Genomic DNA, 71,799 nt, shown 5'->3' with positions numbered 1-71,799 from the left:
GTTTAGCACCCTTTGAATATTTGTCGTTTTAAGAGAAGAAAACTGTTGCGACATTATCACAATAAATTTTCAACAGCTTGACAATACTATCGACAATCCCAAGCCCTGAAATAAAATTCTACAGTCGTAATCCCTAAACTGTGGCCTCAAAGCATGCCACAAACTCAGCCTCCATAGTGGAAGCAGCAATGACAGACTGCTTCGCACTTTTTCACAAAATTGCTCCTCTAGCTAACAGAAATATGTACCCAAATGTGGATTTCCTGGTGTCTACACAACCAACAAAATCTGAATCTGAATATCCAATCACCTCAATATAATCGGATCTCCTATAGGTAAGCATATGATCCTTCGTCCCTTGTAAATATCTCAACACTTTCTTTGCAGCTCGCCAATGATCCATTCTAGGATTACCCTGGTATCTGCCCAGCAAGCCGACCGCAAAACTAATGTCTGGTCTAGTACATGTTTGAGCATACATTAAACTTCTAGAAGTATATGCATAAGGAACATGCTCCATTTGCTTGCATTCCAATTCAATATGTGGGCATTGCTTAAGGCTCAACTTATCACCTTTCTGAATTGGAACTGGATTCGCAGAGCACTTATCCGTGTTGTATCTCTTTAGAATTTTGTTGATATGAGCTTTCCAAGACAATCCCAACAATCCTTGTGATCTATCACAAATAATTTCAATTCCAATCACATAGGATGCCTCATCCATATCCTTCATCTCAAAGTTCTTAGAGAGAAACTTCTTGATTTCATACATCATGCCAAGATTATTAGTAGCAAGCAAGATGTCATCAACATATAAGACTAGAATTACAAATGCGCTCCCATTGACCTTTAGATATATACACCGATCAATAGTGTTTCCTTAAATCCAAAAGTCGTAATGGTATTATGAAACTTGGGGTATCATTGCCTGGAAGCTTGTTTCAATCCATATATTAATCTATTTAATTTACACACCATGTGTTGCTTCCCTTCAATTGGAAAACCATCAGATTGTTCCATGTACACTACTTCTTCTAAATTCCTGTTCAGAAAGGCAATTTTCACATCAATTTGATGAAGCTCTAGATCATAATGGGCTACCATTGCCATAATAATTCTAAACGAGTCTTTTGAAGAAACTGGTGAAAAGTCTCATTGTCATCACACCATCTTTCTGAGTAAAACCTTTGGTAACAAGTCTAGCCTTCTATCTTTCAATATTGCCATTAGAGTCACACTTGGTCCTAAAGACCCATTTACACCTGATTGTTCTACAACCTTCGGGCAATACTATTAGATCCCAGACTTTATTATATTCCATTAATTTTAACTCTTCTTTCATGGCGTGTATCCGCTTTGTAGAATTATTACTTTGAAGGGCTTGTGAAAATGAAATTGGATCTGCTTCCATTCCCAAGTCAAATCAGACTCTCGAAGATAAACCACATAATCATTAGTAATAGCAGATCTTCTTTGTCTTTGAGATCTTCTTAATGTCACCTCTTGTTGTTCATTTACTACTACATGTGGCTCATCCATTACAGGTTCAGAAACTGATACATTATTAGGAAGTGTTTGCTCAATTATTTGTTGTTCTTGATTGTTATCAAACAACTACAGGAACCACAACCTTAGTAGAAGTCATAGGTGTAAAGACCTGTACCCTGACTTCTTGAATATCCACTTTATATGGTTTAACACTCCCAGAAAGAATGGAAGACTTCGTAAATTTAGAAGCTTTTCTTAGTTCCTTAAAAAGACAAGATTGAAAGCACCAAGGCACTATCATTACATTAACAGTGAAAATAAAAGTGTTGATTCCACAATTAAATAGAAACTGTACTTAGGCAAAATATTTCGGTTGACAATCTAATCTTACCAAATTTTTTTCATGATAATTGTAATTGATCAATTTGTAATGGGTTTCATTTATCTAATTATAAATCATATCTACTCAATTACGTATTATTAAAAGAGCCAATCTTCATTGAATATTTTAATCCATAATTGCTGAGAGTAAACTGATTACAAATTTACAATGATCTTACATTTACTTTGACTTCATTTTTACATTCATTGTTAAAGTGACCAGAAAAATAATTTTATCATTTCAGCTAGGTGATATTAATTGTGGCTCTGGCACAGAGCCGGTACATAATTAATAGTAAGAATGAGAAACGCATAGGTCCACCAATGCCTTTAACTCTTTCTTTACTCGTGCTGGAAAAGCTCCAAAGTTGCATAGCTCAATTTGAGCAGCTCTTCAACATAAATATACTTGTATACAAACAATAATTTCATTCATATAGGGCCAGAATTCCAAATTCAGAATAAACATGATAAGATTATTAATTTTATCAGGAATATTGGAACTAAAACACAATGCATAACCTGAGACTTTGGACTTCTAAAATTCTAACCAACTTTTCCTTCAACATTCAACTCTCTCTCTAAAATGGACTCAAGAACTCGTCTTGATTATGCTCTCCTCCAACTCACACCCACCAGAACCAGGTATAGCTTGCATTTAATATGCAGAAAATAGTATAGTTAGTGTAATTGTTGAGTGTTGCTCTGTTCATGGTTTGTTGATGTGTTTTTGTTGGACATTTGTGGAACAAGGAAGGTGTGATCTGGTGATATTTGCTGGTGGTTCAAATGAGAAATTTATGGGTGTTTTCTGGAATTTTTTTAGGGATTGTGTTTTGTTTGTATCGTTTTAGGGATTTCAATTTCTTAGGAATTTTGTTTTATTAGTTTCTTTTTTAAAAAATACGTGTACCCGTGGATACACTTGTCTTACCCGCATGGAAAAAGGGTCGGGCCGAGTGCGGGTCCAATTTTCATGGGTCCACAAGGCTTGACCCTATATTATTTACCTGGGTATGGGTCTTGACCCGTTTTGTCAGGTCTGACTATAATGGACTCAGAGTTCTACTAGAACTCCAGCCTCCTTGGTTCACTATATAAATAGGTGTCAAGCCTCTCATTATTCATTCAGAAATCACTCATAGCTTTAGCTCTTAAATTCTTGCTCCCAAGAATCACTAGTCTCCTCACCGTAAAGCTTAATTCTGACTAACTTTACCACCTTCAACCACCGCAAAGTTGTGCTCTAACTATTTTGTGTTAGTCTTGCCCTAGTCACACCATTACGGTAAACCCTTCCCACTCTCAGCCTTCACTAAAATACCTTCAACCATGCTAACTTGAACGTTGATGTCCCCTGACACTTTATGTTCGTTCTCTCTTTCTGTGCAGGTCCATCCAATTGTCAATGGCTCACTTCTCACAAGATTCATCCCTCTGAATCAACAGTAGATTTTACCGTCTACATACATTATTTCATTTTTAAAAACAACTCTCTGAATTGATACTAAATATAATGTGGCCACAATGAAAACAAAATGTTTATGAGAGAAACACCTTAAAATTTTCCTTTTTAGTCAAATAAAATTATTAGTATCCAATTATATATACCATTATATTTACAACTGACATACGATCATACATAGTCAAAATACTAACAGCAATATCAACTCAAGTTATAAGGTATGCATATGTGTGATATTGAAATTATATGCAAATATGATCATCTTTCCCATGTCTATTTCCATATGTTTCACCATACTTGAAACGAAGCACCTTAAGAAAGGCGAATAAAATTATTTAATCTTTACTATTTTGTCAATCTTTTATTTTTTTTACACCTGTCGATACTTCTCTTTCTCTCATGGAAGTTGATTTTTCAGATTTGGCATTTGAAAGAGTTGAAGTTGAGCGGGCACTCTAAGAATCCTTGGTTCTACAGTCTTTTATTTTTACAAAAATAATTCTGATTATTTTATTCTTATTTTTTTGATATTTTAGATAGTATTTCTAATAAAATTAAATAATTTTAATAATTTAAAAAAAAAAAAAAAGTTGTTGAAATCTCTTTTGATCCGCAAAATTCAGCTAAACATATTATTATTGTGGATCAACATAAGTTACTAGTTAGAGTTCTCTGTGGCGAGAGAAGTCTGACGAATCAGAAGTATGCTATTTAAGCTGATAGTAACCTACAGAGAATCTCATTGCGCTGGTATCTCATTCCGCGGGTTTGGAACTTGCTTGTCGCACAAGTCATGTTTTAGGTGAAAGAAAGGTAGATTCGTTGTAGGAATAGGTTAGTTTAGGATAATCTTTATTAGATTAGTATAACCTAGTGGAGTCCTACTTTAATATGAAAAACCTAAAAGAATCCTAGTCAAATTAATTAGGAGAAAGCATCTTATAAAGAGGCTTGTAATTCTAATTCGATAGGGGATTGGGTGAGACCTTGAGTCCGAAGGGGTAGAGACTGCAGCTAGGGTTTGATTATTTGATTCTTGTAAGTCCTAAATGGCTTGTAATCTCATGTTCTCCGTAGTGGATTGACTTGCCGATGTCAAGTGGATGTAAGTTGACAATTTGTAGTTGAACCACTATAAAATCTCTTGTGTTCTTAATTTCCGCTTTCTTGGGTGTGTGTGATTATTGTTATGGTGCTTGTTGTGGCCTAAATATTTTGTATTGCGGCCTTGTTTCACAACACATATAATAGTACATGAAAAGACTTATTTGCCTTTTCCCTAACCATTTAAACGGCTAAATTTAACAACAGAGGGTCTTCTTGATAGTTTTTGGAGTTTAAGGGGAGTTTAGTATTTAGAGTTTCAGGGGATGTAATGGAATTAATCCTATTGATGCATGTACATATAAATGGCTATATGGTCTTTCAAGATACTTATTATAAGAGTTTTAAAAAATCAACACTATAGTTTTAAAAGTCTTAATATTTTTAAATTATGATTATTTTTTAGGTTAATACGTCCTCTGAGATATGCCACAACTAACTAAGTTTGCTAGGATCATTAATTGATTCTTGCTGAACAATTTCTCTACTCATTTCTTGAAGTAAATCATTTATTGTGATGTTGAATAATATAGTATGTGAGTTGAAGCCATATGCATCCAAGAATTTTTCTATAACATCTCTATTACACCCTTTAACGAAACATGCAATATCTAAAAATACATGTCGTTGTTCATCATTTAATCCATCGTTACTAACTTTTAACACATTCTAGATATTCAATGAGGATTTATTTTTAATCTATTTAGTGCACTTTCCCAATCTTTTTTTGTCCACTCGAAAAAACTTGTGGAGCACCTTTAGCATATGCTATACACCCTTGATGATAGCTTGATATAATTTTTGTTGGATAATATTCAAACAAACAATCCTTTAATCTAGTGTACGTGATCCACTCTACAAACTTTTAGTACATATTTATCCCTTATCATTATGATTATCCCACTTTTTGAATCCAAATAGTCAAAAACTCCTATTAAATATTCTATAGTGTGTTTGTTTTATTCTTTTAGATAGGATTTTTAAAAAAGTAAGAGTTATGTGATTGATACGAGGTATGATTTAAAAATTAACAAAAAAAAACAGCCTCTTAAGTTTGTTAATTTTATAAACACCTTTGCAATAAATATTAAAAATTAACAAAAACACCCCCACCCATTAAATACCGACAGCCAATCACCATCGCCAGAGGGTGGTCGGAGTCGCCATATCAGTGCATGATCGGTTAAATCTAGTCGATCGTATGTCGATATGGCCTTTTTCGTCCAGATCTACTGTGGATCTGTCCTAAAAATGTCAGATCTACAGCTAGATTTGGCTATTGACAGCCAAATCTCGCCACATTTGGTTGTCAACGACGGCCAAAGATATGGCCGTTGTTGACGACCAACTATAGCCAAAGATCTAGCCATCAACAGCCAGATCTTTGGCCGAAGATCTGGCCGAAAAAAGCTAGATCGACGTATTACCGGCCAGATCTAACTATTAGTGCGCCGGAAGGTGATCGAAATCTGGCAAATGTGAATGGATAGGGGTATTTTTATTAATTTCTAAACTTTTTTTTTTTTAATTAATTAACAAACCTAGGGAGTTTAAAAATAATTTAATAAAATAAAATGAGATTTTCAGAATAGAAGAACAAATGTGTATTTTGAGTAGAATAGTGATAGGATAGTGTAAAAATACTGAAAATTTATTTTATATGTATCAGTTGGCAACAAAAACTTAGTTTAGGATTGTTGTAGCTTGCCCCAAAATTATTTATGGGTCTACTTTTGAAATAATCAACTTTAAAAATAACCCAATAGAGTGTTTGTTTTTCTTAATTTTAAAATCACTTTTACTTTTAAGGGATAATATATTAACAGTGCAAAAAGATCAAAACAGGTATATTTTGAATTAATTTTTTTATTATTAAAATATATAAAAATTTCAGTTCTTAAATAAAAAAGTTTGAAATTTAAAAAAAAAATTAAAAAAAATTGTAACTCTAGCCAGTGGTGGCCGACTGCCGTCGACGAACATGAATGTGCACCGCTGACACCATTAAGGTCACCAGATGGCAATCTATGCCATGGTGTTGGCAATTTGTTGAGATCTGGCAGCATTAAGCCCCAACAAGCCGGGAAAGTTTCAGTCAAAGTGTTCCGGCTTATTGCTGCTGGATCTTAAAAAACCACCACATCTTGGCGTTGATCACTGACTGGCGATCTTTTGTATTTTATTTTTTTTGGTTAAGTTACTTAAGTAGATCACAATGATGCCAATGGTATGCATTCACTTGCCAGCAACGGCAGCCAACCAGTTTTCAAAATTTCAATTTCTAAAATTGTAGTTATTATTGTAACTTAATCTCATTCCATCAAAATTAATCTTCATATCGATGACTCGAACAAGTACGCATCAATGTAAAAATTCCGTTCATCTACAAGCAATTATCATTTTAATGTATAAATAATCGAACAATAATCTAATTATACGAAATTTTATAACTGAAGAAAAATATATTTGTAAACAATTTTAAGTAATCCTTGGTAAGACAGGGCAAGTGAACATCCTCTGCATCACCTAGTAACTCTGTAACCCTAAAAATTGGGAAAACCAAAGCAAAGATCGATGTCACATAAAAATCAAAAGGTATGACTTCATTGTAATTATGATTAATATTTATGTAGAAATCTTGGTTTAAAACTTCATCACAAAGCCAGAATCTTACACAATATGATGCAAAATAAAGGGCATACCTTAACACGTTTCAGCAGATCCTGGGCATTAGCATCATTTTTGAAATGATCTCGTACAGGCTACAGAGGGATAACAGATAAAAAAAAGTTAAGCACAAGAGCAATATTAGATAAGAGAAAGAAATCGTAGCGAATTTCACGGTAGTCTGATTAAGTTGAACCAGACCACTCAATGAAGAAGAATTGCATCTCATTAAGAGTTATAGAATCTAAAAGACTTAGCGTTAGCATGCAAGATGACATTCTTAAAGTTCTATTAGGCGTACTTGTGGTGATGAAAAGCATTAGGAGGAACAATAATTTGTACTATCTACTAGGAAGTATAATTATTTGTTCAACAACTACAATTTCTAAGAAAGATGTAGGTTTGGAAGCTACCAGGTTATGGCATATGCGGTTGCGATATGTAGGTGAGAAAGCGTCTCAGAGTTTAGCGATGCAAGGCTTCTTCAAAGGTGCAAAAGCCTGCAAATTAGAATTTTGCAAGTTTTGTGTCTTTACGAAACAAACAAAAGTGAAGTTTGAATCTACAATTCATCAAACGAATGGAATTCTAGATTATGTGCAGACAAATATATGAGGAACTACCAAAGTTGCTTCTTGGGAGGTATGAACTATTTTGTCACTTTTGCTAATGATTTTCCTCGAAGTGTTTGAGTGTATTTCTTGAAGAATAAGTACGAATTTTTGGAAGTTTTCTTGAATTTGAAAAAGATGGTTAAGAATTAGACTAGCAGAAAGATTAAACGAGCTCGATCAGATAATGGTGGTGAAAGTATGTCAGGATGAAGGAATTGTTCCACACTATACAATGAGAAATAACCATATTAGAATAGGGTGGCAAAACACATGAATCGAAATACACTAGAGAAGGTTCGATGTATGTTGTCCATTGTTGGGTTGGGCAAAGAGTTTTAGGCTGAGGTTGTTTTAATTTCATTAATCGCTTACCATCAGCTACAATTGGATCAAGTTGTGGTTTAGAAAACCCACTATTGATTATGATTCTTTACACATTTTTGGCACCACTACATATTATCATGTAATAAAGAATCTAAGTTGGATCCCAGGGCCAAGAAAGCATTGTTCTTGGGTCATAGTGTTGGTGTAAAAAGATACCATCTCTAGTGTCTAGATACAAAGAAGATCGTTTATAGCAAGGATGTGACTTTTGATGAATCTACAATGTTGAAGAAGTAAGTTGAAAAGACAAATTCTGAAAAAGTTAAGATAACTAATGGAGTAAGGCAATGGATGGAGTTTGAAACCATAGTTGAACCAAATAGTGTCTGTAGGATAGAGAGTGACTTTCAAGTAATTGAGGAGAATGCTCAAGATGAAGAGGATATTTTATCCTAAGAATCTCCACAACAAGAAGAATTAATTGCATGTAATAGGCCAAGAAGAGAAATCACAAGCCTGTTTGATTTGAAGATATGAAGGTTTATGAACTTCCAATTGTTGATGATGATATTCCTACTACTTGTAGAGAGACAGTTAGGAGTTCAAATTGTGAATTGTGGAAACATGCTTTGAACAATGAAATATGATCCATGTAGAAGAATAAGACTTGGGAACTTGTAGAGTTACCTAAGCATAAGAGGGTTATTTGGTGCAAAAGGGTTAATACAAAGAATGATGGATTTTCTAACAAAGAAGATATTTGTTGTAACGTTAGATTGGCGACAAAGGGATACACCCAAATGGAAGGAATTTATTACAATGAAGTATTTTCTCCAGTTGTGAAGCATTCATCCTTTCGGATTTTGCTAGTCTTAGTGATGTTAAAATCATAAAACAAGTTTTGAATACTAAATAGTTAATTATTAAATGAGTAAAATAAAGAACATACTGTCTAGCAAGTTAGTAACTACGAGAGTAAATTTTGAAAAAATAAATAAATAAATTAAAGGTAACAATTGACATTTTATAAAATTGCAATTTGCAGAAAATAAAGACTTAAGAATGAGGTTTTAACATAAAATCATTTTCTAAAAGGAATAAAATTAATTAAAACTCTTTAAAATCTTTGGAAATCACATGCTTTTGAATTTCCAGGTTTTAGAAATTTTATAAAATTCAAAATTAAATAAAGCGACAAATTAACATCAAACCGAAATATGTCGAAAATGTCAAAGTACATATTTTAATTAAAATTCCTCATCAATAGAGATCTAAGCAGGTGATTTTAGTTTTGGAATTATTATAAAATCCACACACTATTTTCACTGCCACTAGTTCATCGCTACTGAGCACAACTTTGTAAATTCTCATAGAATCCTAACTTTCAATCAATTTTCCCACTTTAAGACACCCAATGATCTCAAATTCACTGAAACGAGTTATGCAATAAGATAAACCCTCATGTCACAGGACAAACCAGCCAAGTCCCCATAAAAAACAAGATTCCCCGCAAATCTATTCTTATAAATTTTCTTAGCATATAAATTAAAGAAATTAAGCTTCAAATGTAAAATGTATTTGCAATTTCATCAATGGCAAAGAAACAATAATATAATCATATTTTTGTACCCTAAATTGCATAAACATAAATCCCAATATCTGAAACTTAATGAATTTTCACTATTTAAGAAAAGCGTAATACATACCTGAATTCATGAGTAATCTCTTTATGGAATTGTGAAAGAAGGTACTATATCTCTCTCTTTATTCCCTTATTGTAATTACTGATTTCTTTTTTATGGATAAAGAAAACTAACGTAAGGAATAGTCAGGAATAGAGAGAGAAGACCCCTTTTATATAACAGTTTTATTAACTCCCAAACTGCAGTTATTTATTAACTGCACTAACCTCTCCATCAAAGGTAAATGACCATCATGCCCCTTAGCCAATTTAATTATTTCAAAGTAACCATGGACCATCTCATGTGAATTAATATATTTCTAACATTCTCTCACTTGATCCATGTAATACTATATAACTTTATATTTAAGAAATAATACATAATGTGTACACAATAATAATTAGCCAAAGGCCATATCTTAAAATGGTCAGCATATAAACATTATTGAGCAAGAACCCATAAGGATCATGGCGGTCGTATGTCATTGAATCAACATAGTCCCTTTCCATGCATCATGTTACAAATTCTATACTCAGAACAATCTATAATGATTCTTAATGGTCCAACAATAATGTCCTTATCAAGGACAAATCTTGTCTTCTTTATCATTCATATATACCAAACAACATAATATAAAGAAACACACAACAGAATAATTTATATGAATCAGAAGCAACACATCAAGAGCTTAGAGTGTCTAAAACCTGAGGAGTGTAATGTAAATCAAGAAACATATATAACACATCATAAATCAGTCATGACGGGCAATAATACCCATCCTCTCAACATACTCACTATAGGTCTTAGGTGACATCCCTTTAGTCAATGGATCCGTTATCATAAAATTTGTGCTGATATGCTCAATAGTCACTCTCTGTTTCTAAACTTCTTCTTTAACGGCAAAATATTTCAATTCCATAGGTTCAGCACCCTTTGAATATTTGTTGTTTTTAGAGAAGAAAATTGTTGCGACATTATCACAATAAATTTTCAATGGCCTGGCAATACTATCAACAATCCCAAGCCCTGAAATAAAATTCCACAACCATAATCCCTGAACTGTGACCTCAAAGCATGCCACAAACTCAGCCTCCATAGTGGAAGCAGCAATAACATAATGCTTTACACTTTTCCATGAAACTACTCCTCTAACTAATAAAAATACATACCCAAATGTGGATTTCCTAGTGTCTATACAACCTGTGAAATCTAAATCTGAATATCCAATCACCTCAAGATAATCAGATCTCCTATAAGTAAGCATCTGATCCTTCGTCCCTTGTAAATATCTCAACATTTCTTTGTAGCTCGCCAATGATCCGTTCCAAGATTACTTTGATATCTACCTAGCAAGCCGACCGCAAGACTAACGTCTAGTCTGTACATATCTGAGTATACATTAAACTTCCGACAACAAATGCATAAGAAATATGCTCCATTTGTTTGCGTTCCAATTCAATCCGTGGGCATTGCTTGAGGCTTAACTTATCACAATTCTGAATTGGAATTGGACTCGCGGAGTACTTACCCATGTTGTATCTCTCTAAAACTTTGTTAATATAAGCTTTCTGAGACAATCCCAAAAATCCTTGTGATCTATCACGAATAATTTCAATTTCAATTCCAATCATATAGGATGCCTCACCCATATCCTTCATCTCAAAGTTCTTTGAGAGAAACTTCTTGGTTTCCTACATCATGCCAAGATTATTAGTAGCAAGCAAGATGTCATCAACATACAAGACTACAATTACAAATGCACTTCCACTGATCTTTAGATATATACACCGATCAATAGTGTTTTCCTTAAATTTGAAAGTGGTAATGATATTATGGAACTTGAGGTACCACTGCCTGGAAGCTTTGTCTCATTCCATATATTGATCTCTTTAATTTACACATGTACCATGTGTTCTTTCTCTTCAATTGGAAAACCATCAAGTTGTTCCATGTACACTTCTTCTAAATTCCCATTCAGAAAGGCAGTTTTCGCATCCATTTGATGAAGCTCTAAATCATAATGGGCTACCATTGCCATAATAATTCCAAACAAGTCCTTTGAGGAAATCGGTGAGAAGGTCTCGTTGTAATCAACACCATCTTTCTGAGTAAAACCCTTGGCAACAAGTCTAGCCATATACCGTTCAATATTGCCATTAGAGTTGCTCTTGGTCTTAAAACCCATTTACACCCGACTGTTCTACAACCTTCAAGCAATACTACTAAATCACAAACATCATTATATTCCATTGATTTTAACTCTTCTTTCATGGCATCTACCCACTTTGCAAAATTATCACTTTGAAGGGCTTGTGAAAACAAAATTGGATCTGGTTCCATTCCCTAGTCAAATTCTGACTCTTGAAGATAAACCACATAATCATTGGTAATGGCAGATCTCCTTTGTCTTTGAGATCTTCTTAATGTCATTTCTTGTTGTTCATTTACTACTTCATGTGGCTCATCCATTATAGGTTCATTGACTGCCACATTATTAGGAAGTGTTTGCTTAATTATTTGTTGTTCTTGATTGTTATCAGAACGTCTGGCAACTATAGGAACCACAACTTCAGTAGTAGTTGTAAACGTAGGGACGTGTACCCTGACTTCTTGAATATCCACTTTATGTGATTTAACACTCCCACCAGTTTCACCATTCTCAATAAATCTCGCATTTCCAGTTTCAACTGTTCTCGTACTATGGCTAGGACAGTAAAAACAATGCCCTTTAGATTTTTCTGGATAACCAATAAAAAATCCACTGATCGTTCTTGAATCCAGTTTCTTCTCATGTGGATTATAAATCCTGACTTTTGCCAGGCAACCCCAAACATGTAGGTGTCTCACATTTCTTCCTGTCCACAATTCAAAAGGAGTCTTTGGAATTGCCTTACTAGGAATTCTGTTTAATAAATATATAACAGTCTTTAATGCATATATCCACAATGATGAGGGTAACGATGAGTTACTCAACATACTCCTAACCATATCCATTAACGTACGGTTACACCTCTGCAACACCATTTTGTTGTTGTGTCCTCAGCCTTATGTATTAAGCACATATGCCTCAACTTTCCAGGAATTTAGCAAATAGACCTAGACATTGTCTGAATTCATTGTATCTACCATAATATTTACCACCTCTATCTGATCGTACTACTTTCACCTTTCTATCTAATTGCCTCTCAACTTCAGTAATGAATACCTCTAGGATATTAACAGATTGAGATTTTTCACACAATAAATAGACATATCTACAACATGAAAAGTCATCTATAAAAGTGATGAAATATCTTTCTCCACTAAAAGAAGATACGTTAAAAGGACCACATATATCAGTGTTTATTAAATCAAGGAGTCCTATGCTTCTAATGCATGTTTTCTTAATTATGGATGTGGTTTGTTTTCCCTTAATGCAATCCACACAAATGCCAAGATCAGTAAAATCCAAATCAAGTAAAACTTCATTCTTTACTAATCTTTGCATTCTTTCTTTTGATATATGGTCTAAACGTTTATGCCATAAATAAGCAAATTTCTCATCCATAGAAGCACGCTTTGTTCCTATACTCTGATGCAGGGTCAACAATGCAATAAACTATCATGATGTAATTTATACAATCCATCACAAAGCACACCAAAACCAATTAAACAATTATGTTTAAATAAACTGAAACATCTATTCCCAAATTTAAAAGAATATCCTTCTAAATGAAGTTTAGATAAAGATATTAAATCACAGGATAACTCCAATACATAAAGAGTATCAAACAAATATAAATGATGTCTAGTACTTAAAATTAAACGATAGGTTTCATCGGCTCCATCTTGTGCTTTGACCCAATTTCCCACATATACAAATCTTTCATTGTCATTTATGGTTTAGGTCATAAGGAATCCCTACATAGTATTAGAAATATAAAGGGTACATCTAGAATTTAAGCACCAAGTATTATAAGGAATTCTGATAAATATGATTCCAAACATACAAAAGCACTAGGCTTACCTTTTTTTTCAAACCATGCCTTACGTTTCAGGCAGTCCGTCATACAGCATCCAACTTTCTTACAAAAAAGACATTTTTCTTTAGTCTTATCCTTCTTATGGATTTGGGCAAAAGACTCATCAATCTTCAGTGGCCTTTTGCCCTCTCCATACTTCTTGTTGAATTTCTTCTTAACTCCAGACGAGCCCACGAGATTAACTAATGAACTCCTCGTTTCTTCAATCTTTCCTCCTTTTGTACTAACTTAGTTTTAAGCTCAGTCATAGTTCATTTATCTTTAATTGTATTATAATTAATTTGAAATTGACTAAATTGAAGAGGTCAAGAGTTAATAACGAACTGAACTAGGAAACTTTCGTTCACAAACATTCCCATGTTTCTAATTCTTACTGCTATATTTGACATTTCAGTCATATGCTCATACATGCTACGAGAACCATCATATTTCATGGTGGTTAGCCTACTCATTAATGCCCCAGTACGCGACTTGTTAGTGGCCTTAGACTAAGAAGTCTCTTTGGCTAATCTCATAAATTCCCTAGCATATTTTGTGGTAGGAAATGAGGTCTTAAATGCCACTATCATTTGTAAAAACTTCAAGCTCAATCTATTCGATCTCTCTCATTCTTTATGGAAAGACCTCTCCTCATCAGTGTTGTTCTCAGTAAGATCGGTTGGATTCTCTATCATGAGTGCAAGGTTGAGATTTTGAACACCCAAGTAATACTCGACTTGCTCACTTCACTCATTATAACTGAACTCATTAAACTTAACAATAGACGGGGCATGACGAGCAGATGTTGCAAAAACAAAAATCATGCTTACACAATAATGCTTTGAGTTTTATACCTAATACATAATTTTAGATTCAGATATTAAAAAATTATTGTTATTAAAACATAAACGTTTATTGAAAATCTCCTTTGGGAGATATAACAATATACAATAACTAAGCTTAGTTGATGCAATTTACTTAATTGGTAATCAAATGTACTTTTGTTAGACATGTTTGTTATCTTTGGATATATTAAATACACCCAATCACGTACATTAATTAACCACAATTATGTTCATAATTATAGGATTAACTAATCTAATTTTGGGAATCCTTAACTATCCTATAATTGATGAACTTCAAATTACTCATGTCAAATATATTGTGTCATCTGTTAAAAGCAACTAGTGATCATGAGTAATTGAATCTAACTTAGTTTGATATCTATGGGAGAACCATTCTAATTTGGGCACTTTGGTGACTAACAAATTATACATGATATAATATCAAACTTAAATAATAAACATAATATTATCTAAGGTCAAAATTGGGTCAATTCGACTTGTTGATCGTTAACTTTGACCGTTAACTTTGATTGTTGACCGGTTTAGTCAATGATTTGAACTCATTTGACCTGTTGACTAGAGTGGGTTGACCTGTTTTGACTAAATGGGTTGGGCTTCTTTATGGGTTATTCTTAATAGGTTTGGGTTTGAATTTTCTTAATGGGTTTGGGTTTGAATTGAACTCACTTAATAAATAGGATTGGGCTTCTTTTATTTGGATTTATATAAACTAAAACAAATAGGCTTTAAATGGGTTGGATCAACTAAAAGAATAGTTTTTATTATATAGGTCAATATTTAACCCGAACTTTTGGAAAATATTTTGGAATCCAAATTTCTAGAAATTTTATTGGAAAACATGTCTAGAAAATCACTTTTCAGCATAAGAAAAATTTGATCTTGGCCAGCTTTCTAGCCACTTAAAGATTTACAAGCCCAATCTAATTTGAGAGCCTTCTTATTTCTCAATTTCCAATCCCAATTCAATTTCTTTATACTATAAGAACCCTAATAGATAAAAAATCAACTTAATGGAAAATACATCAATTTCTAAACCTTGCTCTAATACCACATGTAAAACGTAATTACAATTTCATCAATGGCAAAGAAACAATAGTACAATCATATTTCTATGCCCTAAAATTACATAAACATAAATCCCAATATCTGAAACTTAATGAATTTTCACTATTTTTTTTGTTACCAAAGGTGTCCGGTCTAACTTACGCGCACCTCGACTAGTCCCCTGCCCTTAAAGAAGGCTTTCGAAACAGGGCAAGCCTTGTCGTCTGTGGCCAACAATATTAGAAATCGTTCTTGTGATTCGAATCTGAGACCACAAGGGGAGCAAACCCGTGGCCCCAAGCCTGTACCACTCGGCCAACCTATTGTTGGTTAATTTTCACTATTTAAAAAAAGAGTAATACATACCTGAATCCATGAGTAATCTCTCTATGGAATTGTGAAAGAAGACATTGTATCTCTCCTTTTATTCCCTTACTATAATTGTTTATTTCTTTTTTATGGATAAAGAAAACTAACGTAAGGAATTAATAGTTAGGAATAGAGAGAGAAAACCCCTTTTATATAACAGTTTTATTAACTCCCAACCTATAGTAACCTCTCCATTAAAGGTAAATGACCATCATGCCCCTTAGCCAATTTAATTATTTCAAATTAACCATGGATCTCCTTATGTGAATTAATGTATTTCTAACATCAAATTCTACAATTCCGATGTGTGATTTGGCCCATCATGTGTACACACAATGGCAATGCCACTTACCTCCTCGTCATGACAGGAAAGCCATTTATAGGAGCCCTCCTCCTCCACGTTCCATTTTCAGTTGTGAACTTTTTTTGGATTGTGATTTTTCTTACTTAGGGTTTGTTTGGTAGGGTTTCTTCAAGAAGAGCTTATGGTCAGAAGAGCTTATGTAGAAGAGCTTATGAAGACAGAGCTTTTACTGATAAGTTGTTGGTTGTTAATTACAGGAGCACTTTTTAGCCGGTTGATCGATTGGTTGCATTATTATAAAAGTACTTATTTCATGATAAACTACTGAAAATGTATATGATATATTTAATTTATTTAATAATTTATGTCATTCACTAAAATATTAAAAGTATTGGTAAGTCTTTACATACCTATGAAATTGATTTGTTGAATTTTTATTCTATAAGAAAGGTGAGTCTTTTTGATGAGATGGTGGCTATTGATTAAAAAAAAAAAAAAAAAAAAAAAAAATAGGGGTTTTATTTCAAAGGAAGGGTATATGGTGGAATTATTTAAAAAAAAAATAAAAATATGAGGATATATTTGACACAGGAAGAGTTTTAGAAAAGCCCAAAAAGAGTTTGTGGCTTCTCTCAAAATAGCCTTTTTATTTTTTATTTTTTATTTTTTTATTTTATTTTTAAATAATGGTATAAGTATTTTTGAAATATAACCAAACAATTCAAAAAAATTTCAAATGTGTTTATAAGATTAAAAAAACTCTTTTGAGCAGTAGAGAAGAATGAAGATCAACCAAACACACTCTCAATTTGTTTTATTTTTTTATTAGTGGTTTATAATTTTGATGTTTTAACCATGTTATATAAAAGTAAATAGGATAAAAAAAAATTGCGATTAATTTTAAGTTGATTTAAAAGTATATGGAGTATAATAAATATTTTATTAGTCAAAATCAGTCAAATCTAGATTCAAGTTAACGGATAGGTGAAAACGTTGTTAGATTCTAAAACTGAAGCTGGAAAAACTTTTACCGTTAGTCATATTTGTTCGGGCTTAAGCCAGAAGCCCAGTCTTCTGCTTGAGCCCACCTAAAAAACCGGCTCTCCGTTTCCATCTACTCGAGTTCTCTATACTACTACCAAATCGTCAGTCTGCGATTTCAATGTCAATACCACAGTCGACTCACTTAACACGGACTGATCTCCATTTCTAGGGGTTCTTTTTATCCCTTTACTCATTCAAATCTCCATGAAAAATGTCAACTCTTAATTTCATTTCACTTTTTTTCCTTCTCTTTCTCACTTTCCAAACGCCCCCCGTCCTCTCCTGGAAAAAAGACGAGTTCCGCAACTGCAATCAAACCCCTTTCTGCAAACGCGCCAGATCCCGCCAGCCCGCTTTCTCTTCCCTCACCGCCCATCAAGTCACCATCTCTGACGGTGATCTAACGGCCAGGCTTATCCCCAAGAATCAAACCGATGGCCAAATCAAGCCGTTGATTCTCTCGCTCTCTATCTACCAAGATGGCATCGCGCGTCTCAAGATCGATGAGGACCCAACTTTAAACCCACCCAAGAAGCGTTTAGAAGTCCCTGACGTCGTGCTCCCCGAGTTTGAGTCCAAGAAGCTCCATCTTCAGAGGCTTTCGAAGGAGTCTATTGACGGTGATGTGGGGCCCTCATCGGTGGTCTACTTATCTGATAGCTACGAGGCGGTCGTTCGCCACGATCCTTTCGAGGTCTACGTGCGGCGTAAGGGAGGTAATTCTCGCGTTCTCTCGTTGAATTCTCATGGGTTGTTTGATTTTGAGCAATTGAGAGTGAAAGATGAAGATGAGGATTGGGGCGAGAGGTTTAAAGGACACACCGATACGAGGCCATACGGACCTCAGTCTATTAGTTTCGATGTGTCGTTTTATGATTCTGATTTTGTTTATGGTATTCCGGAACATGCTACTAGCTTTGCTTTGAAACCAACTAGAGGGCCTAATGTGGAAGAATCTGAGCCTTATAGGTTGTTTAATTTGGATGTGTTTGAGTACATTCATGATTCGCCGTTCGGGCTTTATGGGTCCATTCCGTTTATGTTGTCGCATGGAAAATCGGGTCAAACTTCTGGGTTTTTTTGGTTGAATGCCGCCGAAATGCAGATTGATGTATTGGGGGAGGGTTGGAATGCGGAGAGTGGCATTTCGTTGCGTTCGAAACAAAAGACAATTGATACATTTTGGATGAGTGAGGCTGGGATTGTGGACACTTTCTTTTTTGTAGGTCCCAGTCCGAAGGATGTTGTGAGGCAATATATAAGTGTAACGGGCAAGCCGGTGATGCCACAGTTGTTTGCCACTGCATATCATCAATGTAGATGGAATTATAGGGATGAAGAGGATGTGGAACAAGTGGATTCAAACTTTGATGAACATGATATTCCATATGATGTTTTGTGGCTTGATATTGATCACACAGATGGGAAAAGGTACTTTACGTGGGATAGGGTATTGTTTCCAAATCCAGAAGAGATGCAGAGGAAGTTGGCGGCCAAGGGTAGGCATATGGTAACAATTGTAGATCCACATATCAAACGGGATGATTCATATTGGTTGCATAAGGAGGCAACCCAGAAAGGGTATTATGTTAAGGATGCAACAGAGAAGGATTATGATGGATGGTGCTGGCCTGGCTCATCTTCGTATTTGGATATGGTGAATCCGGAGATTCGGTCATGGTGGGGTGATAAGTTCTCGTATGAGAATTATGCTGGTTCGACACCGTCATTGTACATTTGGAATGACATGAATGAGCCTTCTGTCTTTAATGGCCCTGAGGTATTCATCTTCTTTGTGTAGATTGTTTTCTTACCCTAATGATGGATGGATATAAGTTCTGCCCTTGCATTGTTTGGTATGTAGACTGAAAAGTCTAGTTGTAAGTTGTTTTGAAGAGGTGATAGTTTTCTAATACTATCAGATATTTGCATTATGAAAACCAAATACCAGTTTTTTTGATAATCAATATGAAGTAAGAAATAAAATATGTTCATCAAAACTCCCAGTTTTTGCATAGTATTAATTAATTGGGACTGAAATCTCTCTTCCTGAATGATTGAAGTCTGCTGGAAGTTTTGACTGAAATCTTTATTCAAAGAGGAAGGAATGGTTTCCAGTTTTTAATAAACTAAACATGTCATGTCACTTGTGAAAGAGTCTATAGCATGTATTAAAGATAATTGACAATGGGCCATATTTAATTTTGTGGTCAACAAGTTGTTTTTTACGAAAATGTTTACAAGACGTGTCTCACATTTTTCCTTTTTCCTTTTTTTTTAATTTTTAAATGGAAGAACTTCTCCTTAATTGTTTTTAAATATAATCAATTTATTCTACGTCCTAACACGGGAAGCAGCAAGTTGTTCATATAACTATATACTAGTTCTGGGTGCCAGGGGGCTCTTCCAAGTTTAAGATGTTAATAGTTCTTATTTAGAAGTCTACTTCTACATTTACTTTATTCTGTTAAACTTATTTCCTTTATTAAAATTTCTTGTTGAAAGGGGATGCATAGTTTAATAGTGTGAATGCTATGTCATGCTGTCATTTCAATATCTGGAAGATTTTTGCATATGCCTATGATACCAATAATTAAGCAATGCATCCCTCTAAAAGAGAAGTGTGCAAAAGTTCATGCAGGTTGTCCTGCGACAACACAAAGGACATTGTTAGTTGTACTCCTAGTAGTCCAATTTCTAGAAATTCTACATATCATAGCATTATGAGAATTCGCAGGAAATTGGGTTTGGAAAGATGTGGGCCTCGATGAATCCCATTTTCCGTAAATTTCTGATTGTGGGTTGGGGTGGGGGGTTTACTTGAAAGGCACGGGTTAACTAAGCCGTGTTCCTTTAATCAGGTAACAATGCCAAGAGATGCTTTACATCTTGGGAGTGTTGAACACCGAGAATTACACAATGCTTATGGGTATTACTTCCATATGGCTACTTCTGATGGGCTTGTCAAGCGTGAACATGGAAAGGACAGGCCTTTTGTTTTGTCAAGAGCATTCTTTGCTGGAAGTCAAAGGTATGGAGCTGTTTGGACGGGAGATAACACAGCGGATTGGGATCAACTCAGGGTTTCTGTTCCAATGATTCTAACTCTTGGTCTAACTGGAATGACATTCTCTGGTATGTCATATCTACTATAAGTAAATTATTGATAAAATTCTTTTTGTCCTTTATATATGCGGACATAATTGATGTGTTTCTGCAGGTGCTGATGTCGGGGGGTTTTTTGGCAACCCTGATACTGAGTTATTAGTACGCTGGTATCAACTTGGTGCTTACTACCCTTTCTTTAGGGCGCATGCCCATCATGATACCAAAAGACGAGAGCCCTGGTTATTCGGGTAAGATATCAACTTGGTCTTTGCTTTCTTATTTAGTGATATGTGAATTCTGTATTTGTCCAACTATGAGATTCAAACCTGACACTAGAAATACAAGAGTCCTGGTTAGTTGGCCAAAAAGTAATGGTACTATGTTTCCTTTAGAGGTGAAGATATTTTCTTTTTGAAGTCACATGTGTTATTTCTTAGTTATATTGCCTGTCTGCTTTTCTGCTAATATATTGCATTCTTACATCAATTATTTAGTTTAACTATGAGATTCAAGCCTGACAAACCAAGCCACTCTTGCATCTTTGAGCTGTGAAAAAATTTGCAAGGATTATTTATATTCATCTATTTACTTTTATCATATTGTTCTTTCATTTCATTTCGTCCTATTTTTTTTAAATAGGAAGATACTTTTTTCCAATGACACTTTCTGTATTTCCTACTGATATCCTATTGTTTGCAGTTCTGTCAATATGCTTTCTTAAATCAAATTTCTGGTATCTCTGCCAAAAATGTATTTTCATACACAGATATTAGGGGATGGTAGAAATGGAATGAGTTGCTAGTCACCTTTGCTTGAGTTTTCTGTAAAGGGATTCTCTTCATAGATATTGTAAAAGAAAAAGAATGCAACTTGTTTTTAACAATTCAGATGCATCATCTGAACCTGAGAAAGCTTTTCAATGAACTCTAGAGGTGGTTAAGACTTCATTTTATTGCTTGAATCCACTTAAATGCCTTCCAAGAGAAAATCTATGTTCAGAAAACAAAGGCACGCAAATTGCTTCGGTTTTGTGCATCTATCCAATGACTTGCTTGGTTTTGGTTCAAGATGTAGGTGTTAAATGAGAATAATGTGAAAGCATGCAGGTCAGTTGGATAAGGTTTTGGGATAATTTGCATAGATTGAAATCAGTTCTTGTCAGGTATTGGTTGGGTTTTCTTAGTCTCGGATATCTACTTGTGACTGCTTTTGTATTGCGTTGTGGCTCTCCATAGGGATTTTTAAAATTTTTTAGTGGATACTTTATCCACATCCCTAACTCAATTCGCTTTCGATGTTAATACAATAGTCTAGTTTATTGTTTGGGAAAAAAAATAAAAATAAAATAAGCACACAGGTTGTATCCGGGCCAATGCTATTGGATAAGAGATGGTGTCTACAGAATTCTGTTATAATTTGTGGACTGAGATGAAATGATAAAAGCATTAATGAAGAGTTGGGGTGACTTTGGTGGAACCGCATTACTTGTCTTGTCTAATGTGGCCACAATGTGCTTCTGCAAAAAAAAAAAACTGACTTTTATTGCACTATTTGCAGTTTTTTAACTTCTATTCGTATTTAATGTTCCTGAATGGGTTACCACAAATTCGATTTGATTATAGGATGTTTTTGAGAGTGGGGTTCAGGTTTTTAAGTTTTTGAGGATGTTAAAGTTTTTTGGTGTTGTGTTGGTTTGCACTGTTATGGCAACTTAGTGCCTTCATCTTGCACTCTTTTGTTTATTATGTTGGGTCGCAATATTTAGATGCAATTGCTGTACCCTTAGAATATTAATTTGGCCTGAGCTAATTACGGGTATTTGATTATAGGTAATTTTAATGTTGTTTTTGGCATCTGCTGCATGCAAGCATAAGTTCACCATATTGTGATTTGCATCCTTAAACTGTAAATCCACTCCTTCAAGATTTGTTATCTATCGTTTCCTGAATTATGTTATGTCATTACAGAGAGAGAAATACAGAACTTATCAGAGCAGCCATACATGTCCGTTACACGTTGCTCCCATATTTCTACACTTTATTCAGAGAGGCAAACTCTACTGGTATTCCTGTTGTGCGTCCATTGTGGATGGAATTCCCATCTGATGAAACAACTTTTAAAAATGATGAAGCTTTTATGGTTGGAAATGCACTTTTGGTGCAAGGAATCTACACTGAGGTACTCCAGTGGCCAGATATTTTTATTCTTGCTTGCTCTCCTGCCATTTATTTTTTATTTCTCATTTTCTCCTCTTAAGGTGCACAAACTGAAGCACTATATTATTTCTTGAACCAGCGAGCTAAACATGCATCAGTATATTTGCCTGGGAAAGAATCTTGGTATGACATGAGAACTGGAACTGCAGTTAAAGGAGGTATTACCCATAAACTGGAGGTTTCAGAAGAGTATATTCCTGCTTTTCAACGGGCTGGAACAATTATACCAAGGAGAGACCGGTTTCGCCGAAGTTCCACTCAGATGGTTAATGATCCTTTCACCTTGGTAAGTAGTTGATGCCACTATGACCGTTATGGATTGTGCTTCAATACCCAAATCACATGAGTGTCTTAATTTTGAGCATCATATTCTTAACCTTGCATTACTTGTATCTAGTTATTACATGTGTTATTCTATTTTTTATTTTTAAAATTTGTTTGATTTTGTCTTCAAAATCTATAGAATTTTTCTTATTTTAACATAGGTCATCAATCTAGCATAAAATTTAGTTGGTTCTAATACCATTACTAAAATCGTTATTTGAAAGAGAAGATTGTAAATGGGCAGCTTTACATGTGTTTGTTTGAGGGTGATTTTGGAATAAGATTTGCAAAAGTATGTAAACATAAGTTACTGCAATGACGGTGGACAAGAATATCACACATCAACTGGAGTCAGTCCATTGAAGGATGTAATCTATTACAATACCTTCTGCTCATCTTGCCAGACATATCTGGAATTTATGATCATAGTGATGATGAGTCCAGTTTTAATTCTGAGCGAACAATATAAAACTTTGCTTGGATTTGTTCTTAAGATAGCCTAAACAGCATATGCTAAATGCTGTCTGCATTTAATTCTGAGCAAACAAGCAAGCTACTATTATGGATAAGCTATTTCAGTTCTCACAGGGTGTCCACGCCTAGGACTGTTATTACATTTTTTTTATTGTTATCTGGGGGTACCGTTATTTACCTGTTTGATAACATTATTGGGTTAGTGCAACCATTGGGTTGGCGACCAAGTAAAAGCATAATGCGCAATCAATTATAGTGAAGCTATGTTTGTTTCATGCACTCAATAAACTCTTGCATCGCTCTGTTGATGTAGGTGGTGGCCTTAAACAGTTCTCAAGCTGCTGAAGGTGAACTGTATGTTGATGATGGGAAAAGTTTTGAATTTCTTAATGGGGCCTTTATCCATCGCCGATTTAGTTTCTCCAATGGCCAACTTACATCTGTAAACGTGGTTCCTACTGCTGGCAAATCCCAGTTTTCATCAGATTGCATCATTGAGAGGATTATTCTACTTGGATACAGTGGTGGATTGAAGGGTGCTATGATTCAACCAGCAAACCAGAAGACTGAAATTGAGCATGCACCACTTCGACTTCAAGGGGGGCGTAGTCCTGCTGTTGTAACCATCCGGAAACCTGGTGTACGGATTGCAGATGATTGGACGATTAAATTTTTGTAAAAACTAGTTAGCTCTCTCAAATCCCTCCTAGCAGGAGGGAGAAAGAATTATTCTTCATTTATGGGTAGAATGTTTTGTTATGGAAGATAAAGTGTTCAAATTTCTAAATTGAGTTGATGTCGAGAAATTTAAGTACACAGCGTACTGCTAATCATCAATATTGTTCAAGCAATGATATTTGTTTGATTAACTGGAAATTTTCATCACGCCAATTATGTGCCCCCGAGTTTGATGGCATAAAGTAATTCATGCTTCAGTTTCAAAATTTCTGGTTTGCAAAAATAAAATATATGGCCATATTGCGAGGGAGGAAATATTGTTTTTTTTATTTTGCGCATGAGAATAGGTAATAAGATGTTTTCTTTTGATAACCATTAAGCATCTTAATCATTTCAGCTTAAAAGATAAGACACTGTCCAACTTTGAAGTCTAAATGAAAAGATAAGGAAATATATGATTACTTCGGCAGTAGTGTTTAGGTTGGTAGACTTTGATAAAAGCAATTGTAATAACTAATAATTTGGCAACTATATTTATTGACATTTCCTCAATTTCTTAAACATAAATAACTATATCATATGGTTCAACTTCAATTGCCTTATTCTAGTTTTATGGACCGACAACAAATTTAATCTTATTTTGAGTTAAAGAAGAGAAACCTCATCTATTTGCACACTCAAATTAAAAGTTCTTTAAATAGTTTTACTTCTTATAAATATCTTTCATTCATTTTTTTCTTTTTGAATATCACCACTTTATTTCATTTACTTGTGCTGTTTTTCCTCAATTACCATTTCTTTTTCCCAAAACACAATTTATATAGTCAAATTACGAATTGAAAAGAAATTTAAAAAAAAAAAAAAAAATCTGTACAAATATTTTATCAAAGATTAAATCAATCAAGCCATTCCACATTAAAATGGATAGTTCTAACCCAGCAATAATTTCTATTGAAAAATACAAACCAACAAAATAGGATCTTTTGTGGGATTGATGAATGTTGTGCGAGAGTTTTTGACAAGCTTGGAAGTAATGGCGGCTTGGGGAAAGTGAAGCTCGGTGCAGCGAGCTAAGCTTATGAGCAAGCTGAATGGACAGTTGTCTCACAGATTACAAATAAACCTTATTGTCTAATATCAAAGGGAAGTTTTCAAACCTTATCATCTAATCCCAGATTTGACGTGATCACGCCGATCATGGGATTAACTTCCCGATTGAGTTGTGATCCTTAAAATCACTCACTTACCGTTACAAAATTCTTGTATAACTAACCCCAGAAAACTAATTATAAAGGGTTAGCAATTCCAGAGAGAAATTATATTTATTTTTATATTCAAAGCATTAATAAGATAACAGTAAACTTAAGCTTAAATCTGAATTTGCTGAACCACTTTAAAACTACTTGTGTTCTTTATTTGTTATTCTTTGCTGATTTTTATTAATTACACAAATTCAATCCAATTTTACCAAGGTCAATCGACTTTCATTATTTATGTAAAAGTATAGCAACAATGAAGAGAAAATTAAGGATATAACTTAAATAAAATAAAATATGAAAAAGCAATTACAATCTCACAATTTGATAGTGTTAAATATATATCCTTGTAAAACTTATTTTCATATTAAAAAAATAATTTTAGTTCTCAAAAATATCTCAACCTTATCAAAGAATGTTTGAAAATGAAAATATCTTTCATTCTTTTTATGAGATCAAAAGATACAATCAATTAAAAGTAGTACACACCTATTCCTTCATAAAAATTTTAAAAATAATTAAATTGAAACTTCTTTCACTTTGGTGTAAGTAAGACAATTTCTTAAAATCTCTTTTCTAATTCCAAGATATTCACCTGTGCATTATAGAGTCTATTGAAATCAGAGATGCTGATATGATCCCAATAAAAAAAGAGAAGAAATGAGGGAATTAGATACTACTTTTTATCTCAGTTAAGTAATTCAAATTATTGGTTTTGCTTTGATTATTTTATTTCTAAAGTAAAGTTGATTGGGGTATTTTTTGACATATATTTAGCCTATATTCTGGAAATAAAAAAGTATTGAACACTCTGTTCACTCATTAATTCAATTTCATTTTTAATGTTTCACTTTTGTCAGTGGGAGTTGTAAAACAGTAAAAGAAAGAGCCAATGTTCAAGTTCCAAATCATAATTACAACCACCCATTTTGATGCAGTTTATCATAATCTATATCTTCACTTTAACTATAAAGTGTTTTATGATTGATATGGATGTGATTGTTAGTATTAATACATGGCTAATTAAGATCCGTTCCTTTTTTTTTTTTTTTTTTTTTTCTGTTTTTTAACAATAAGATGTCTAAATCATCAAAACTATAATGAAAATCCCGAATTAAGAATTTAAAGAAAATTGACCTCAAAATAAAAATAATAATAATAATAATAATAATAATAAATTGTAAGGGCGATTTGATAAGAATTTAAATACATTATTTTTTTTTTTTATTTTTTTTTTTTTTGTAAACAAAGGATATAAAAATCTTATGAGAATGCATCTAATAGAAATGATTCGAAATATTTCTAAAAACAGTTTTTAGATGCAATCCTAAAAGCTAGAATAAAACCAAAAAATGATTGTTTTCACATTTTTCTAATATTTTTAGTTCAAAAACAGTTTTTGAATGTCATATCAAAAACATTTTGGTATATTAAAAATATTGAGATACAACTCAAAAATTTAAATTGTATTTTAGTTTTGGAAAATTATTTTTGAATAATAAATCAAACAGGCTCGAGTTTCAAAACAAATTAAATAAATTCATGTTTAAAACTTTATAAATTATCATTTGATAGCAAGCCAAAGCTGACTAGAAGAAAGGTGGAGTTGATAGCTAGCCACTCCAAGAAGAAGATTAATCTGTGTTTAAAACCCATAATCATTAAACAATCTATATATATACTAATTAACCAATGAAAGATGGAGTGATTTAAAGAAAGAAGATGCATGGTCATGGTATTGGTATTGGTATTGGTAGGGTTAGGATAGGAGGCTTAAAAATATTCGATTTAGGGAGAAAGAGGGTAGCTGAGTAATGAGTATAACTTCCACCATTAAGGGCCAGAAGGAAAAGTTAATTAAAGTTGTTTAATATAAAATGTGACCTTGTGTACATCCTTAGGGTCTTATGCTTCCATTAATATATATATTGATAGCAAAGGGAGACTCTAATCCCATCTCCCATCTACCTCTACTCAATATTACATATAGTCTCGTGTCTGCTGGTTAACTTGTTTCATAGTTGAAGAAATTAGAGGGGCTGAAAATGCAGGTAAGTGTATGCTTTTAATTAACTTCATGCATGATAACATATACTAATAATTCTATTCTTTTCATGGCAATAAGAAATTTAATGCTGCCAGCATTTTGTTAGTTTAGGATTTAGTTATAGTTATAATATATGGAATATAAAATAATACATGATATTAGACCAACTATTCATATTAGAGTAATTGTGTAACCGCATGTAAAAGTTCCCATGCATATTTGTGAGATATAGATAAATGTTGACGTATGGCATTATTAATCTATCAACCAACATGAAATTGCTCAGAAAGCAAACGTCCCTTGTGAATTAAATGTTGTAGACATAATGTGTTATTTACATATTTATTTCTTATTTTTCTCATCACAAATTATCGCTCTGTGCTGAAGTTGAACGACCATATTCCCGTCAAAAGCCTCAACAACCCAGTTGACGAGTCCAAATATTTTGATGACGATGGTCGTCCCAAACGCACAGGTAAATTAATTAAACTTGTCAATCAAAATTAGAGTACTTCAACTATTTAATTTACATTATAATTCTTAATATATTTCATATCTACCTGCAGGCACAATTTGGACAACAAGTGCACACATAATAGCAGCAGTGATCGGTTCTGGAGTGCTTTCTTTGGCATGGGCAATAGCTCAGCTCGGATGGATCGCCGGTCCATCTGTGATGCTCATGTTCGCCTTGGTTAATTATTATACTGCATCTCTACTCGCTGATTGCTACAGGTTCGGTGATCCTATCAATGGCAAGAGAAATTACACTTACATGGGTGCCGTCCGATCTAATCTTGGTATAAATTACCACCTTTCCATATTTTAATTAAACCATTGTATATTTTCAGCACAGTATCTCATTTTCTAAACATGTATCTCAGGTGGGCTTAAGGTCAAGATATGTGGGTTGTTTCAGTATGTGAACCTTTTTGGCATTAGCATTGGGTATGCTATTGCAACGTCTATTAGCATGACGTGAGTTCGACTGAATCATGAACATATAAATGATATGATATGTTTTAAGATAAGATTTATTTATTATGTTTAATTTTATGCACAGGGCTATACACAAATCAAATTGTTTTCACAAGAGTGGAAGAAAAAAACCATGCCACACTTCAAGCAACCCATACATGATAATGTTTGGAATCATAGAGATTGTGTTGTCTCAGATTCCAGGCCTTGATCAGTTATGGTGGCTCTCAATTGTTGCCGCAATTATGTCTTTTACTTACTCAACAATTGGACTCGGCCTTGCTGTAGCCAAAATTGCAGGTACATGTGTAAATTTATTTGAATGATTGATTCTTCCAATGCCAATTTTACTTATATTTCTCCTATATTTATACAGCCACTGGAACTCTCAAGGGTAGTCTAACAGGAATCCCAGTTGGAAGTATAACTCAAACCGAAAAGATATGGAGGAGTCTTCAAGCTATTGGTGACATAGCTTTTTCCTACTCTTATTCATTCATCCTAATTGAAGTTCAGGTGAAGACCTCTTCTTCAACCCATGAAATAAAAAACGGAGAATATCATGAACTACCCTTAAGGTTATTAAATTTATCATTCGGATGACAATTTTAATATTTTTATTAGATAGGCCTTCAAAGTTTGAAAACTATATCATGGATACCCCTTTGCTCTAAGTCTGTTATGTTGCCGTTTGTGGTATATATAAGTGAAATGATAACTTTGGATTTAGAGCAAAAGGGAATCTGCTATACATTTTTCAAAGTTAGAGGGTTTATTTAATAAAAATGCAAAAATTGTCATCCGAACCATAAAGTTGTTTATGATATTCTCCCAATTAAATAAAATAACACACACACATATTAACCTTCTAAATTGCACTGATAAATGGCTTGCTAATTGGTTGACAGGACACAATCAAATCCCCACCACCATCAGAAGCAACAACAATGAAAAAAGCCAATTTAATAAGCACTTTAGTAACCACATCATTCTATATGCTTTGTGGATGCATGGGCTATGCAGCTGTTGGAGATTTAGCTCCTGGCAATCTCCTCACAGGATTTTCCTTCTATAACCCATTTTGGCTACTTGATATTGCCAACATTGCCGTTGTCATCCATCTCCTAGGAGCTTATCAAGTCTATTGCCAACCCGTTTTCGCCTTTATAGAAAAACTAGCATCAACAAAATTCTCGGAAAACAAATTCATAACCAAAGAGATAAAAATTAACATCCCAGGTTTCAGGCATTACAATCTACCTTTATTTCGAATAGTGTGGCGATCATTTTTTGTAGTTACAACTATTGTAATTGCAATGTTGGTGCCGTTGTTCAACGATGTGTTAGGAATTCTTGGAGCATTGATTTTTTGGCCTCTAACTGTTTATTTTCCGATTGAGATGTACATTGCACAGAAGAAGATAGAAAAGTGGAGTACCAAGTGGATATTCAGCCGACTGTTGAGTGTGTTTTGCCTAATGATTTCTATTGTGGCTGGAGTTGGCTCTATTGTAGGTGTAACACTTGATCTTAAAGCTTTCAGGCCATTCAAGATTAGCTACTAAATCAGTGCCATGTTATTAAATTTAGGAGTTTACTTGTATTGAAGGTGTTTTTTTTTTTTTTTTTTTCTTTAAATATTTTCTTTTTCACCCTTTTGGCATAATCTGGCAATAAACAGCAAATTATTACAAAGTTTAAATAAAGAGATGAGTAATTCAAAAAAGAGCATGCTTCACTGGAGAAGACAATACCCTTAACTACAATTACATTTTGAAAGCAGCAGTTTAGAGAGAATTCTGTTTTATAAGGATTCGTTGTGCTGATGTTAGAAAATATAAGGTGCAAGTTAGCCTTGCTATTGTACACGTCAACCAGTAGTTAGACTCAGACTATGCTTGTGATCTACTAATATATAAACTACAATGTACTCTTGTTAATGAAAAATCATTTCAGTTAATTAACAAAACTTTCTCTAGAATTCTTAAATTCTTTATGGTATCAGAGCTCTAGAAAAATTTCCCTCAAATTCTCAGGAACCAAACACTGAATTTCTCCAATCACACAAAAACACCATTCACGCAGACAAATGAGCATGTAAATTTCACAGATCAGATGACTAATACTGTTCGTGTACCCTCCTTTTCTCCTTTATCGTCTTCTACTCTTCCACCAATTACAATCAAATTGCTCCAGAAGAATTACTCATTTTGGCGCGCACAAGTTCTATCTGCAGTTAGAGCCTTGGATCTCGAACATTTTCTCACTGGTTTAAGGCCTTCACCTCCTGAATTCATTCTACTCAATTCTGGTAACGATTCTAAATCTCCTTTGACTTGATTTAATTCTGCTTTTGCTGATTGGAATTGAATGGATCAGTTGCTTTTGAATCGGTTGATATCTATCTCTGAATCTATGCTGCTACATATCATCAAATGCCAAAGTGCTAAACAGATTTGGCTCACACTTGAGAAATTGATTCTTACTCAAGCTAGGCCTCAGGTTATGTACATTAGGCATCTTTTGCAAACTACGACCAAAGGTTCTTCGAGTATTCAGGAGTATATTCAGAAAATGAAAGAGGTCACTAACATGTAAACAGCTTCTGGTACAGATCTTAGTGATTCTGAGCTTATTTTGTATATTCTTAATGGATTAGGTTCTGAATTTGATGTAGTCATGGTCAACCTAATTTCTTTGATTTCAAGAGGAGGAACTATTTCACTAGATGAAGCTCAATTTGAGCTTCAAGCTTATGAGAATAGGCTAGCTAAACAGTGTTGAAAATCAGAGGAGGAAAAAAAAAATATAAAAGCACACTATATTTTACGTGGTTCAGCATAACTTACCTACATCCACGGATGAGAAGGTTTTCACTATAATAATATGAAAAAGATACAAGTGTTTTATCACACCATCAACCTTCATTCTGAGTGATCGTTGGATTCTCTAATTCTTCAGCCGAACATCTTGTTCATATAGTATTTAATACCCCTTGGTATTTACCTAATACGTAGAGCCCTTTACCCTATGATACCCTTACATTAGAACCCCTTGTATCCTCATATTCTTTCTTTCTTTTACTTCACTTTCTCATAACCTTGAACTGGTTTTAATTTAAATCATTCTTGTATTTTAACTTAAATAAAATCCTAAACCAATTCTTCTTTCCTAATACATCTCACAATAGAAAAAGGAAAGCAATTATTCTCAATTACAAATTCCTAACCTAGAAATTTGACTAAAACTTAAATTCCTTTTACTTCTTATTTGCCTTTTCTTCTTGATTGTCTTTTCTTCCTCAATTACCAAAAAATTTTCACATTCCAACAAACAGAACACATTATATACGGTGGATGTTAACGATATTAATAGTACAACAATTTATGTTGCTAATTCAACATCCACTCCTCAGTTCCATACTTATCCTTGGAATCAAATGCATAATTCATGTCAGATTAATGGCTCTTAAGGTCAAGGAAGGGGTAGGTCTGGTGGTAAAGGCTGTTGAAGTATGAACCTTTTTTTGGGTGAAATCAAATGTGGTAATGGTCAAAGAATCAAAGGGCTGTAGAAATGGAATGGAAGAAGCAGACCACTTAGTTGCCATGGCGACAAAAAGATAGCCGCGACATGCGTTGTCTTGAAGAACGATCACCGCAGCGACAAAAACCATCGCCGTAGCGTGCACAAGAGAAAGGCAAAAACGTGACGAGGCTAGACTTAGTTTCCAGTTTTAGAATTCTATTTTAGAATTAATTGTTTTCCTATTAGTTTGAGTTTGAGTTTGAAAGTTTTAATACTTTACCAAGTGTATTAAACCTAAGCGGAATGAGTTGCTAAGTTGATTTTAATGTCTATTTATCATAAACATAAAAGCAATCAAATATGAACCAAAATAAAGAACACTAGGTTTTTACATGGTTCGACGAAATGCCTACATCCATGGGACCAAGTCTAGAATGAAGCTAATCCACTATAGTATACTTTTCAGTTTAATTACAAAGCCAAAGATTAAGCCTCAGTTGCAAGAACACTCCCTGTTTTGTAACGCTTCAATCTCTACCCTTTGGTCAAACTACGTACTACCACAACTAGCTCTATGAACATGAGACCACCTAGTTAGCCTTAAGCTCCTCTCAAGGATCAACACCGAAGACGCACTTCAACTCCAAAAGCTTGAAATCCCATCAAGCATCACTAATGGCAACCCACGTTCCAGCCATGAACAAATAAACAAACTTTATCCAAGGTATTTGTAAGCATACCTAAGGCATATGAAACCTGATTCAAACAAAAGAAATCTCAAGGAATTTTCAGAGTAATATCAGAGGTATATTCAGGCTTTTTTTTTTTTTTTGATAAGTAAGTAATAATATTAAAGAAAACAGAACAATGTACAAAGGCCTAATAAAAGGCGACCAGCCTATTTTGGGACATGCCCCGAAAATAGGAAACAAAAGAAACAAGCCTACAAACAGCCAACCGCTCTAGGGGTTTATCAAAAACAACAAAGGGAGATAAACACCAAGAAGAAAGTAAAGAGAACACCAAAAATCCCACCTACCATAGGACACCTCCCTAGGTTAGGATCATTAAAAGAAAAAAGAGATAAAAATAACATCCCAGGTTTCAGGCATTACATCTCTTTATTTCGAATAGTGTGGCGATCTTTTTTGTAGTTACAACAGTAATTGCAATGTTGGTGCCGTTGTTCAACGTGTGTTAGGAATTTGGAGCATTGATTTTTTGGCCTCTAACTGTTTATTTTCCGATTGAGATGTAATTGCACAGAAGAAGAAGAAAAGTGGAGGACCAAGTGGATATTCACCGACTGTTGAGTGTGTTTTGCCTAAGATTTCTATTGTGGCTGGAGTTGGCTCTATTGTAGGTGTAACACTTGATCTTAAAGCTTTCAGGCCATTCAAGATTAGCTACTAAAAAGTGCCATGTTATTAATTTAGGAGTTTACTTGTATTGAAGGGTTTTTTTTTTTTTTTTTTTTTTTAAATATTTCTTTTTTTTCACCCTTTTGGCATAATCTGGCAATAAACAGCAAATTATTACAAAGTTTAAATAAAGAGATGAGTATTCAAAAAAGAGCATGCTTCACTGGAGAAGACATACCCTTAAATACAATACATTTTGAAAGCAGCAGTTTAGAAGAATTCTGTTTTATAAGGATTCGTTGTGCTGATGTTAGAAAATATAAGGTGCAAGTTAGCCTTGTTTGTACACGTCACCAGTAGTTGACTCAGACATGCTTGTGATCTACTACTATATAAACTACAAGTACTCTTGTTAATGAAAAATCATTTCAGTAATTAACAAAACTTTCTCTAGAATTCTTATTCTTATGGTATCAGAGCTCTAGAAAAATTTCCCTCAAATTCTCAGAACCAAACACTGAATTCTCCAATCACACAAAAACACCATTCACGCAGACAAATGAGCATGTAAATTTCACATGATCAGATGACTAATACTGCTGTGTACTCCTTTTCTCCTTTATCGTCTCTACTCTTCCACCAATTACAATCAAATTGCTCCAGAAGAATTACTCATTTTGGCGCGCACAAGTTCTATCTGCAGTTAGAGCCTTGATCTCGAACATTTTCTCATGGTTTAAGGCCTCACCTCCTGAATTCATTCTACTCATTCTGTAACGATTTTTAATCTCCTTTGGCCTGATTTAATTCTGCTTTTGCTGATGGAATTGAATGGATCAGTTGCTTATGATCGGTTGATATCTATCTCTGAATCTATGTGCTACATATCATCAAATGCCAAAGTGCTAAACAGATTTGGCTCAAACCTGAGAAATTGATTCTACTCAAGCTAGGCCTAGGTTATGTACATAGGCATTTTTCAAACTACGACCAAAGGTTCTTGAGTATTCGGAGTATATTCAGAAAATGAAAGAGGTGGCTAACATTTTTTTTTTTTTTTTTTTTGTTAAGTAAATATATTAAAAAAGAGAAGAATGTACAAAGGCTGATAAAGGGCGAACAACCTATTTTGGGACATGCCCCAAAATAGGAATCAAAGGAACAGCCTACAAACGGCCATTCACTTTGGGGTTAATCTTAAACCGCAAAAACCAAGAAGAAAGCAACAATTCCACTTACCATAGGACACCTCCCTAGGTTAGGATCATTTAAAAGAAAACAAAGGAAAAACACAATATCAAACTCGTTACAAATGATACAAACACAACAAGCAAAAACCATTCTGCGTAACGCTCCGTAATCCAATCTTCAAACTGTGTCGAGAACTTGAGGAACATTTTGAAAATAGATCTAGGCAGGTCCCAATCATTCGCCAACTTCCTATTGCTATAGGATACTTTGACATTCCTAAGATCCATAGCTTTGTCTCGCACAACACTTTTATAACATCAATTATGGTGAACGAATCCTTATAGTCACCCCTAAAACCGTGAATTCCGCTCCCTCCAAATCCAATAAACCGTAGCCCCTAAACAGAGCCTACCCAAAGTGAATTTTAGGCTCTTACCTTTCCATTTCCTTGCCAAATGGAGGATGTAATCATGCCAGGGTCTTACCACATAGCCAAGGTCAGCAAGCATAAGGATCCTACTCCAAATAGACTTAGAAAAAGGACATGAAAAAATAAGTGGTCAGAGATTCCATAGATGAGTTACAAAGGCAACAATGAGCGTTAGTAGTAACCCCATACCTCATCAACCTTTCCTTGTAGGTAACTCTCCTTAATAGCCATCCATAAGATCATAGAGTATCTTGGGATAGCCTTTGAGAACCACACCAAGTCACACCACTCAATTGTTGCTCTTCTTCTCTAAAGCTTCCCAAGCCAATAAATCTTGTCATCAACATTGGAAGGTGTGAAATTCACAAAGTTCCTCATATTAATAAGAGCCAAGAATTGGCACTTGACCACTTCCAATTGCATCCATCAGTCACAGAACTCACCTTAGCATCCTTAGCAATCCCTGCATATAAATAATCCTTTCCCATAGACGCAAACAAGGGGGCCGTTCGAGTGCCAGTTATCCAACCAAACAGAGGTGGTGTTACCATTGCCAATGCGACATTTGATATTCTTTCTAGCCATTTCCCTATTTTTTAGGATATGTCTCCATGACCATGTACAATTTTCAGGAATGCTGATGTCCCAAATGCTTCTATTTCTCAAAAGATGAATTCAGACCCAGGAGCCCAAAGTATGGTTTCTATGATTGCACAGGTTCAAATATGTCTTAAAGAAGCGGCGAGGTTCCATTCCTTACATTTCATAAACCAAGCCCGCCCTCATTTTTGGGAACACATACCTCCTCCCAAGCTATTCTAGCTTTGTGTCTATTCATATCAACTCCGGACCAAAGAAAAGCTCTCAACCTAGCATCAATTTCCTTCTGAATTTGGCAGGAAGAATAAAGAGAGATGACCAATAAATCTGGATACTCCAAAGAATCGACTTAATCAAAATAATCCTCCCCGCATAGGATAAAATCTACTTCTCCAAGGGTAACCCGAGCCAAGATTTTATCCAAGAGAGGTTGGCAATCCCCAAAGGTTAACTTAGAGGTATAAGGGGTACACCTAAGTATTTTATGGGTAGATTAGCCGGCAAAACCTATCAAACTTAAGAGTTCCATCTTCTCATTGTCATTCACCACAGAAAGGAAGATATTGCTCTTATCCGATTAGCACTCAATCCTAACCAACTTTCAAAGGTAATTAAAGCATTTAGGAGAGATAGAGAAGTACCTTCGGCTTTACAAAAGCATGAGATCGTTCGCAAAATAAAGAGGGTCAGCCCCATTTTCTTGCATCTTCATTGAAAACTAAAGTTCGGATTAGCTGTCACTCTATTCAAGAGCCTAGAGAGAACTATTTCACTAGATGAAGTCAATTGTTTTTAAGCCCTAGGGTTAGGATAGGAGGCTTAAAAATATTCGATTTAGGGAGAAAGAGGGTAGCTGAGTAATGAGTATAACTTCCACCATTAAGGGCCAGAAGGAAAAGTTAATTAAAGTTGTTTAATATCAAATGTGACCTTGTGCACATCCTTAGGGTCTTATGCTTCCATTAATATATATATATATATATATAGCAAAGGGAGACTCTGATCCCATCTCCCATCTACCTCTACTCAATATTACATATAGTCTCGTGTCTGCTGGTTAACTTGTTTCATAGTTAAAATTATTTAGAGGGGCTGAAAATGCAGGTAAGTGTATGCTTTTAATTAACTTCATGCATGATATATAACATATACTAATAATTCTATTCTTTTCATGGCAATAAGAAATTTAATGCTGCCAGCATTTTGTTAGTTTAGGATTTAGTTATAGTTATAATATATGGAATATAAAATAATACATGATATTAGACCAACTATTCATATTAGAGTAATTGTGTAACCGCATGTAAAAGTTCCCATGCATATTTGTGAGATATAGATAAATGTTGACGTATAGCATTATTAATCTATCAACCAACATGAAATTGCTCAGAAAGCAAACGTCCCTTGTGAATTAAATGTTGTAGACATAATGTGTTATTTACATATTTATTTCTTATTTTTCTCATCACAAATTATCGCTCTGTGCTGAAGTTGAACGACCATATTCCCGTCAAAAGCCTCAACAACCCAGTTGACGAGTCCAAATATTTTGATGACGATGGTCGTCCCAAACGCACAGGTAAATTAATTAAACTTGTCAATCAAAATTAGAGTACTTCAACTATTTAATTTACATTATAATTCTTAATATATTTCATATCTACCTGCAGGCACAATTTGGACAACAAGTGCACACATAATAGCAGCAGTGATCGGTTCTGGAGTGCTTTCTTTGGCATGGGCAATAGCTCAGCTCGGATGGATCGCCGGTCCATCTGTGATGCTTATGTTCGCCTTGGTTAATTATTATACTGCATCTCTACTCGCTGATTGCTACAGGTTCGGTGATCCTATCAATGGCAAGAGAAATTACACTTACATGGGTGCCGTCCGATCTAATCTTGGTATAAATTACCACCTTTCCATATTTCAATTAAACCATCGTATATTTTCAGCACAGTATCTCATTTTCTAAACATATATCTCAGGTGGGCTTAAGGTCAAGATATGTGGGTTGTTTCAGTATGTGAACCTTTTTGGCATTAGCATTGGGTATGCTATTGCAACATCTATTAGCATGATGTGAGTTCGACTGAATCATGAACATATAAATGATATGATATGTTTTACGATAAGCTTTATTTATTATGTTTAATTTTATGCACAGGGCTATACACAAATCAAATTGTTTTCACAAGAGTGGAAGAAAAAAACCATGCCACACTTCAAGCAACCCATACATGATAATGTTTGGAATCATAGAGATTGTGTTGTCTCAGATTCCAGGCCTTGATCAGTTATGGTGGCTCTCAATTGTTGCCGCAATTATGTCTTTTACTTACTCAACAATTGGACTCGGCCTTGCTGTAGCCAAAATTGCAGGTACATGTGTAAATTTATTTGAATGATTGATTCTTCCAATGCCAATTTTACTTATATTTCTCCTATATTTATACAGCCACTGGAACTCTCAAGGGTAGTCTAACAGGAATCCCAGTTGGAAGTATAACTCAAACCGAAAAGATATGGAGGAGTCTTCAAGCTATTGGTGACATAGCTTTTTCCTACTCTTATTCATTCATCCTAATTGAAGTTCAGGTGAAGACCTCTTCTTCAACCCATGAAATAAAAAACGGAGAATATCATGAACTACCCTTAAGGTTATTAAATTTATCATTCGGATGACAATTTTAATATTTTTATTAGATAGGCCTTCAAAGTTTGAAAACTATATCATGGATACCCCTTTGCTCTAAGTCTGTTATGTTGCCGTTTGTGGTATATATAAGTGAAATGATAACTTTGGATTTAGAGCAAAAGGGAATCTGCTATACATTTTTCAAAGTTAGAGGGTTTATTTAATAAAAATGCAAAAATTGTCATCCGAACCATAAAGTTGTTTATGATATTCTCCCAATTAAATAAAATAACACACACACATATTAACCTTCTAAATTGCACTGATAAATGGCTTGCTAATTGGTTGACAGGACACAATCAAATCCCCACCACCATCAGAAGCAACAACAATGAAAAAAGCCAATTTAATAAGCACTTTAGTAACCACATCATTCTATATGCTTTGTGGATGCATGGGCTATGCAGCTGTTGGAGATTTAGCTCCTGGCAATCTCCTCACAGGATTTTCCTTCTATAACCCATTTTGGCTACTTGATATTGCCAACATTGCCGTTGTCATCCATCTCCTAGGAGCTTATCAAGTCTATTGCCAACCCGTTTTCGCCTTTATAGAAAAACTAGCATCAACAAAATTCTCGGAAAACAAATTCATAACCAAAGAGATAAAAATTAACATCCCAGGTTTCAGGCATTACAATCTACCTTTATTTCGAATAGTGTGGCGATCATTTTTTGTAGTTACAACTATTGTAATTGCAATGTTGGTGCCGTTGTTCAACGATGTGTTAGGAATTCTTGGAGCATTGATTTTTTGGCCTCTAACTGTTTATTTTCCGATTGAGATGTACATTGCACAGAAGAAGATAGAAAAGTGGAGTACCAAGTGGATATTCAGCCGACTGTTGAGTGTGTTTTGCCTAATGATTTCTATTGTGGCTGGAGTTGGCTCTATTGTAGGTGTAACACTTGATCTTAAAGCTTTCAGGCCATTCAAGATTAGCTACTAAATCAGTGCCATGTTATTAAATTTAGGAGTTTACTTGTATTGAAGGTGTTTTTTTTTTTTTTTTTTTCTTTAAATATTTTCTTTTTCACCCTTTTGGCATAATCTGGCAATAAACAGCAAATTATTACAAAGTTTAAATAAAGAGATGAGTAATTCAAAAAAGAGCATGCTTCACTGGAGAAGACAATACCCTTAACTACAATTACATTTTGAAAGCAGCAGTTTAGAGAGAATTCTGTTTTATAAGGATTCGTTGTGCTGATGTTAGAAAATATAAGGTGCAAGTTAGCCTTGCTATTGTACACGTCAACCAGTAGTTAGACTCAGACTATGCTTGTGATCTACTAATATATAAACTACAATGTACTCTTGTTAATGAAAAATCATTTCAGTTAATTAACAAAACTTTCTCTAGAATTCTTAAATTCTTTATGGTATCAGAGCTCTAGAAAAATTTCCCTCAAATTCTCAGGAACCAAACACTGAATTTCTCCAATCACACAAAAACACCATTCACGCAGACAAATGAGCATGTAAATTTCACAGATCAGATGACTAATACTGTTCGTGTACCCTCCTTTTCTCCTTTATCGTCTTCTACTCTTCCACCAATTACAATCAAATTGCTCCAGAAGAATTACTCATTTTGGCGCGCACAAGTTCTATCTGCAGTTAGAGCCTTGGATCTCGAACATTTTCTCACTGGTTTAAGGCCTTCACCTCCTGAATTCATTCTACTCAATTCTGGTAACGATTCTAAATCTCCTTTGACTTGATTTAATTCTGCTTTTGCTGATTGGAATTGAATGGATCAGTTGCTTTTGAATCGGTTGATATCTATCTCTGAATCTATGCTGCTACATATCATCAAATGCCAAAGTGCTAAACAGATTTGGCTCACACCTGAGAAATTGATTCTTACTCAAGCTAGGTCTCAGGTTATGTACATTAGGCATCTTTTACAAATTCTACGACCAAAGGTTCTTTGAGTATTCTGGAGTATATTCAGAAAATGAAAGAGGTCACTAACATGTAAACAGCTTCTGGTACAGATCTTAGTGATTCTGAGCTTATTTTGTATATTCTTAATGGATTAGGTTCTGAATTTGATGTAGTCATGGTCAACCTAATTTCTTTGATTTCAAGAGGAGGAACTATTTCTCAATTTGAGCTGCAAGCTTATGAGAATAGGCTAGCTAAACAGTGTTGAAAATCGGAGGAGGAAAAAAAATATAAAGGCACACTATATTTTACGTGGTTCAATATAACTTATCTACATCTACGGATGAGAAGGTTTTCACTATAATAATGTGAATACGATACAAGTGTTTTATCTACATCAACCTTCATTCTGAGCGATCGTTAGATCCTCTAATTATTTAGCCGAACATCTCGTTCCTATGGTGTTTAATACCCCTTGGTATTTACCTGATACGTAGAGCCCTCTACCCTATGATACCCTTACATTAGAACCCCTTGTATCTTCATATTCTTTCTTTCTTTTCTTCACTTTCTCATAACCTTGAATTGGTTCTAATTTAAATCATTCTTCTATTTTAACTTGAATAAAGTCACAAACCGATTCTTCTTTCCTAATACATCTCACAATAGAAAAAGGAAAACAATTATTCTCAATTACAAATTCCTAACCGAGAAATTTGCCTAAAACTTAAATTCCTTTTACTTCTTATTTGCCTTTTCTTCTTGATTGTCTTTTCTTCCTCAATTACCAAAAAGTTTTCACATTCCAACAAACAGAACACATTATATATTGTGGATGTTAACGGTATTAATAGTACAACACTTTATGTTGCTAATTCAACATCCACTCCTCAGTTCCATACTTATCCTCAGAATCAAATGCATAATTCATGTTAGATTAATGGCTCTTAAGGTCAAAGAAGGGGTAGGTCTGGTGGTAAAGGCTGCTGAAGTATGAACATTTTTGTGGTGAAATCAAATGTGGCAATGTTCAAAGAATCAAAGGGCTGTAGAAGTGGAATGGAAGAAGCAGACCACCTGGTCACCGTGGCGACAAAAAAGATAGCCGCGACGTGCGCTGTCATGAAGAACGATCACCGTAGCGACAGAAACCATCGTCGAAGCGTGCGCAAGAGAATGACAAAAACGTGACAAGGCTGGACTTAGTTTCCAGTTTTAGAATTCTATTTTAGAATTAATTGTTTTCCTATTAGTTTGAGTTTGAAAGTGTTTATACTTTACGAAGTGTATTAAACCTAAGCGGAATGAGTTGCTAAGTTGATTTTAATGTCCATTTATCATAAACATAAAAGCAATCAAATATGAACCAAAATAAAGAACACCAGGTTTTTACATGGTTTGGCGAAATGCCTACATCCATGGGACCAAGTCTAGAATGAAGATAATCCACTATAGTATACTTTTCAGTTTAATTACAAAGCCAAAGATTAAGCCTCAGTTGCAAGAACACTCCCTGTTTTGCAACCCTTCAATCTCTACCATTTGGTCAAACTACATACTACCATAACTAGCTCCATGAACATCAGACCACCTGGTTAGCCGTAAGCTCCTCTCAAGGATCAACACCGAAGACACACTTTAGCTCCAAAAGCTTGAAATCCCATCAAGCATCACCAATGGAAACCCACGTTCCAACCATGAACAAATAAACAAACTTTATCCAAGGCATTTGTAAGCATACCTAAGGCATATGAAACCTGATTCAAACAAAAGAAATCTCAAGGAATTTTTAGAGTAATATCAGAGGTATATTTAGGCTTAAGGAGAATTGCATTGGAGAAGATGAATATATAGAAAACTTGGGTTCCAATGCAAGGGGATAGGTGGCCAAAAAGATACTTTACGCTTTTACCTTTATGAAAAAGTTTATTCCAATTCTCTTGGGACCACAAACGATTGTAAATAAACTTTCCAACACATTGCATGAATAAATGACAAGTGTCATGGATCACAAATAATATCTCATAAAGAGAATAAAAACAATTCACAGAATAACAAAATGCAATACGTGTAATGCAAAATATATGCCAAATGCGTGAGACCACTCAGACTTTGATGTGCTCACACGATATAATAGAAAAATGACTTAATTGAAAGTGGTCACTTTGACAGAGAGTCGTCATACTGGAAATTTAAACAAGAATGATTGTGCTATAATCAAAGTAAGGTGTTCATACTATGACTAGTGTTACCACACTAGAATAATAAGTTGACAAATAACTTACAGAGTTTAATTAGGAATAAGAATTTGAGTTTATGTATTTTCCTTTTCTTAGTTTGAATGGAATTAGGAAGTAGCTTTTTTAATTAGGATTAGAGTTGTGCTCTCTTACTATATAAGAGATGGGAAGTTTTCAATGTAATTGAGTCATTCAGATCAATAAAAGTAGATTTCAATTTTCTTTCTATTGTTCATCACATTTTGGGCTGTGTAAATTGAATTGTGTCACTCCCAATTCCAACAATTGGTATCAAAGCAGAGTTGTCTTAAGGGATTTGTGGTGAGGTTCTTAAGTTAGAGAGAAAGAGAAGAGAAAATCTGAAGGAAGATAGCTCCATAAAGTTTAATGATGCCGATTCTTTTATTTACAGGAGATCTCTACCATATTTGGAAGGTGAAGATGCAAGGATTTCTACAAGCTGCTGATTTGTGGGAAGTCACTAAGACAAGAGGAGACTTTCAAAAATTACCAGAGGATCCAACGATTGCTCAAATGGAATTAAAAAAGGTAGCAGATAGGAAGAGAGTAAGGGCTCTGTCATATTTGCAATCAGCTATGATCGATGCGATTTTTGTGAAGATAATTGCCTACACTACTGCTAAGGAGATTTGGAAAAAGTTGCAAACATAGTATCAAGATTCTGAGAATACAAGGAACATGAAGATCATCAAATTGAAGCGACAACCTGAGAATATGAGGATGATTGAAACAAAGAGTGTCTGGCAATATTTTGATAGGCTAATGAAGCTTGTGAATGAAATTAGGATCTTGGGTGAAGACCTTCCAGAAGAAAGGATAATAAAGAAAGTTTTGGTGAGTTTGCTAGAAAAGTTTGAGTCCAAGTTTTCATCTCTTGAAGATTGAAGGGATATAAGGTCAATGTCATTGGCGGATTTGATGAGTGCTCTTGAAGCACAAGAACAAAGAAGTTTGGTAAGAAGTGAATATGGGCTAGAGGTTGCTCTACAAACAAAGGCTGTGATTTTGGGAAAAGGTAAGGGAGATGGCAATAGAAGAATTCAAACTTTTTGCAACCATTACAAGAAGAACAATCATTCAGAGGATGATTGTTGGTACAAGAATAAGTCATCAAACGCATGTTGGTTCTATAATAAACCAGATCACTTTCAAAGAGATTGTGATCAAAAGAAGAACTAACAGCAAGCACAATCCAGTCAACCACAGCAACAACAAGTGAACATTTTGAAAGAAGAAGAAGAAGAAGAAGAAGAACTGTTGTTCACTACATTGATGGTGGACGCTAAAGATCAAAACAATTAATGGTTTATTGACAGTGGATGCACTTAACACATGACTGGCAATGTGGAGATTTCACAAAATTGAAAGGCATGAAATGAATGGTGAGATTGGGTAATAGAGATAAAGTTCCAATCAAAGGAAAAGGTACCATTGCTGGTTCAACATTAAAATTTCTAATGTTCTTTTAGTGCCTGATTTAAATCATAATTTGCTGAGTATTGGACAAATGATGCTAAAAGGTTTTGTGTTTGAATTTGCAAATAATAGGTGCAAAAATAAAAGACTTGAATGATGTAGAGTTTGTGAATGTGCCCATGAGAAATAGAAGCTTTGTAGTAGATTAGAATTCTATGGATGTTGATGCCCTTAAAAGTATGGAGGAGAATGAGTCAATGTTACCAGCCATTGAGGTCATTGATAAAGCATATGAGAGTTGTCAATTAGGAAGGCAACAAAGGTTGAGTTCTCCTACTTCTGCAACATGGAGAAAAGAAAAAGGCCCTTAAGAATTTAAAGGGGAAGAGGGTGAATTCGATATTGAAAAGAAGTCGAGTGTTATTATTGAAGCACGGGCAAGAAAAGAAAAATTGTGACCTCCTAATGTTCCAAATTGTAGGGACTTGTGTCATATGAGAACCAAAGACCGAGGCATTTGGCTCAAAAGAATTAAGGAGGAGCATCACGCTATTCGAGAAGCAAAAATGTCAAAGAGCTTGTGTGGAATGAGCATACCAAAAAGGTTCAAGGAGGAGTGTTGAAGTATTTTGGTGAAAGCAAATGTGGCAATGGTCGAAGAATCAAAGGGTTGTAGAAGTGGAATGGAAGAAGCAGACCACCTAGTCGGCATGGTGACATAAAAGATCGCTGCGACGTGCACTATCATGGAGAATGATCGTCGTGGTGATAGAAACCATCGTCGCGGCATGCACAATAGAAAGGCAAAAACGTGAAGAGGCTGGACTTAGTTTCCATATTTAGAGTTTTATTTTAGAATTAATTGTTTTCCTATTAGTTTGAGTTTAATTAGGAATAAGAGTTTGAGTTTACGTATTTTCCTTTTCTTAGTTTGAATGGAATTAGGTAGTTTTTAATTAGGATTAGAGTTGTGGTATAAAAGAGATGGGAAGTTTTCAATGTAATTGAGTCATTCAAATTTTATAACAGTAGATTTCAATTTTCTCTCTATTGTTCATCACGTTTAGGGTTGTGTACATTGAATTTTGTCACTCCCAATTCCAATAGAGGCAAGCTCGTTTGACAGCTTCGTGGAAAGTCAGTTCATGTGGTTATGCAGTTTTACTATAGGTTTGACATTAGCTTTCAAGATTTTCAACCTCAAGCTTAATTGGCTTCTGATCCTAAGCAATAACCACATTATCAACAATCAAATTTTTTAGCCCCTCTTATATCCTTTCAAGCTCAGTTAGCTCCTAAAAGTTTCACTAGCCAAGCTCATTTGGTGCCTAATCAAACTTATTTTACATCTGCAATGCCCTCTACACAATCATTTGTCAAATTATGCACCATCTTCCTCTATTTCTGAAAATTTAGCACCACCAAATCAAGCTTATGTTGCTTCTAATCAAATTTATGCAACTTCTTCATCAAAAGCAAGTGATACAACCTGGTATTTTGACAGCGGAGCTTCTAATCATATTGATACTGATCTTAATAATTAATTTTACAGTACAAACAACTTATCAAGGGAATGATCAGTTGGCAATAGGTAATGGTCAACTTTTAACTCTTCTTCATGTTGGCACTATCTTGTTACCTTGCTTGTCAAATAAGAATAATACTACACTTACAAATACTCTATAGAAAGTCTTTCATACAAAGTGATGCATCAAAATATGATTGGATGAATTAATATAAAAATCATTTACCATCATTCAATATGCATTTATTAAGTTGATTTTTTTTTATTAATTCATCCAATCATATTTTGACACGTCACTTTGTATGAAAGATTTTGTATAGTCTTTGTAAGTGTAGTATTATTCATCAAATAAATCTTTTACCTTGCATAAAGTACTTCATGTACCTCATATGACCAAGAATCTAATCACTATCTCTAAGTTGCTACATGACAATACAATATCTATTGAATTTTTCTCTAATCATTTTTTTTTTTTTTTGGGTAATCGAATTTTCTCTAATCATTGTATTGTAAAAGACAAGATCACAAAGGAAACACTCCTTTGAGGCATCTTTAAAGCTGGACTTTACTGTATGCAAGCATCTTCAACAACTGTTCTAGTTGAAGCTTCAAATTTACCTTTACCATTGAAGTCTTTTGATTCATCACTGTCATCTACTCATCCTTAATCTAATACAATTGCAACTTCTTACTTAGATTTCAACTTTTTAGTACTGCTACTATTTGTAATAAAAATTGTTAAGTCTGTTGCACATGTCTACTACTTGTAGTGACCTAATGCTCAATAACGTAGAATTGTTGATCGGTGACATTAGAGGTTGGTCCATCCTCATGCAACTGTATTACATAAAGTGCTTCAACAAATGAATAAAACTAATGCTTCAGTCTCAGCTTTCTTTTTACACTTCTTGCAATTTAGGAAACAGTGTCGATTACCATTTCCTACTTCCTCAATTAAATATACTGCTCCTTTATAATTAATTTACTCTGATGTATGGGGCTTTCACCTTTTACTTATGTTGAAGGTTTCAAATATTATTTTACTTTCATTGATGCCTTTGGCCATTTTACTTAGTGTAGAGTCTTATTGTCGACTTATGAACTTTGTGTGCGTGTCTGTACTTAAGCATAATTGTGAATTCTTTTATTGGTTTGCACATGTTGTAATATCATGTGAATGTGCACACATTACTTTGTTTTCTTTGATTGTGATTGAACAAAATATGTGGGCAAATTTTTCTTCTATGCAAACATTTCATTTCTCAATACAGGTAGCACTTTATTTCTTGTTTATCAAGTTTTATTTTTTGTGCATGATATTTGCATTGCCTTGCTACTTTACAGGCAATGCTTGATTAAAAAAGTGGTCCATTGCACTTTATTGAAAAAGTGCTTCTCACGTGTTCTAGAGAATGGGTGAAAAATGCAAGTGCTATTTAAGATCATCTTCTTCCTTGCATTTTTACTTAGACCTGAAATTCTAAACTTCCATTGATGCCCTGAAATTTTCAGAGTACATTTTATTCAGGTTCTCTTTGTTTGTGATTTATTTTCATCAATCACTTTGTTGATCTTTAGTGTAGGAACTTGGTTCCTTTATTTATGAGCTTAAAGGGAGTTAAGCCAAGGAGTTGAAGGGAAGCTTCCACCATTGAAGCTTGAGGGGAGCTCAAGCTGTCCATGAGGATTCTTGGAGGAAGCTGATTGTGACAGAACCTTGAAGCAATTAAAGATGGAGTTTAGTGTGTTGTAGAACATGGAGTTTTACTTTGTGGTATCTAAATTCAACTCTAGATTGTCTTGTAATGGTTTGTGTTATAGTGGATTAGCTTTGATCTGGACCAGGTCTCATGGATGTAGGCTAAAAGTGTTTTTAGCCTAACCATGTATCTGCTTGTGTGCTTTATGTTTATGCTCATGGTTGATTGATTTTATTGTTGTTTTATGATCATCAAACAAATTAGTGTAACGTGCATCCATAATCATTTTGTTGTGCTTGATAAAGAGTTGACAAACTCTTTCACTTAAATATATCCTCTTCAAAGCAAAGAGTACTGATACTCAAAAAGTGTTTCATCAGTTTCATAAGATGGGTGAAAGACAATTGAAGTCCCTTTAAAATGCTTACAGTCAGATAATGGTAGAGAGTTTAAAACATTGCAACCCAATCTCAAGAGTATTCTATTGTGATACTCTTGTCCATATACTTCTTAGCAAAATGGAATTGTTGAGTAAAAGCGCAAGCATTGGCTAGAAATGGGGTTGTCTTTAATAGCTCAATCGACTGTTTCTTTCAAGTTTTTGTGGCATGCCTTTCAAACTGCAGTCTACTTCATTAACAAACTTCCCATAGTCAGTCTACGAAATCTTAGTCCTTATGAAGTACTTTTTAAGCAAAAACCAATTACTCAAGCCTCAAAGTGTTTGGTTGCTCTTGCTTTCCCTACCCCAGAACATACAATAGACACAAGTTTGGTTTTCATTAGTCTCCATGTGTCTTTCTAGGTTATAGTTGAAATACCCTGGTATTTCTTCTATTAAAGATTAATATTTGATTTTTCTATACAGGGAGTACATTGAAAGAAATTAAAACTTTCTAGGGTGTTGTGGTAAGGAAATAAGAACTGGTAGACCAATGAGAAATTTGGCATGCAGCCTAGGTGCAGGGGCCTATGTGTAAATTTTTAAAGTGTAATTTGGGAACCTAAATGTAAGGATGTAAAGTATGTGGACTATTTTGATAAATAATGACAAGTAAAAGGGGGCCATTGAAATATATCATAAGATGAGAAACTTTTGTGAAATGTTGCCATATAGGGGCGAATGCAGAATTTTCCAGGGGTGATTTGCGACATGTCAAAACTTTTGTTATATGTTTTAAGGGGATGAAGTGTGACAATCGATTCTTTGAGGGCGCATGATAATTTTCGAGGGACTTTGGACTAAAGTGAAATTTTTAAGGCAAGTGTATATATATATATATTTTCCAAGGGTGATTTGTGACATGTCAAAACTTTTGTTATATGTTTTAAGGGGGTGAAGTGTGACAATCGATTCTTTGATGGTGCATGCATAATTTCTGAGGGACTTTTGGACTAAAGTAAATTTTTTTAGGAAAGTATATATATATATTTGCAATGAAAATGGAAGAATGAATTCGGACAGCTTTAAAGAAAGAATGTCTAGTGGTGTATGAAGAGAAGAAATTGGAAGGGAGATAGTCCACGATCTTGCAATTGGTAAGCATGCATATAGGATTTGACTTTTTTCACTTCCTTACCTCTTAAATGTGAACTTTCAAAGCTTAATTCCTTAATGTTAGTTCAATAGGAGGAGCAAAGAAAGATTGAGCAATTTGGTGGTGAGTAAGCTTAAAATTTCCTTTTCATTGGTGACTGATGATTTAATCAGTCAGGGAAACTCCCTTTGGTTTGTTGTGTTTATGTTTAGATACTAAATGCATGAGATTTAAACTAAAATTAGGAGATTGAGTGCAAAGTCCTACTTCGGGAAAGAGACGAGGGTCTGGATCGCTTATATAGCACAAAGATATCCTCACCACCCAAAAGTGCATTTTCAGGACAAAACCGTGCAGGCTCCAAGGTCAAAATGGACAATACATGTGGGAGCCCACTTACTATGTGTCTGGATCTGATATACATCAATAGTTGGTGCTAGAAGGAGGGCCTAGGCCACTCCCAAGTCCCTCGCCCCCTAGGAGGCTGTGTTGATGTCAAAGTCCCACATTGATTAGGAAATAAGGGTCTTAGTTGCTTATATAGCACAAGGACACCCTCACTACTTAGAGATGCCTTTTCAGAATAAAACCGTGTAAACCCCAAGGCCCATAATGAATAATACCTCTAAAAACCCACCTACCATATATTTTGATCCGACATACATTAACGGTTAATATTATCATTGTATTAACAAGATTAATACTTCTTGTATATAAGTTTAAAATCTTTTGAGTCTGACGAAAAATTATTTTCTAATTTTGCCCCTAGTGACAAAACACATCAATACAATACACATGATTAAAACACAGGCAACTACCATACGAATTTATTGACTTGCTATCAGTTTACTTTTATTTTTTAATTTAAAGCATTAATATTCTTTAAAAAAACTCTTATAATAAAATAGTATTTGAAAAGTGCTTAAAGTAAAAAATTAAATCTGATTTGATTACAACTGTTAGAACAAAGACTATTCGGATTTGAAAGGACATAAAAACGTGTTAATATTCAACACATAAGATATTTGACCATTTCAATGTTAAACACCAGAGAATTCAAAGTCTTAATAGATTGGGATAGGAAAGTGGGAGTGTTGTAAATGTTCTTGACATTTCATTCTCTTAAATTTCGGTGATGAAACTTTGATGACAAGGAGTGGTGTCTCTAGGAAAAAAAAAACGGAAATACCTTTTATATCATCCCAGAAAATCAGAAAACTACTCAGTATTCTGCTAATGAGTGGCTGTACTTTACAAAATTTATTTAAACTGAAGAAATATTAGAGAAAACAAGCTTAAAGATCTGGCATTCTTATATGTTATCTAGGATCCAGCTCAGTGATTGAAGCTGTTGTAACTACTCGAACAGATTAACCAGAAAGCAAACACAAAATCACAAAAGGATTCACACACACACAACAACAACAACAACAACATTTACCGTGGTTCACTTGCTCGGATATGAGCAAGCTACATCCACGTTGAGCTCAGGAAACCAGCGAGCTCGCTGCACTATATTGATTTAGATTACAGAAACACAACTCAACCAAGAATCAAACCCTTACACCGATCTTTCCAGAACCCGTAACACCCTAGAGAAAACAGATCTAACACCCAAGATACACTGCAAACTCTAGTACCCTTAAATGGCCTGCAAACCAGCCACTCAAACACCCTGTTACAGATTCAAGATCAAGACTGTACCTAAACCCTAATGGAGGCTTATTCGTTTTACAGAGAAAATAGAAAAACAAGAAAGAAGGGTTTCAACTGTTGAGAAAGGGACTGTTGCAATGCTTTTATACTGTTGACTATCAGACTGATTTTCCACCGTTGGATGCTCAGCCAACCAATGGACAGGATTTGTCTTTGCTTGGCTCAAAACGACGTCGTCTCACTTAATAATAAAACATCACCGTATGAGCCCAACACTCTAACAATCTCCACCTTGATGGGTTCATCCGTGACTGTAGTGCAGCTTACTCTTTATGGAATCCTTCATTGCTCTGTCACTCTGGTTTTACTGGATGAATAACAAATTCAAGCAGTGCTTGAACTTGGTATGAGTGACTGTCTTGGTGCCCATGTCTACTGGATTTTCTTCGGTTGAAACCTTTAGAAGTGCTATCTCATCTCTTGAGATCAAGTCCCTTACGAAGTGATATCTCACATCTATGTGTTTCGTACGTTCATGGTACACTGGATTCTTGCTCAAATGTATTGCACTCTGACTGTCAGAGAAGATGACATGCCTCTGATTTGTTATCTTGGCTTCACTGAGAATTCCTTTTAGCTAGATAGCTTCTTTGAATATGTCAGCAACAACAACATATTCAGCCTCAATAGTGGATAATGCAACTATCGGCTGTAATTGGGATTTCCAGCTAATGCAGTTGCCTCCTAAGGTAAAGTAGTATGCAGTAGTGGATTTTCTAGTGTCCCTGTCACTTGCAAAATCTGCATCTACAAACCCAACCAACTCAAGTGAAACAGTTCTTTTACAGTAATGCAGTCCAACATTTAAGGTAGCATTTATGTATTTCAGAACCCATTTTAAAGCAATCCAGTAGTCCATTCCACGGGTTAGACATGTACCTACTGAGTAAGGAAATTACAAAGGCTAAGTCAGGCCTTGTGCTAATCATAGCATACATAAGAGATCCTATCACATTTGCATATGGGATATGTTCCATCTTAATCATTTCAGGTTCAGTTCTAGGACATTGTGATTTACTTAGTGTGAAGTGGCTGGCCAGTGGGATTGTGACAGGTTTTGCATCTGCCATTCCAAATTTTTCTACTAGTTTGTGCAGATATGAACATTGGTGCACTCTCAGCTCACATTTGTGCCTATTTCTGTCAATTTGCATTCCTATGATCTTCTTAGCATTTCCTAAATCTTTCATTTCAAACTCAACACTCAATTTTTCCTTTAATCTACAAATCAGGGACTTAGACTTGCTAATTATTAACATGTCATCCACATACAGCAGTAAGTACACAGGCAGGTTATCATTGAGGGCAAAATAAAAGCAGTTATCATATTTACTCCTAGTGAAACCTATACTCACAATGAATGTGTCAAATCTTTTGTACCACTATCTGGGGGATTGTTTTAGGCCATATAATTATTTTAGAAGGAGGCAGACATGGTCAGGGGTCTTTGGGTCTATAAATCCTACAGGCTAGTTCATATAGATCTCTTCCTCAAGGTCCCTATGGAGGAAGGCAGTAGTTACATCTAATTGCTCAAGTTCTAAATCTAGGTGGGCTACAATGGAGAGCATTAATCTAATTGTTTTATACTTAACCACTGGGGAAAAGACTTCATTGAAGTCTATTCCCTCTCTTTGAGTGAAGCCCTTGGCTATCAGTCTAGCCTTATACCTAAGTGGTTCTCTGGTTGTTGCTCCATCCTTCAGTTTGAACAGCCACTTACATTGGATTACCTTCTGCCCTTTTGGCTTTGGTACAAGAGCCCAGGTATTGTTAACCTTCAGAGACTTCATCTCAGCTTCCATGGCAACCTTCCATTTATCCCTTTCCTTAGAGTTTACTGCTTCCTCATAAGTTTCTGGTTCAATTCTCTGCAGTTTTGTACCTGCAAGAAGAGCAGTATAAATGAGGTCAGCATATGAAAACCTTGTGGGGATCCTTACCTGTCTCCTGGCCCTATCTCTTGCAAGTTGGTAATCTTGCAAGTTTTTAGGGTGAGTTTCTGTATCTTCAGCTGTTTCTGTCTCATCCTCTTATTCTGGATCATAATGTCCAGCTTCTCCTCCAGGTTCAGGAACAGCTTCAGTCTCTTGGGTGTTTTCAGGATCCTGCAGTGGTTTAGGTTGGGCAGGAAGCTCCACCTCAATTTGTGTAGTCTTAGGCTGACTGGAATTCTCCCTTACATTTGGATTTGGACCTACATTAGAGTTAGTACTTTTACAAGGGAAAATACTCTCATTAAAGATTACATCTCGGCTTACTACAACTTTAACCCCAGGGAAATCCTTGTCCCATAGTCTGTAACCTTTTGTTCCTTCTTGGTATCCCAGAAAAACACACTTTGTTGACCTTGGTTCCAGTTTTCCACCAATAGTGTGTGCATATGCAGCACAACCAAAAACTCTCAAGTGTCCCAGATCAGGTTTTTTTCCAGTCCACATCTCTTCTGGACATTTTAGGTTGATAGCAGTGGAGGGGCTTTTGTTTATCAAGTAGGCAGAGGTGGTAAGGGCTTCTCCCCAAAAAGAGGTGGGGAGTTTGGAGGTGATAAGCATGCATCTCACTTTATCCAAGAGTGTTCTGTTCATTCTCTCAGCCACACCATTCTGTTGAGGGGTGTGTTTCACAGTTCTATGCCTCAGAATCCCTTCATCCCTGCAAAACTTATCAAACTCTTGGTTGCAGTATTCTAACCCATTGTCAGTCCTGAGAACCTTAACCCTCTTATTCATTTGGTTTTCAACTAAGAGTTTCCACTCCCTAAACTTTTCTAAGGCTTGATCCTTAGTCTTTAATAGATAAACCCAAACTTTTCTGCTGTAGTCATCTATTAGGGACATAAAGTAGCTGTTTCCCCCATAGGTTCTAATCCTCCCAGGTCCCTACAGGTCAGAGTGGATGTACTCAAGTGGACTAGTGGCTTAGTGTACCCCCTTTTGGAAACTGTTTCTATGTTGTTTTCCTAGTATACAGTTCTCATAGAAATCCAGAGAAGATATCTTGTCCTTACCAAACTGACCTTGATTGTTCAGGGTGTCCATGCCTTTTTGGCTTATGTGACCCAGTCTAAGGTGCCATTTTTCAGTGTTGGAAAGATTGACAGGCTTAGTCACAAAATTCAAACAGTTTGAGGATATGTTCCCACAGAGTATATAGAGACCATTCTTTTTCTCTCCTGTCAGGATAAGGTTCCTATTTTTGTAGATGTTCAAGCTATCATTCTCTGCCTTATAACTATAGCCTGTTTTATCTATGGTGCCTAGAGATATCAAGTTTCTTTTTAGTTCAGGGATATACCTGACTCTAGTGAGTTTGACCAGCTTTCCAGTGTTAAGACTTAGAGTTATAGATCCAATACCTCTAACCCTACATGCATTATTGTTCCCTATGTAAACAGTTTCAAAGTTAGTATCCTCAAACTCTTGGAACCAATTTCTGTTTGGACTCATATGGAAAGAGCATCCTGAGTCCAGTACCCATTCATTGGTAGTGTCAGACATTGACACTGTAAGTACCTCATGTTCATCTACTAGGTTTGTACTAGTGGCTATGTTTGTCTCTGTGTTCCCTTGTTTTTGTTTCTTGATCCATTCAAAACAGTTCTTTTTAATATGGCTAGCCTTATTACAGAAAAAACATTTTCTAGTTTCTTTACTCTTGTAATTACCCTTCCATTTTTTCTTGTTTCTATTCCCCTGATTCACAGAATTGTTTCTCCCTGTCTGACTAGACTCTTATTTTGTTTTGACAAACAGGTTAGACCCACTTCTTTTTTGGACTTTCAACTCTAACTCCCTAGCCTTAAGCCCTGCAACTATTAGATCTAGGGTTGGTACAGTACCAGTGTACTGTAACGCATTTTTTACTACTTGGTAGTCATCAGGCAGAGAGTTCAGGAGGATCATGGCAAGGTTAGTATTGCCTAATTCTTGATCTGTTCCTTTAAGGATCAGAGTCATTTTAATAAACTCGTCTAGGTTGTCCTCTATACTCCTAGAACTATCCATTTTGTAAGAGAATAAAGTACCCTTCAAGAAAGCTAAATTTGGAGCTGATTGTAAAGCATACAAAGTATTGAGTTTATTCCACAATTCTAGTGGTGATTCGATACCATCGACCTTTCTGAGGACACTGTCTGACAAATTCAGAACGATCAGATTGTAAGCCTCTTCATTGACATCCTCCTTCTTCGTCAGTTTTTCTTCTGGCCATTTCTTGATGTCTTCTTCCAGTGCAATTGCAACCTTGTTGTGTGAGAGGAGAGCTTTCATTTTCTTGTTCCAACTCCCGAAATCGATCTTCCCATCATATTGGGAGATCTCCATGCAAGTAGTACTCATTTTCCTGAAATGATAGAAATAAAGGGGGCTAAGAGGTACGTGGCGTTGTTACACTAGACGTTGCCAAATACTGCCAAGTAGTTTTTAAGGCGGTCACTGGTTTCCAACCTTTATACCTTTACACTTAGCCTAGATTTGACTCCTTAAAAAACTATTGGAGACTCAATGAATCACAGATTCGAAAAAGCCCCAAATATTTCAGAAACCTTAATTTCACAAAACCCTAATTTTGCAAAATCCCCAAAATTGCAAAACCCTAATTTTGCAAAGAAAACCCTAGCCTTCGAGAAATGGCTCTGATACCACTGTTGTAACTACTCGAACAGATTAACCAGAAAGCAAACACAAAATCACAAAAGGATTCACACACACACAACAACAACAACATCATTTACCCTGGTTCACTTGCTCGGATATGAGCAAGCTACGTCCACGTTGAGCTCGGGAAACCAGCGAGCTCGCTGCACTATATTGATTTAGATTATAGAAACACAACTCAACCAAGAATCAAACCCTTACACCGATCTTTCTAGAACCCGTAACACCCTAGAGAAAACAGATCTAACACCCAAGATATACTGCAAACTCTAGTACCCTCAAATGGCCTACAAACCAGCCACTAAAACAACCTGTTACAGATTCAAGATCAAGACTGTACCCAAACCCTAATGGAGGCTTATTCGTTTTACAGAGAAAATAGAAAAACAAGAAAGAAGGGTTTCAACTATTGAGAAAGGGACTGTTGCAATGCTTTTATACTGTTGACTATCAGACTGATTTTCCACCGTTGGATGCTCAGCCAGCCAATGGACAGGATTTGTCTTTGCTTGGCTCAAAACGATGTCGTCTCACTTAATGATAAAACGTCACCGTATGAGCCCAACACTCTAACAGAAGCTTCATTCACTGTACATTGGACAAAATTGGTTTTTGATTGACCAGGCACAATGACTTCAAAATTATACTGTTCTGCAATTGTGTGCATAAAGAATGCAGGTTTTGATGGCACTGAAAGAGAGAAAGAGTTATTACTAAGCATCAGAACAACTGAAGTCATGGTTGGCCTATTAGCTTCATTTTCTTGAACACATAGTAATCCAATATGAATACATCTGATAATTTCACAACTGGAACGACCCCTTAAAATGGGATCTATCATATTTAAAGCTGTCCCTTCCTTCCAATTTCTCCATGCCTACAAAAAATGAAAAATATGCAGATACAATGTTAGTGACTTTCTTAGTTTTATTAAATTTCATGGTCATCGCTTATTATTTGGAAAAGATGAAAAAATCGTTAAAAGATTTTTGCTTACATAAGTTAGCAGGTTCTCTCCTTCCTCTTCAATACCAAATCTAGTGTTCTTTTCGCCACTAATGATTTCCAAGACTAACACACCAAAGCTGAAAACATCCGTCTTGACTGAGTAGTGTCCATGCTTTACATACTAAGGAGCCATATAGCCACTGAGAAAAAAAATCATTTGTTAGAATGAATTAGCTGTAAAGAAACCAAAAGGTAACCATGATGAGATGCAAATCATTTCTGCTTTGTTATTCTTGATCCGTTCAATGATAGGAGTCCAAAATTTAGTTTTGATAAGCTCCAAAAACTTACAGAGTCCCCACAATTCTTCTTATATTGCCTTGAGTTTGATCCATTTCAAATAACTTTGCCATTCCAAAATCTGAAATTTTTGGAATCATATCTGCATCTAAAAGAATGTTGCTGGCTTTCAAGTCACGATAAATGATTCTGAATCTTAAATCTTCATGAAGATATAGAAATTCTCGAGCTATTCCTCCTATGATTTTGTATCGTTTTTCCCAGTCCAATAATAACCGCTTGGTTGGATCTACAAATACACAAAATTCCAAACACTTAAACTGATTGCAGAATTCTAATCAAGAACATTTGCTTTATTTCATATATACAAAATATGCATCTAGATAATTATTGAAACCAGAGAAAATAAGAAATATAGAAACCAGAAGTTAGTGACACCATACCAAATATGAAGTTATCTAGGCTTGAATTTGACACAAACTCATATATAAGAAGCCTTTCTTCATCGTCCAAGTAGAAACCTTAAAGCCTAACTAGATTTCTATGTTGAAGCTTGGCCACCAAGAGAACCTCATTTTTAAATTCTAGTTCTCCTTGTCCTGAATCTCTAGACAGCCTCTTTACAGCTACATTCTGTCCATTAAGAAGTCTCCCCTGAAATCATATAGAGTAAAAAATGAGGTAAATGCGAAACAATTGAATTGCCTTCCGGGAATTCAAACATCATAATTGAATGCATTTTGTTCACCAATCGATGCTCCTTGTCACTGTCTCAATTACCTTGTAAACAGAACCGAATCCACCTTGTCTAAGCTTATTATCAATTGAAAAGTTATTTGTTGCAACTTTGATTGTGCTGAAGTCGAATTGCAGGGATTCCACGGTCTCAATTTCATCATCATCTTAACAGTAATAACTAGTTAATTAATATATAGGTACACCATGTAATATTGTAAATTAAAAAAAAAAAAAAATTGATACTGCTGAAGTCTAATAGCAAAGATTCCACTGTCTCAATTTCCTCGCGACCTTATCTGTTAACTCCTAATTCTATCAAGAAAGAAACAACATATTAATACTTACTTTCTGTCTCTTCATTATTTCTGATCTCCTTCTTTGCTCTTTTTCTCATGAAAAACACGTAAATGAACCCAACAAGTGCTATGAAGATAATTGTCGAGAAGACAATTACTACCAAAGTTCCAGACGAAATGCTTGTTTTATAATCTGCAAAAAATAATCTAAATATTTTGTGTACCATTCGGACTACAAATTATAAGTTATATTTACTTTTACATGAAATATTTGGGTTTCATTAATTGCAAACTTACCAAGTGTGGCAGTAGTCCGTGTTAGCAAGATAAAAGCATGATCAAACGCTGTCGTTCTGCAGTTTAAGTGGCAACCAAAAACGCTGTCATTTTTATAGTTTAAATGTTAAACAAAAACTGTGTCGTTTTGGCTAGTTTCCTTTCTTCTCTGATTTAGTAAAGCTTAGCTGAAACTCCTCTGCATATTTAAAGAGAAGTCAGCTGTATTTCGTGTAACTTTCAATCAATAGAGAAAGTCCATTTTCTTCTCAGATCTTCATTTTAAGCTTCAAACACTTGCAATCTCAAAATTCCACATGGTATCAGAGCTTTGACAAACGTTAATGGCTGAAATCGATCCTTCTAAGTCCATTAACACCGACAAGCTGCTGAATAACTTCAACAATTCCAATAACTTTGCTTCAACTGTGTTCTCATCTAGTCTACAAGTAATTAACCCTAAGCTCACCATCGACAACTACCGATTCTGGAGATCGCAAGTTCTGTTTGCCGTGGGTGCTCATGCATTGGAAGATCACTTGATAGGTACTGTTCCTTGTCCTCCACCGCTTATTTTTGTTAAGAAAGATAATGCTGGAACTGTTGGTGAAACTATAGACAAGGAAAATGTAGTTATGGAAGAAATTAATCCAGCTTATATTGTTTGGAAACGTACTGATAAATTCTTGGTTAGTTGGTTGTTAGCTTCAATTTCAGAAAGTATGTTTGGTCATGTCTCTAAATGTCGTTATTCAAGTGAAATATGGTTTGTATTAGAGAATGAATTTGAAATAGATTCTAAGGCTAGAGCTTTGCACTTAAAGAACTTGCTGCAAACTACTCATAAGAAGGACTTAAGCATAAATAGTTACTTCAAGAAAATGAAGGAGATTGTGTACAGTTTATCTGCTAGTGGACAGTCCATATCAGATGAGGATCTTCTTCAATATGTCTTAGATGGTCTTGGCCCTGAGTATGATGCTGCTGTTGTGAATTTAACCTCACGAATTGAATCTAAAGTGGATTCTATCTCTTTGCAAGAAGCAAAGTTTTTGTTGCAAAAATATGAAATAAGGCTGGAAAAATTTAATACTTTGGACTTCTCAAACGGCTTAACTAACTTAGCTACTGCAGCAACTGGAAATCCGCTAAAATCAGCTGTGAAACATGAGAATGTTCCAGTGTTTAACGGCTCTACATTGAATGCTTTGCATAGTTTATAGAGTCAACAACCACACTCCACTTATCCTGTTCCTGTAAACTCAGTCTCTTGATTAAATTCTCAAAGTGCTTCAATACAGCAGCCTAGTGGCCAAACTGATATGTCCTGGAATGCTTACAGACCTGCTATGTTTAATAATTTTGGTAGAGGTAGAGATAGGTTCAACAATAGAGGTAGACCTATTTGTCAAATGTGTAGTAAACCAAGACATACTGCGATCCAATGTTACCACAGATATGACTCAGCCTATTCTAGAGGATTTCAGTCAGGAATGTTTCTGTCTCAGTCATAGTTTAGCAATGGGCACTATCAAACTGGAAATTCCCAATTTGCAAGGCCAAGTTCTTATCAATATGCATCTTCACAATTTAATCCTGGTTCCTATGGAAATTCAGGACACTCTGGACAGTCTGGACAATTTAATTCTGGCTCTTATGGAAGCTCTAGATACTCTGGTCCTATTGGTCTTCCAAGTCAGCAGATATCATCTAGTCCTGTTGGTCTCCCAAGTCAACAGATGATGTCTGGATCACAAGCTCATTTTGCGGCAATTCAGTCCTCACCAAGCTCACAAGCACACTTCGCTGTGCAGTCCCAACAGTTTCCTGCTTTATCTACACAACAGTACCCAAATATGCCTCCACAACACTACCCAAATATGTCAACTTCCCTTGCAAACTCAGCAACACCTACTGACCCCATCTGGTACATGGATTCAGGTGCAACAGACCACATCGTCTCTGATCTAGCTCAGTTGAATGCCAGCAAACCATACGAAGGTACAGATCAATTGCAAGTGGGAAATGGTGAGTTCTTAAACATTTCTCACACTGGTTTTTCTTCATTACCTAGTGTATTACAGTCCAAATGTTTGTACCTTAAAAATATCCTGTGTGTGCCTAAAATCACCAAGAACTTACTAAGCATTTCAAAATTTACTAAGGATAATAATGTGGTTGTTGAGTTTAATTCTAATTGTTGTGTTGTGAAGGGCAAAATTTCCAGGACTGTGCTACTCCAAGGAGATCTTAAAGAAGGGCTATATCGGCTAATGCTACTTGCTAGTATGTCCATTCAACCCTCACTTTCCTCACAAGTCAAACCTCCAAATTTACCTTCTGTTAATTGTGCATTGTCTAAACAGATTCAGCATTCAATAGAAGAACCTTTAGGGTCAGCAGTGTTAGAGAAGTCAAAATTTGTAAATACCATATATAATAATGACATTGCTTGTGTTGAATCTTCTTGCAATAAAAATAAAACTCCAGTTTCAGTTGCAAATATCTCAGTACCTACTGAAAATTCCAAGATTGATAGTTCTAATGAATGTCAACAACATAATTTATTTGATAAAACATATCATATGAATGATCTGTCTGATGCTGTGTTTTCTAATGTTGTGTTTTCTGATGCTGATCTGCTTAATTCTGCTCCTATTATTCCACAAAATATTAGTCAAGTGTCTTTAGATAGCTCATCTCCTCATGCTGAAGCAGTTGTTACTACAAACACTAATATTAATTCATTGATTTGGCATCAAAGATTAGGTCATCCTCATAGTAAAGTTTACAATCAAATCATGCATCAAACTAATTTTCAATTAGGAAAATTACATCCTGTTGAGTTCTATGATGCTTGTCAATTAGGAAAGATGCATCACACTAGCTTTCCCAAATCACATTCTAGAGCTAATTTTCCTCTTGAACTCATCCATAGTGACATATGGGGTCCTGCACCTATTGCCTCAACTGAAGGTTTTAGATACTATGTGCAATTCTTAGATGACTTTAGTAGGTATACTTGGCTATTTCCCCTTAGAACTAAGGCTGAGTTAGGTCTATATTTATCAAATTTCATCATTTAGCCGAAAGACAATTTGGTTATAAGCTTAAGTGTATTCAATCTAATCAAGGAGGTGAGTATAAGGGATTATTGCCATATCTAACTAGTGAAGGAATTCAGTTTAGATATTCTTGTGTTTATGTACATCAACAAAATCAAAGAAGTGAAAGAAAGCATAGGCATGTTGTAGAAACAGGTTTGATACTATTAGCCCATGCATCTATGCCTTTAAATTTCTGGTGGCTTTCTTTTGAGACTGCAGTCTACTTAATAAATAGAATGCCTACTGATGTACTACAACATACATCTCCTTATCAGCTATTGTTTAAATTTCCTCCTGTGTATGATACCTTGAAGGTCTTTGGTTGTGCTTGTTTTCCTTTCCTAAGGGTTTTTAATAAACATAAGTTTAGTTTCCATTCAAGTAAGTGTGTTTTTGTTGGATATAGTTTGATGCATAAGGGTTACAAATGTCTTAGCTCAGATGGTCGAATCTTTATCACTCCTAGTGTCAGGTTTAATGAGCATGAATTTCCTTTTTCTTCTGGTTTCACCACTGTGAAATCTGTTCAGCCCTCTTCACCTGAGTTCCCTTCCCCTACATCTACATTTTCCCCTTTCATTTCCATCCATAATCCTACCAGCTCAGCTTGCTCTGGTTCTCCTGGAGTAGCCTGTCCTTCAAATGATTCTCCTCCAACAAGTGGTAAGGATTTACTCTTCTCCCCATCTTTTATTCCTGTAATTCATCAATCCCCATCATCCAATGCATTTCCACTATCAAATACATTGCCTATACCATCATCTAGTACTTATCTACCTTCAAATACACTGCCTGTACCTATATCATCATTTAGTGCATCTCCACCATAAAAAACACTGCCTGATACTATCATAGTAGACTTAACAACTTCATAACTTCCTAATCATTCAACAACTCCACACAACTTTCACAACACTGAATCAGCCTTATACAGTTCTCAAAAACCAGAATCAGTCATACACAATTCTCAAAGAAAAACAGAACCAATCATACACAATTCTCACAGAAAAATTGAACCATCATGTTCCATTGAAATTGATCTGAACCTGTCCAAGTTTGCTGCCGTTCCAAGCTCTTTAGAGGTTTCCATAAACACTCATCCTATGGTTACAAGAAGCAAATCTGCTGCTGTTTTTCCCAAAACAGCATTGCTAGCTATTGCCTCTATAATACCTAAACCCAACACTGTCCAAGAAGCCTTATCTAGTCATGAGTGGAAGTCAGCTATGCAAGTAGAGTATGATGCTCTAATTGCCAACCAAACCTGGTCTCTTGTCCCTTTTTCTTCAGAAATGAATGTTGTAGGGAATAAGTGGGTCTTTAGGACAAAGTTCAATGCCGATGGGTCACTGCAAAAGTATAAAGCAAGGCTTGTAGCCAAAGGTTTTCAACAAACCCTTGGCCTTGACTATTTTGAAACCTTTAGTCCAGTAATCAAGCCTTCCACAATATGGATTATTCTTACCTTGGCAGTGACAAACAATTGGGATATCCAGCAGGTGGATGTAAACAATGCCTTTCTCAATGGCACACTAAATGAAGTCGTTTACATGACTCAACCTGTTGGTTTTGAAGATACTACACAACCCACTTCAATTTGCAAGTTAAACAAAGCCCTTTATGGACTTAAGCAGGCTCCAAGGGCTTGGTTTGACAAGCTTAAACAAGCTCTTCTGCAGAAAGGCTTCGTTAATTCTGTATCAGATTCGAGCATGTTCATCCTGTATCAAAATGGTCAAGTCATTTACATTTTGGTTTATGTTGATGACATATTGTTAACCGGTTCAGATTTGTCCTACATAAAACAGTTAGTGTAGGAGGTTAATGACCAATTTACACTCAAAACACTTGGCTCAATCCATTATTTTTTAGGATTGGAAGCAACAAGGATAGCCACCTGTTTACATTTAAAACAGTCCAAATATGCTAATGATTTACTTGCCAAGACAAATATGTTAGAAGCTAATGCATGTGCTACTCCTATGGCTACTAGTGCAAGACTATTTTCAGGAGATAGTGATCTGTTTTCTAATCCCAGCCTGTTTAGGAGTACTGTAGGAGCTTTACAGTATTTGACTTTAACTAGACCAAATTTGAGCTTTACAGTTAATAAGTTAAGTCAATTCTTACAAGCTCCTACTACCCTTCATTGGAAAGATGGAAAAGAGTCCTGCGATTATTCAGGGTACTAAAGATCATGGGCTGAAAATCACTCCTGCTGTCTCTCTTCAAATTGAGTGTTATGATGCTGATTGGGGAAGTAATATAGAAGATAGAAGGTCAACTAGTGGGTATTGTGTGTTCCTAGGTCCTAACTTAATCAATGGAGCTCTAGAAAACAAAAAGTAGTGGCTCTTTCCTCTACGAAGTGAGTATAGGGTACTTGCACACACAGCTACTGAAATTGCTTGGCTGAATAGTGTGTTTACTGAATTAGGACTGTCTTTCAACAAAACTCCAGTTATATGGGTGTGACAAGGTGAGTGTGGAGCCTTGGCCTCAAATCCGGTTTTTCATGTCGTACCAAACACATAGAAATTGACACTCACTATATTCGTGAAAAGTATGGCTAATAAGGTTGTTGTTCAATATGTACCTTCTAAGCTGCAAATTGCTGACTACTCACTAAGCCTCTTCCGCTGCCAATTTGAAGAATTAAAAGCAAAGCGACGTTAAATCTGACTGAATCTGCTGCAGTAAATGTGAAGTATTGGCAGTAGTGACTGAATCTGCTGCCAACAAAATTTTAGTTGAATAAAGCCCGCAAAATTATTTTAGTTGAATAACGTGGTTAAAGCACTGCTGTTTGAAATAGTGAAGTAGTGAAGCAGTGATTAATTCTGATGGCAGTAGTGATTGATGCATTATGGCATGGAAGTTGGTTAGTTGTTATGTTGCAGCTATTGTTGGCAAAAAGCAGTGAAGTAGTGAGTAGTGAAGCAGTGGTAATTCTGATGGCATTTTGTGATAGATCAGTGAGATTTTTTTTTACTCTGAAGTTGTGTTTAGTTCTGGAGGTTGTTGTTCTGAAGTGTGAAGGTTGTTGTTCTGAAGCAATTGTCATTACATTACTCTGAAGTGTTGTTTTTAGTTCTGAAGGTTGTTGTTCTGAAGCGTGAAGGTTTGTGTTTGAAAGCTTTATCATCAACATTTTACTCTAAAGTTGTTGTTTTTAGTTCTGAAGTTCTGAAGGTTGTTGCTTGAAGCTGTTGTCATAACATTCTCTGAAGTTGTTGTTTTTTAGTTCTGAAGTTCTGAAGGTTGTTGCTCTGAAGCTGTTGGCATTGGCATTTTGATCAGTTACTTCTAAATTGCTACTGAAGCGTTGGCGTTGGGCATTTTGATCAGTTTCTACTCTAAAATTGCTACTCTAAAGCTGTTGGCATTGGCATTTTATGATCAGTTTCTACTCTGATAGTTTTTTTTTGTTTTCATTCTGATCATTCATAAGAAGAAGATTCTATGTTGCAGCAAAGTTTCAGCATTGACAGATTTTGAGTTTGAAGATCCATGTTGTAGGAAACTTGAGAATATCTGCAGATTTTATGTTTCAGCATTTGACAGATTTTGAGTTTCAGAGTTTTGTGAGGTTCAAAGCAGAATTTATAAGCGGTGGAATTTGAGCTTCAAGTTTATTAGCCTGAGCAGAATGTTAGCTACAAGTTGAATTGGCAAGCTGGAGCTACGAAGTAGTTCAGCTTGAGGGGGCTGTTAGCAAGATAAAAGCATGATCAAACGCTGTCGTTCTGCAGTTTAAGTGACAACCAAAAACGCTGTCATTTACAGTTTAAATGTTAAACAAAAACTGTGTCGTTTTGGCCAGTTTCCTTTTTCTCTGATTTAGTAAAGCTTAGTGAAACCTCTCTGCATATTTAAAGAGAAGTCAGCTGTATTTCGTGTAACTTTCAATCAATAGAGAAAGTCCATTTTTCTCAGATCTCATTTTAGAGCTTCAAACAACGTTTCAATCTAAAATTCCCACAGTCCGTGGTGGAGAAGAAGGTGGAACGACAGTTGCAGTTGGAGGAGAAAGGGATGGAGCATCTGCAGAGTAATTGTAGAAGGGATACATCTCCCAACGAAAAATGCAAGTTGGTCTCCGAACGATACCTCCTTGGTTTAGACGACAACAATTCTGATAATCAGCCACGGATTGACGGAGACAAAAGTCACAATCACTTTGTGATATATCCGGAGTACACTGCATTAATGCATATATTTTCTGAAAGCTTGTCAAATCCACTGATTCAGTTGCAAACTTAAGCCTAGACGAACCCGCAGATGCTTTCACTACGGTCCGGTCCATTAGACTCTCCCAAGTCTCATTAAACTGGGTCAAATATGTTGGGATTTTACCCGTATTAAACAATATACTCTCAGGTTCTAGCTCCAAAATTCCAAAAAACGAGCTATTTGAATAGCGTACAAAGCAAGGAGAATCTTGGCTTCCCCAAGAAAGTGCTTCTTTCTGGTTGGGACAGTGTGACATAATATCGGGAGTTGCTGAACTGATACAGGCGGCACAAGACTCAAGGGAGGTATCTCCTCTGCAAACCGCACGAGCATATACTTTGTCCGGGTCTTGGCCAATGGTTCCATTGTAGAAACCTCCATTTGCTGTTATATTTGAAGCAAGAGAAGAGAGGATGATGTTGCGGTTTATTTCATAGGTACTATTTGTTGTGAAGTTTCCTTTGTTGTAATAACATTTCTGTGGGCTAGTGGTGAGACAAATGCTTATAAGCGTAGATAGGATAATAAGCAAATATTTATTCGAACCCGTTGCACGATTATGCACTCTCATGTCTTAACTAATCAAAATGATCAGGAGATGCTGAATCAACAAAAATTAAGAGAAACTAAACCCTAATAGCCTGTGTTTTAACATTCCTGTTTCAAATATTTTCATTTACAACATAGGAAAAGTCTCTGTTTCTTAGGTCAATACTTCCGTTAGATAATACAAGTCATTCAACTATTCGATTCAACCTTCAACAAATCTTTTATGACTATTAAAAGTTTTTGATCCAAACAACTAGATGACTGAGACTGCAGTGCTTAATTGGGACAGTCAATAAATTCGGTGTGAATATAATTATGGTTACGTTGTCTAGTCAATTTTAACAGTATCTCCAAATGACTCTTTATATGATCCAAACTCTTTATTATAAAGAATTTATCTATAAAAATACGAGTCCAACTGACTTTTTATCTTTAAAATATAAATTAGAGAGTGAGTTTGATTCTCCATATTTAAAGAGTGAAATTTGACTTTCTATCCTAATTTTAATTAATAAACTATAGGTTCCTATACATTTTATTTATTAATTCTCTCTCCCGTTAAGTCTCTTTCTTAAAAATAAAGAGCATCTTCATTAAATTTAAAGAGTTTATTGGATTTGAATGAAAATTGTGTTCTTTATATTTTAAAATTAATGAAGATGCTCTTTATTTATATAAAAGATGCTCTTCAAAATAAAGAGCACATCTCCAATGGTGTTCTTTGTTTTAAAGAGCATATTTCATATAAATAAAAAACATCTTCATTGATTTTTAAATATAAAGAACAAATTTTTTATTTAAATCCAATAGACTCTTTAAATTTTAAGAGAGAGAATATGTTTTTTCAAGAAAAAAACTTAATAGGAGAGATAAATTATAAATAAAATACATAGAAACTTGCAATTTATTATTTAAAATTAGGATAGAGTGTGAAATTTGACTCTCTAAATGTAGAAAGTCAAACTTACTTTTTAATTTATATTTAAAGAATAAAGAATCTGTTGGACTCTTGTTTCTTTGGATAAACTCTTTATAATAAAGAGTTTATGTCATATAGAGAGTCTTTTAGAGATGCTGTTAAGATTGATCGAAAATGCATATATAGAATTTAATTGATTGATACTGCCAACCACAATACACGTAGGCTGTAGGTTTTTTCCCCTTCCTATTTGTCTAAGAACTAGCCTGTAGACCTACCATACCATAACTGAACTTTTACGCCTCTTTAATCTATATATCTATATAAAGCTGAGCCACCCTCTGGTTGATTGACAGATAGTACTCGTTTTGTGAGTGTAGAATTGTTCCATCTTGACACGTTGGTTTTACGATTTAATGAGCCCACTAAAATTACTCCATCTTGACACATTGGGTTTGTATTAATTGCTTCATCTTGACACATTGGATGTGTATTAATAATAATTATATAGGTGCACTGCATTGACATTCCAAAGGTCTAACCATTTTGACACGTTGGATGTGTACTAATAACAATTATATAGGTGCATTGCATTGACATTTTGAATTTCTAAATAGAAAGATACAAAGATTGGAGTTAGTCTCTTCATATTTTGTTTTGTAGCTCTACAATTGCTACATTTTGACACGTTGGATATGTGGTTTAATGACCTCTACCTGAATTGCTAATAATAATTATATAGGTGCATTGTATTGACATTGCAAATGTTTCTTCATATTCAATTGCATCGACATCCAAAAAGTCTAAATAAAGAGTTATAAAACGGTCATCTATTCAGTTGTGTATTATCATAATATGTTAGTTGGTGTCAACAATACATCTAGTCTTTTGTTAGTTGTTTATAGATCATGTTAGTTGGTGTCAATAATAAGTCTAGTCTTTAGGATTTTGTTAATTTTTTTTTTATTTTTATTTTTACAGGTCAAAGATCCATGAATTGGCCTGGAATAAAGGCAGGATGTTTGAGGAGGATGTTTGTATGCTAAGATGTTTTTATTAGGAACTCAGATTGTTGAACCAATTGCTATTTGAGTTTAATTGTTTTAGACATGCCGAACTGTAAGTATATTTCTTAACAATTTATGAATTAACTTTTGTTGATTTTGTTTTCAGGTATTTTGTTATGCCGGTTGCAAGTATATCTCCTAACTATTTTAATGTGAAAATCAATTAATTTTTGTTGATTATGTTTTCACGAAAAACATTCACGTATTTTAATGGAATCAGTAACGGTAATTATATTTCTTAATAATCTTAATATGAAAATCAATTAACTGTGGTTGATTTTGTTTTAAGGTATTTTGTTCTGCCGAACTNTGTTGAAATGATGGCAGTAGTGACTGAATCTGCTGTAGTAAAAAGTTGGCAGTAGTGAGTAGTGACTGAATATGCTGCAGTAAAATGTTGGCAGTAGTGACTGAATCTGCTGCAGTAAAATGTTGAAATAGTGAGTTGTTTATGTTGGCTGTATGTTTGTTAATGTTGGCAGCGTTGTGTGTTGATTAATTGTTGTGATATGTTGGCATTTGGAAGATTGGTTAGTTATTGTGTTGCAGCTATTGGTTGCAAAGGCAGTATGCATTGAGTGTTGATTAATTGTTGTGATATGTTGGCTTTTGGAAGATTGGTTAGTTATTGTGTTGCAGCTATTGGTTGCAAAGGCAGTAAAGTAATGAAGCAATGGTTAAGTCTGATGGATGACAATAGTGATTGATGCATTAGGGCAAGTTGGTTAGTGATTGATGCATTATGGCAAGTTGGTTAGTTTTTTGCTGTTGATCGCAAAGGCAGTGAAGCAGTGAAATTTTACTCTGAAGTTGCTGTTGATAGCAAAGATAGTAAAGCAGTGAAGTTAAGCAGTGAAATTGTTACTTTGGAGTTGTTGTTTTTGGTGAAATTGTTTTGTTTTTGGTGAAGTTGTTGTTTTTGGTGAAGTTGTTGTTTTTTTGGTTCTGAAGGCTGTTGTTCTAAAGTTTTGCTCTTAAGTTGTTGGCATTGGTATGTGGCATTGGCATTTGGTGATCAGTCTCTACTCTGAAAATCAGTTTCTACTCTGAAGTTGTTACTCTGAAGTTTATGTTGCAGCAAACTTGAGAATATCTGCAGATTTTATAAGCAGAATTTATATGCAGTGGAATTGTTACTCTGAAGTTTATATTGCAGCAAACTTATGTTGAAGCAAACTTGAGAATATCTGCAGGTTTTATAAGCAGTGGAATTGTTACTCTGAAGTTTATATTGCAGCAAACTTATGTTGAAGCAAACTTGAGAATATCTGCAGGTTTTATAAGCAGAATTTATAAGCAGTGGAATTTGAGCTTCAAGTTTTTTTTGCCTGAGCAGAATGTTAGCTGCAAGTTGAATTGGCAAGCTGAAGCTACGAAGTAGTTCAGCTTGAGGAGGGCTGTTAGCAAGATAAAAACATGATCAAAACGCTGCCATTCTGCAGTTTAAGTAGCAACCAGAAACGCTGACGTTTTTACAGTTTAAGTGTTAAACAAAACTGTGTCATTTTTTACCAGCTTCTTTTCTTCTTTGTTTTTAGTAAAGTTGAGCTGAAACTTCTCTGCATATTTAAAGAGAAGTCTGCTGCGTTTTCGTGTATCTTTAATCAATAGAGAAAGTCTTTTTCTTCTCAGATCTTCACTTTAAGCTTCAAACACTTTCAATCTCAAAATTCCACAAAGGGGACATCACATCCATTTTGATATTTACTAAGTCTTAATGCTTTTGAGCACTCTACTTTACTCTTGTAAAGATATCATCCATCACCGTAAAGAATTGCCTTTCTCAATGGGCACACTAAATGAAGTGGTTTACATGACTCAACCTGTTGGTTTTGAAGATACTGACAAACCCACTTCAGTTTGCAAGTAAACAAAGCCCTTTATGGACTTAAGCAGGCTCCAGGGTCTAGTTTGACAAGCTTAAACAAGCTCTTCTACAGAAGGCTTTGTTAATTCTATATCAGATTCGAGTGTTCATCTGCATTCAAAGTGGTCAAGTTTACTTACATTTTGGTTTATGTTGATGACATATTGTTAACCGGTTTCAGTTTGTCCTACATAAAACAGTTAGTGCAGGAGCTTAATGACCAATTGCACAAAACACTTGGCTCAATTCATTATTTTTTGGACTGGAAGCAACAAGGACAGACATGGTTTACATTTAAAATAGTCCAAAAGATCTAATGATTTACTTGCCAAGACAATATGTTAGAAGCTAATGCATGTGCTACTCCTATGGCTACTAGTGCAAGACTGTTTTCAGGAGATAGTGATCGTTTTCTAATCCCAGCCTGTTTAGAAGTACTTGTAGGAGCGTTACAGTATTTGACTTTAACTAGACCAGATTTGAGCTTTACAGTTAACAAGTTAAGTCAATTCTTACAAGCTCCTACCACCCTTCATTGGCAAGCTTGAAAAAAAGTCCTGCGATATATTCAGGGTACTAAAGATCAGGGCTGATAAATCACTCCTGTTGTTCTCTTCAAATTGAGTGTTATGCTGATGCTGATGGGGAAGTAATAAGAAGATAGGAGGTCAACCAGTGGGTATTGTGTGTTCCTAGGTCCTAACTTAATCCAATGGAGCTCTAGAAAACAAAAAGTAGTGGCTCTTTCCTCTACTGAAGCTGAGTATAGGACACTTGCACACACAACCACTGAAATTGCTTGGCTGATAGGTGTTTACTGAATTAGGATGTCTTTTAACAAAACTTAGTTATATGGTGTGACAATGTGAGTGTGAGCTTGGCCTCAAATCCAATTTTTCATGCTCGTACCAAACACATAGAAATTGACACTATTATATTCGGAACAAGATTGGCTAATAAGGTTGCTGTTCAATATGTACCTTCTAAGTTACAAATTGCTGACATATCACTAAGCCTCTTCCTGCTGCTCAATTTGAAGAATTAAAAGCAAAGCTGACTATTAAATCTGACTAAATGCTGCAGTAAGTAAAAGTAAATTTCTGGTGGCTTTCTTTTGAGACTGCAGTCTACTTAATAAATAGAATGCCTACTGATGTACTACAACATACATCTCCTTATCAACTATTGTTTAAATTTCCTCCTGTGTATGATACCTTGAAGGTCTTTGGTTGTGCTTGTTTTCCTTTCCTAAGGTTTTCAATAAACATAAGTTTAGTTTCCATTCAAGTAAGTGTGTTTTTGTTGGATACAGTTTGATGCATAAGGGTTACAAATGTCTTAGCTCAGATGATCGAATCTTTATTACTCCTAGTGTTAGGTTTAATGAACATGAGTTCCTTTTCTTCTGGTTTCACCACTGTGAAATCTGTTCAGCCCGCGTCATCTGCCCTACATCTATATTTTTCCCTTTCATTTCCATCCATAATCCTACCAGCTCAGCTAGCTCTGGTTCTCCTGGAGTAGCCCGTCCTTCAAATGATTCTCCTCCAACAAGTGGTAAGGATTTACTCTTCTCCTCATCTATTATTCCTGTCATTCATCAATCTCCATCATCCAGTGCATCTCCACCATCAAATACACTGCCTATACCATTATCTAGTACTTCTCTACCATCAAATACACTGCCTGTACCTATATCATCATCCAGTGCATCTTCACCATAAAAAACACTGCCTATACCATCATCTAGTACTTCTCTACCATCACACGCACTGCCTGTACCTATATCATCATCCAGTGCATCTCCACCATCCAAAACACTGCCTGGTACTATTACAATAGATTTAACATCTTCACAACTTCCTAATCATTCAACAACTCCACACAACTTTCACAACACTGAATCAGCCTTATATAGTTCTCAAAAACCAGAATCAGTCATACACAATTCTCAAAGAAAAACATAATCAATCATACATAATTCTCATAGAAAAACTGAACCATCATGTTCCATTGAAATTGATCTGAACCTGTCCAAGTTTGCTGCCATTCCAAGCTCTTCAGAGGTGCCCATAAACACTCATCCTATGGTTACAAGAAGCAAATATGTTGCTCTTTTTCCCAAAACAGCATTACTAGCTGCTGCCTCCATAATACCTGAACCCAGCACTGTCCAAGAAGCCTTATCTAGTCATGAGTGGAAGTCAGCTATGCAAGCAGAGTATGATGCTCTACTTGCCAACCAAACCTAGTCTCTTGTCCCTTTTTCTTCGGAAATGAATGTTGTAGGGAATAAGTGGGTCTTTAGGACAAAGTTCAATGCTGATGGGTCACTGCAAAAGTATAAAGCAAGGCTTGTAGCCAAAGGCTTTCAACAAACCCCTGGCCTTGACTATTTTGAAACCTTTAGTCCAGTAATCAAGCCTTCCACAATACGGATTATTCTTACCTTGGCAGTGACAAACAATTGGGATCTCCGCAGGGGATGTAAAAATGCCTTTCTCAATGGCACACTAAATGAAGTGGTTTACATGACTCAACCTGTTGGTTTTG

General features: G+C 35.2%; 5 protein-coding genes and 2 long non-coding RNA genes across 7 annotated transcripts; 3 read left to right on the top strand and 4 right to left on the bottom strand.

Annotated features, from left to right (window-relative positions):
• Positions 1–6,799: 6,799 nt before the first annotated feature.
• On the bottom strand, positions 6,800–7,272 carry LOC116127073. Its single transcript, XR_004127570.1, has 2 exons — positions 7,141–7,272; positions 6,800–6,981 (listed from the first exon to the last, which is right to left on the bottom strand). It is a non-coding gene; the product is annotated as an uncharacterized LOC116127073 (long non-coding RNA).
• A 10,160-nt stretch (positions 7,273–17,432) lies between these two features.
• Positions 17,433–24,351, top strand: LOC116127079 (probable glucan 1,3-alpha-glucosidase). The gene is made up of 6 exons (XM_031412750.1): positions 17,433–19,133; positions 20,215–20,488; positions 20,574–20,709; positions 22,429–22,639; positions 22,757–22,963; positions 23,789–24,351. Exons 1-6 carry the CDS (start codon positions 17,565–17,567, stop codon positions 24,152–24,154), a joined length of 2,763 nt encoding a protein of 920 aa, XP_031268610.1. The 5' UTR covers positions 17,433–17,564; the 3' UTR covers positions 24,155–24,351.
• A 2,982-nt stretch (positions 24,352–27,333) lies between these two features.
• On the top strand, positions 27,334–30,147 carry LOC116127084 (amino acid permease 4-like). The gene is made up of 7 exons (XM_031412755.1): positions 27,334–27,460; positions 27,844–27,931; positions 28,023–28,256; positions 28,341–28,434; positions 28,520–28,734; positions 28,811–28,950; positions 29,343–30,147. Exons 1-7 carry the CDS (start codon positions 27,455–27,457, stop codon positions 29,997–29,999), a joined length of 1,434 nt encoding a protein of 477 aa, XP_031268615.1. The 5' UTR covers positions 27,334–27,454; the 3' UTR covers positions 30,000–30,147.
• A 6,490-nt stretch (positions 30,148–36,637) lies between these two features.
• Positions 36,638–39,345, top strand: LOC116127085 (amino acid permease 3-like). The gene is made up of 7 exons (XM_031412757.1): positions 36,638–36,648; positions 37,036–37,123; positions 37,215–37,448; positions 37,533–37,596; positions 37,712–37,926; positions 38,003–38,142; positions 38,535–39,345. The coding sequence occupies exons 1-7, from the start codon at positions 36,643–36,645 to the stop codon at positions 39,189–39,191; spliced, it is 1,404 nt and encodes a 467-aa protein (XP_031268617.1). The 5' UTR covers positions 36,638–36,642; the 3' UTR covers positions 39,192–39,345.
• A 16,340-nt stretch (positions 39,346–55,685) lies between these two features.
• LOC116127145 lies at positions 55,686–56,385 on the bottom strand. The gene is made up of 3 exons (XR_004127575.1): positions 56,246–56,385; positions 55,944–56,094; positions 55,686–55,823 (listed from the first exon to the last, which is right to left on the bottom strand). It is a non-coding gene; the product is annotated as an uncharacterized LOC116127145 (long non-coding RNA).
• Positions 56,386–56,393: 8 nt separating this feature from the next.
• On the bottom strand, positions 56,394–57,540 carry LOC116127143 (cysteine-rich receptor-like protein kinase 5). The gene is made up of 5 exons (XM_031412806.1): positions 57,526–57,540; positions 57,278–57,421; positions 56,975–57,096; positions 56,638–56,848; positions 56,394–56,483 (listed from the first exon to the last, which is right to left on the bottom strand). Exons 2-4 carry the CDS (start codon positions 57,324–57,326, stop codon positions 56,717–56,719), a joined length of 303 nt encoding a protein of 100 aa, XP_031268666.1. The 5' UTR covers positions 57,327–57,421; positions 57,526–57,540; the 3' UTR covers positions 56,394–56,483; positions 56,638–56,716.
• A 7,035-nt stretch (positions 57,541–64,575) lies between these two features.
• LOC116127150 (cysteine-rich receptor-like protein kinase 11) lies at positions 64,576–65,415 on the bottom strand. The gene has a single exon (XM_031412809.1). The coding sequence runs from the start codon at positions 65,413–65,415 to the stop codon at positions 64,576–64,578; it is 840 nt and encodes a 279-aa protein (XP_031268669.1).
• Positions 65,416–71,799: the final 6,384 nt, after the last annotated feature.

This window comes from Pistacia vera, unplaced genomic scaffold, assembly GCF_008641045.1.
Source record: "Pistacia vera cultivar Batoury unplaced genomic scaffold, PisVer_v2 Contig189, whole genome shotgun sequence".
Lineage (NCBI taxonomy): Eukaryota > Viridiplantae > Streptophyta > Magnoliopsida > Sapindales > Anacardiaceae > Pistacia > Pistacia vera.
Note: the sequence above shows the minus strand (reverse complement) of the source record. Positions and strands in the feature narration are given on the sequence as shown.

Excerpts from the sequence above, each read along its gene's own strand:
- LOC116127079 (XM_031412750.1), top strand. The coding sequence starts at position 17,565 with ATGTCAACTCTTAATTTCATTTCACTTTTTTTCCTTCTCTTTCTCACT. Across the intron at positions 19,134-20,214 it reads CTGTCTTTAATGGCCCTGAG|GTAACAATGCCAAGAGATGC; the intron begins GTATTCATCTTC and ends TCCTTTAATCAG. Across the intron at positions 22,964-23,788 it reads TTAATGATCCTTTCACCTTG|GTGGTGGCCTTAAACAGTTC; the intron begins GTAAGTAGTTGA and ends CTGTTGATGTAG.
- LOC116127084 (XM_031412755.1), top strand. Across the intron at positions 27,932-28,022 it reads TGGTCGTCCCAAACGCACAG|GCACAATTTGGACAACAAGT; the intron begins GTAAATTAATTA and ends ATCTACCTGCAG. Across the intron at positions 28,735-28,810 it reads TGCTGTAGCCAAAATTGCAG|CCACTGGAACTCTCAAGGGT; the intron begins GTACATGTGTAA and ends ATATTTATACAG.
- LOC116127085 (XM_031412757.1), top strand. Across the intron at positions 37,124-37,214 it reads TGGTCGTCCCAAACGCACAG|GCACAATTTGGACAACAAGT; the intron begins GTAAATTAATTA and ends ATCTACCTGCAG. Across the intron at positions 37,597-37,711 it reads CTTTTTGGCATTAGCATTGG|GGCTATACACAAATCAAATT; the intron begins GTATGCTATTGC and ends TTTTATGCACAG.
- LOC116127143 (XM_031412806.1), bottom strand. The coding sequence starts at position 57,326 with ATGAGAAAAAGAGCAAAGAAGGAGATCAGAAATAATGAAGAGACAGAA. Across the intron at positions 57,097-57,277 it reads AAATAATGAAGAGACAGAAA|ATGATGATGAAATTGAGACC; the intron begins GTAAGTATTAAT and ends ATTACTGTTAAG. Across the intron at positions 56,849-56,974 it reads GATTCGGTTCTGTTTACAAG|GGGAGACTTCTTAATGGACA; the intron begins GTAATTGAGACA and ends ATATGATTTCAG.
- LOC116127150 (XM_031412809.1), bottom strand. The coding sequence starts at position 65,415 with ATGAGAGTGCATAATCGTGCAACGGGTTCGAATAAATATTTGCTTATT.